At 41.5% G+C, this 60,948-nt stretch overlaps 1 protein-coding gene across 1 annotated transcript; it reads right to left on the minus strand.

The window, feature by feature from the left end:
• Positions 1-16,316: 16,316 nt before the first annotated feature.
• Positions 16,317-51,875, minus strand: LOC114644669 (sodium- and chloride-dependent GABA transporter 2-like). The gene is made up of 14 exons (XM_028792706.2): positions 51,704-51,875; positions 43,469-43,603; positions 40,587-40,727; positions 39,818-39,905; positions 39,297-39,429; positions 39,031-39,165; positions 37,049-37,152; positions 35,430-35,554; positions 31,253-31,365; positions 31,026-31,163; positions 24,741-24,843; positions 16,847-16,947; positions 16,541-16,708; positions 16,317-16,427 (listed from the first exon to the last, which is right to left on the minus strand). The coding sequence occupies exons 1-14, from the start codon at positions 51,873-51,875 to the stop codon at positions 16,317-16,319; spliced, it is 1,767 nt and encodes a 588-aa protein (XP_028648539.2).
• Between the last annotated feature and the right edge of the window lie 9,073 nt (positions 51,876-60,948).

The following is a 60,948-nucleotide window of genomic DNA, read 5'->3' on the forward strand; positions in this document are numbered from 1 at the left end:
GGTTTCATCTGACCATATGACATTCTCCCAATTCTCTTCTGGATCATCCAAATGCTCTCTAGCAAACTTCAGACGGGCCTGCACATGTACTGGCTTAAGCAGGGGGACACGTCTGGCACTTCAGGATTTGAGTCCTTGGCGGCGTAGTGTGTTACTGATGGTAGCCTTTGTTACTTTGGTCCCAGCTCTCTGCAGGTCATTCACTAGGTCCCCCCATGTGGTTCTGGGATTTTTGCTCACCGTTCTTGTGATCATTTTGACCCCACGGGGTGAGATCTTACGTGGAGCCCCAGATTGAGGGAGATCAGTGGTCTTGTATGTCTTCCATTTTCTAATAATTGCTCCCACTGTTGATTTCTTCACACCAAGCTGCTTACCTATTGCAGATTTAGTCTTCCCAGCCTGGTGCAGGTCTACAATTTTGTTTCTGGTGTCCTTTGACAGCTCTTTGGTCTTGGCCATAGTGGAGTTTGGAGTGTGACTGTTTGAGGTTGTGGACAGGTGTCTTTTATATTGATAACGAGTTCAAACAGGTGCCATTAATACAGGTAATGAGTGGAGGACAGAGGAGCCTCTTACAGAAGAAGTTACAGGGCTGTGAGAGCCAGAAATCTTGCTTGTTTGTAGGTGACCAAATACTTATTATCCACCATAATTTGCAAATAAATTCTTTAAAAATCAGACAATGTGATTTTCTGGATTTTTTTACTCATTTTGTCTCTCATAGTTGAGGTATACCTATGATGAAAATTACAGGCCTCTCTCATCTTTTTAAGTGGGAGAACTTGCACAATTGGTGGCTGACTAAATACTTTTTTGCCCCACTATATATGTCCATGATCCTGTATATAAGCAGTATAATATGTGTACAATTGTGTATATATTTTCCGTGCTACATATATATGTGTTTTATTGTGTGTCGGTGAGCGTGTTGCCTTGTTGTTGGTATTGTATGCAAGGAAGAATTTCATTGTATTATGTAGGTTGAGGAGGCCCTGGAGAGCTGGAGCTATGCTCTGGAGAGGAGAGGAATGAAGGTCAGTAGGACCACCAAGACAGAATACATGTGTATGAATGAGAGGGAGGTCAGTGGAATGGTGAGGATGCAGGGAGTAGAGTTGGCAAAGGTGGATGAGTTTAAATACTTGGGATCAACAGTACAGAGTAATGGGAATTGTGGAAGAGAAGTGAAAAAGAGAGTGCAGGCAGGATGGAATGGGTGGAGAAGAGTGTGAGGAGTGATTTGTGACAGACGGGTATCAGCAAGAGTGAAAGGGAAGGTCTACAGGACGGTAGTGAGAGCAGCTGTGTTATATGGGTTGGAGACGGTGGCACTGACCAGAAAGCAGGAGACAGAGCTGGAGGTGTCAGAGTTAACGATGTTAAGATTTGAACTGGGTGTGACGAGGATGGACAAGATTAGAAATGAGGACATTAGAGGGTCAGCTCAGGTTGGACGGTTGGGAGACAAAGTCAGAGAGGCGAGATTGCGTTGGTTTGGACATGTGCAGAGGAGAGATGCTGAGAATATTGGGAGAAGGATGCTAAGGATAGAGCTGCCAGGGAAGAGGAAAAGAGGAAGGCCTAAGAGAAGGTTTATGGATGTGGTGAGAGGGGACATGCAGGTGATGGGTGTGACAGAACAAGATGCAGAGGACAGAGAGATATGGAAGAAGATGATCTGCTGTGGCAACCCCTAACAGGAGCAGTCGAAAGAAGAAGAAGAAGAAGAAGAGTACAAATGACAAGAAGCAGGAACTTGAACTTGAAAGTTAATGCAGGTGTGAGAATTTTATGTTGTTGTTTTCCTGAATGGCATTTTCTTGTTTTTTATTACTGCTTTGCATGCAATAAACAGACTAGAATGGTTTGTTTTCTAAGCACATCATTAAAGGTTGTAATCAAATTTGAGACGAATGGAAATATCGAACAGCCCCGGGGCCAGAGAGGTTAGATGAAGGGAAAAAAGGTGGCCATGAGTCAGACACGTTTTAAATGTTAAATCCAAGTCATATGGTTTCATTTGAGTGTTTAAAGGTTGGCACTATGGCTGACAGACATCTTGGGTTTGGTTTCCTAGCTTCTCTTTGTGTTTTGCAAATGATGGGCCTGTAGCAGTGGGCCAAATACAGATTTGAATCCTGCTCAGCTTGGCAGAGGTGTTGCTCAATCCTGGTTTGGTTGTTTCCTTTTAACTGAGGCTGCCGGGCCAAGTAACACTGAACAACGTGGAGCGACGGATGAGTGAGTGCAGATGTGTGTGTGGGGGTCTCTGTTGCTGCATTGCACTTGATGCTGCCTAATATTTTTAAAAACTAACGGCCTCCACCCCCTGCTCGCTTTGCTCGCTCACCCCCGGGTTTGGTTTGCCGGATATACAATTTAAAGAGATTTTTATTTTCATGGGAAATGTTACAAATGCATTATTTTCGCTTTTACTTTAGAAATTTTGTAAAAACAATATTGCGTCATGAAGGGGAGGGGGTGGGGCGGATGAACGCACACTAAGGAGATGCCGTCGGATCAGCTGCTGTCTTTCTGCTACTGCTGCTGCCGAGCTGTGTGTTCTGCTTGTCGCGCTGCGCGTCGATCATTTAAAAGCCTGTACAGCAGCTGTCATTTTGTCTCACTGCCTTGTCTCGCATGACGTTAAAGTGTCTCTCACGGGACGTCTCGTCGCCCTCCCAAGATTTTCCAAGATTTTTATTTTATAATAGAGATATTTTTAAATCAACAGATAAAGATTATGTTCTCACATGAGCACATTTTATGTTGTAATTTAACACTGAGACAAGTTAAATGACCCATAGCACAGAGACATCTGATGTGTATTAAGTGAGCACAACTGTTAAATTGATGCTTTAAATGAAATGATGTAGCCCATGTTTACTTAAATCTCTGAGGGCTGAATATTTTTTCCAAAAAACACAGTTTTCTGAAAAGCATCCAAATCAATGGTTTCACACAGAAATCAACATAAAACATCTGTTGCTGCGCAGGCTGCCTTTGCATGGCGGGGAGCGGCAGAGCAGTCACGGTTCGCAGTGCATCGTGATCTGGATTGTATCTCTGGTCATTGTAAGTGGTGGCCCTCCCAGGCGAATGTTGTTGTACGAGTGTCAGAAACACGATCAGCTGATGCTGGTACCTCACATTCGTTTTCGATCACTTGTATCAAAATCAGAGTCCGACAAGTCAGAGTCCAATTCAACGATGATATGCATAACGTCGTCCACGGAGTATTTTGCTTTGCATATTCACTTCTATCTCTCACCAGATATCAATGCCATTTTTTCTGTTATTTGCTACTCACGCAAGGAATCCAAGTCATACCAATGAAGGCTAACTTGCCTTCTAGCAAAGAAAGTCCATTTACGTTTGATTACCACGGTCCACCCTTCGTTTTGACAAAAGTCAACATCCGCCCTGAAAGAGTTAAATATAAAGAATAAAGGTGTATTGTAATTAGGTAATTAGTTTGCATCTATTACTCATTTCCTCTTCTGTAAGAAGACCACCGGTAAAGTGGTTGTGGTTATTCATCTCTGTGTGGAGTCAGGCTTAGAGTGTGGAAGAAAATACAGACACCCGCTACTGGAATGCACTGATTTATGGAATAAAGCACAGGCAGGAGAAAGCGTCAATCGATATTCTTTATCTAAATCTGACAAGAGGCAAAAACTTGTCATGTTAGTGTTTTGGCAAAGAAAAAGTATCCTCTGCACTTATAATTATATAATTCATTGATTAGGTCACTACTCAAAAAAGGAATTCATTACAGAATCAGGAAACGTTTAACATGATTGGTTACACCTATGACAAACATTGATACCTTGAATGACCACAATTTGATTGATAATCTTGTTAGCTTAGAGTGTGCGGGACTTTTTAAATTCTTATTTTAGGAAGAATGTGAGTTTTTCCACGTTTATCCTGTTTCTCATGGTTTGTAGAACAATGGTCTCATTTTTGAATGGTCTAGCTGGGTACAAAAACAGGAAACTTAGTACCAAGCAAAATATAAAAAAATGATTATGCCATGAAATATAACATTTTCTCTTAAGGGGTTATATATAAAATATATAAAAAATTTATTTTATCATAGTAAATAATAAAATAACAGCATCAGCTTTTAAGCATAAGCTCAGAAGGATATAAGACTCAGACACATACCAGGTGCACATTGGACCAGGGTTCAAATTCAGCTCTTACACAAGTCTTTGATATTCTAGTAAAATGACTTGGGAATATACTGAAGTATACAATATCGAGAGAAATACGTCTCACTTAAGCCACTTGTGACTGTCCTAAAGTTGTTATTTTAGCAAGTCACACTCTGAACAGATGAATAACCACTTTGCAATGCTTTACAAATGTCATAAAGAACAAAAAAGGCTTTAGTTACGGTCTTGTTTATGAGTAAAAGATGCATTTTTTTATCACCTAACTTAAAGTTTTACCAGCATTTTAAGGACCATCCCCACAATGGATTAATGAATGAATAAATTAATAAGTGCACATGTACTGTAAATATCACGAGATGTGAATTTAATTAAATACATTGAAATATATTTATCCTCATATCTGCATATAATTCATAAAAACGTAAGAATTTTTACTCTGAAACAACTTGGAGAGTACTTGCCATAGGCTTATCTAGCTGTATTTATTTATTTACTTATTTAATTCTATATTTTTAACTTTTAACTAGTTATAAATGCTCAAAAAATAGATTTGTGAGCTGTTTATATTTGCATATCTCCCAGATATCCACTTGTCATGTGACCAACATAAACCTCTGACATTGGCAGATTCTGCAAACCAATGAAGAAAAACAGGGAAGAAAGTAAGCTAAGACAGTAGGTTAGAAAACGGAGACAAGTAGCATTTGAAGGAATATCAATAATACAAACAATATTAGGGCACCATGTCATAGGTCACAATATTGCAAGGTTTTATTGAAATTTCCTTGTTCCCACAGATTAAAATGCAAAGACTGTGGCTGAAATTTAACAAACAAACAAATAAATAAATAGATAGCACTTTCATTACGACGCTGTGTTAAAGCATTTCTACTATGTAATATTTCTTTAATGCACAAAAACAAACCTCTGTTTGTTTGACAAATCCAAATAAATTCACAGCCATTAGAGCAGCTTGAGAAGGCTTCTTATTTGCATAGAAAGTAATTGATTCTCCCCAAAATAACATCTGGGCTCTTTTGGGGTGAAACGTACTTCAGTTACCTTACAGAAGAAACAGTTGTCAGTTTAAAAACACACTACTGAGCTGACACAGGCTAGCATGCAATTTATTGAGAAGCAAATTGTTTTATCAAGCGATTGCGGCATCTTACAGAGTCAAGTATATCTTCTTCTTCTTTCAGCAGATCCCGTTAGGGGTTGCCACAGCGGATCATCTTCTTCCATATCTTCCTGTCCTCTACATCTTGTTCTGTTACACCCATCACCTGCATGTCTTCTCTCACAACATCCATAAACCTTCGCTTAGGCCTTCCTCTTTTCCTCTTCCCTGGCAGCTCTGTCCTTAGCACCCTCCCAATATACCCATCATCTCTCCTCTGCACATGTCCAAACCAACGCAATCTCGCCTCACTGACTTTGTCTCTCAACCGTCCAAATTGAGCTGACCCTCTAATGTACTTGTTCCTAATCCTGTCCATCCTTGTCACACCCAGTTCAAATCTTAGCATCTTTAACTCTGCCACCTCCAGCTCTGTCTCCTGCTTTCTGGTCAGTGCCATCGTCTCCAACCCATATAACATAGCTGGTCTCACTACCGTCCTGTAGACCTTCCCTTTCACTCTTGCTGATACCCGTCTGTCACAAATTACTCCTGTCACTCTTCTCCACCCATTCCACCCTGCCTACACTCTCTCCTTCACATCACTTCCACAATCCCCATTACTCTGTACTGTTGATCCCAAGTATTTAAACTCATCCACCTTCGCCAACTCTACTCCCTACATCCTCACCATTCCATTGACCTCCCTCTCATTTACACACATATATTCTGTCTTGTTCAATGTCATCAACAAACATCATAGACCACGGGGACTCCTGTCTAATCTCATCTGTCAACCTGTCCATCACCATTGCAAATAAGAGAGGGCTCAGAGCCGATCCCTGATGTAATCCCACTTCCACGTTGAATGCATCCGTCACTCCTACCGCAGACCTCACCACGGTCATGCTTCCCTCGTACATATCCTGTACAACTCTTACGTATTTCTCTGCCACTCCCAACTTCCTCATACAACACCACAGCTCCTCTCGAGGCACCCTGCCATATGCTTTCTCCAGGTCCACAAAGACATAATACAACTCCTTCTGGCCTTCTCTAAACTTCTCCATCAACATCCTCAGAGCAAACACTGCATCTGTGGTGCTCTTTCTTGGCATGAAACCATACTGCTGCTCACTAATCATCACCTCATTTCTTAACCTAGCTTCCACTACTTTTTCCCATAACTTCATGCTGTGGATCATCAATTATATCCCCCTGTAGTTACTATAGTGCTGCACATCCCCCTTATTCTTAAATATCGGCACCAGTACACTTCTTCTCCACTCCTCGGGCATCCTCTCACTTTCCAAGATTCAATCAGGTTAAAAACACCACTGCCATCTCTCCTAAACACCTCCATGCTTCCACAGGTACTGTATGTCATCTGGACAAATTGCCTTTCCATTTTTCATCCTCTTCATAGCTGTCCTTACTTCCTCCTTGCTAATCTGTTGCACTTTGTGATTCACTATCTCCACATCATCCAACCTCTTCTTTCTCTCGTTCTCTTCATTCATCAACCTCTCAAAGTACTCTTTCCATCTGCTCAACACACTCTTCTCGCTTGTGAGTATGTTTCCATCTTTATCCTTTATCATCCTAACCTGCTGCACATCTTTCCCAGCTCGCTCCCTCTGTCTAGCCCACCGGTCCTTTTCTCCCTCCTTAGCGTCCAACCTCTCATACAACTCATCATACACCTTTTCTTTAGCCTTTGCCACCTCTCTCTTCACTTTACTCCTTATCTCCTGGTACTCTTGTCTACTTTCTGCATCTCTCTGACTATTCTACTTCTTCTTTGCCATTTTCTTCCTCTGTACACTCTCCTGTACTTCCCCATTCCACCACCAGGTTTCCTTTTCCTCCTTCCTCTGTCCAGATGTCACGCCAAGCACACTTCTTTCTGTCACCCTTACTACAACTTCATCATCTTCAAAACACTCTTGACATACTGTTCCTTCAGAATAACTCCTATCTCATTTCTCCTCCCATCCACACCATGATAGAACAATTTGAATCCACCTCTGATCCACCTGGCCTGACTCCCCTTCCATTTAGTCTCTTGCATACACAATACATCAACCTTCCTTCTCTCCATCATATTGGCTAACTCTCTCCCCTTACCAGTTATACTGCCAACATTCAGAGTTCCTGCCCTCAGTTCCAATCTCTTTACATTCCTCCTCTTCTCTTTCCTCCGGACATGTCTCAACCCCTTCCTTCTCTTTCTTCGGCCAGCAGTAGCCCAATATCCACCAGCACCCTGTTGGCTAACAGTACTGGTGGCGGCCGTTATTTACGCGGGGCTCGACCGATCCGGTATGGAAATCCGTATTGTTGTTCACATATTGAGTTGGTAAAATTTTACACCGGATGCCTTTCCTGACGTAACCCTCCCCATTTATCCGGGCTTGGGACCGGCATGAAGAAACACACTGGATTGTTCATCCCCTGTGTGCTGGGTGTTACAGAGACAAGTGTCTATGCCTTAGATAGCTACATCTCAGCTCTCTCAAAGCTGACAGACTGATTTTTTAAAAATGAAACTGAATAATGGCTTGCACATCAACTGAAGGTGCTTGAAAGAGCGAATGCTTATCACACTGTAAACATTTTATCAGGTAATTGCTGTAGCATAGAGTGTCAAATGTATAAACATATAAAAGAAGGGTTTTTACTTAATAAACAGCTGACCTTTGACACAAAGGCGATCTTAGTTATAGATTGATAACTTTGCGCATGCTTGGACTAAATGTGGCGATTTGGTAGGCTCTGATTAAAGTGAGAAAACTTGTAAATATAACATTTAAAGAGGAAAATTGTGAACTTCAAGTACGTATAACAGTAAATAAACAAATGACTAGAATTGTTTAGCATTTATATTGTGTGATAAGAAAAGATGTCCACAACTGAAAAAAGAGTTGGGGACAGTCCCCATATAATGTCCAAAGAAACAAAGAAAACGAAAAGGCAAAAATATGGTGATCAAAATTACTTTTATAGTACATCACCACAGCTTTTACAAAATGGCAACTTTTATACAAAACAAAGATGGCAGGCGGAAATGAGTTGGCAGAAAATGACGTTGAAGCTGATAGACATCATAAAAAGTGACCAGAAGTGATGTATGGGTGGAAGTGATGTCATCAACTGGAGACCGGAAGTGTCGTCATAGGTTGGAGCCGGGCAGTGATGTCATCACATGATGCCTGAGGTGACGTTCCGGTGGCCATCTTGGAACCCGGAAGTAAGGTAGGTTTAATTTTCTTCCTTTTGTCTGAAGAAAGAGAGAGAGAGAGGCATTAGTACCGCAGATTGACCCTCTGTCTTGCGATATTTCACTCACCTCCAGGCTTGTTGACTGCCTCCTAATCTCATGCGTGTGTCAATTGTTATTAATCAATTTATTAAAATCTTTTTGCATATCAGTTAAAAAGAGTGGATTTTCAAACTGAGGTAGTTTATAGTAGAAATTTAACATAATAAATATGCCTTGCTCAGAAGAGTTGCAGCATCATAATATCGGTGGAGATTCAACTGATGCTGATGCATATGTGAAAACCAAATATCGGCCCAATATGAAGGTGCCCAATATTGGTCAGGCCGCAATTCTAAACACATGATAATCCTTAGTGATAGTTAGCTTCGGCTCTGGTTTTAAGTTTGATTTTGGCTCTGAGTTTGGTTTTGACTTTTGACCTTTGATTTTTTCTTTGCCCTTTGTTTGCATTTACTCCCTGGCTTTGACCTTTGGCTTGTTCCTGACCCATTTTTTCACTTCATGTATCATCTCCTGGTTATCTATTGGCTCACAACATTCCAAAGTAGTGATATCAGACACAAACTGTCAAAGCGGGTGATATGAATGATTGATCACCTTAAGCCCCCCCCAAATATGATTAATGAAATATGATTTATGAAAAGCATGATGTATGAAAAGTATCCATCCATCCATTTTCCAACCCGCTGAATCCGAACACAGGGTCACGGGGGTCCGCTGGAGCCAATCCCAGCCAACACAGGGCACAAGGCAGGAACCAATCCCGGGCAGGGTGCCAACCCACCACAGGACACACACAAACACACACCAAGCACACACTAGGGCCAATTTAGAATCGCCAATCCACCTAACCAGCATGTCTTTGGACTGTGGGAGGAAACCGGAGCGCCCGGAGGAAACCCACGCAGACACGGGGAGACATGCAAACTCCACGCAGGGAGGACCCGGGAAGCGAACCCGGGTCCCCAGGTCTCCCAACTGCGAGGCAGCAGCGCTACCCACTGCGCCACCGTGCCGCCTGTATGAAAAGTATGCATTATGAAATAGGATTTATGAAAATATGAATTATGAAATATGAGCAGCTGCGTCCTGTGACATAAAGTTCATTGATAAAGCCACGGTTTGAACATCATGGCCATATGCTTTCAGCTGAAGTCACATTAGCTTCGTGTTGCTTGGTCAGTACTTTAAAATCTTTAATTGTGTCCTAGAATTAGTAAACGCAACAGTAAAGTATTTCTATTCGATGGGGATGATCATTTTAATTAGGCTCTTATTATTATTTGCTTTGAATTTTAAAGAGATACACACAAGAAAGAGAAATGTATATTTTTGTATTTGCTTTGAATTTTAAAAACATACACACTTAGATAGATATGTTACCGACCTCAGGCCTAGGGGAACCTGGGCCAGGTACAAGTCACTGTTGCTACAGGGTGTAGCCACAGCAATATGGTGTAAAGCATAAAAGAAGCAGATAGCAGTCCTGAGTCTCAGACCATACTTCTCTGTTCTCTTCTACTTTTATTCTCCTTTTCCCAGAAATATATATATGCTTCAATTTCTGCATAGATGAACATGATAATCAGTGAAAACAATGGTGCAAGCCAATTTACTCTGTATAACAAATAGTGTAAACACATTTACTTTGAGTACTTGATTAGAAACCAATGTCCCCAGAACTCATTAATTTTCCAAGGAAGCAGACAGTTCTGTATCTACACATTGTCTGTAGATAAGATACTAAATCAAAGCAGTCTGACTATTCAAAGCAGGTGACTCTTCAGCAAGACAGGTAAATATCTGTGCCCTGTAGATAGCCATCAGCAATAACCTGTACCAGAATTTTCCAGAAATTCTGCCTTTTCTTTAAAACACTGCTTTATAGCCCTTTACAGATAGATAGATAGATAGATAGATAGATAGATAGATAGATAGATAGATAGATATACCGTCTGATAGAACATCTGCAGCATCTTATTGCAGATGTTGAAGGACGCCAGCCTTCTAAGGAAGTATAGTCGGCTCTGTCCTTTCTTGCACAGCGCATCAGTATTGGCAGTCCAGTCTAATTTATCGTCCAGCTGCACTCCCAAGTATTTATAGGTCTACACCCTCTGCACACAGTCACCTCTGATGATCACGGGGTCCATGAGGGGTCTGGGCCTCCTAAAATCCACCATCAGCTCCTTGGTTTTGCTGGTGTTCAGGTGTAGGTGGTTTGAGTCGCACCATTTAACAAAGTCCTTGATTAGGTTCCTATACTCCTCCTCCTGCCCACTCCTGATGCAGCCCACGATAGCAGTGTCATCAGCGAACTTTTGCATGTGGCAGGACACTTGCCTGGCTTTGTATTACAATCAAGTTAAATGTATATTCTATATTTTCTTAATATTAATAGTTCTGAATCTAGTGTTTATAAACTGAAGTCCCTGTGTCATAGGCATTATAAGTATCATTATTGATAATTCTGGGGTGAGGTTATAAATTTCAGGGCGAGGGTACATAAATCATTATTTGGAGTGGGTGGGTAAATAGTATAGCTCATATTTCATAATTAATATTTTCATAAACCATATTTAATAATACATAATACAAGTTTTTCATAAATCCTTTTTTGGGGTGGGGCTTAAGGTCATCAATCACTCATATCACCCCCCTTTGTCTGATATTACTACTTTCCATTTTTGTGCCCTGTGACTGTACTGTGAACAAAGTAGATTTAGGTATTGGACAAATGGTGGAATTAAAACAACAGAACAGAGGGATTACGTTATGCTAGCCCTCCAGCTTGTTGATTACTTTTCCTTATTGGTCAGCTCCTCCGCTAACTGGTGATTGGTGAGTATATAGAAGAGTGGTAAGATGAGAGGGGTGCTTTAATTTTTTAATTATTTATTGATTTTAGCACAACCCGTTTTAGCCCGTGCTGTTGCACAGCCCAGGGGTGAGCACGTGTCTCCAACTTAACAAGGCGATTACCTCAATTATGTTGTTGGCAACACAACAATCTGCTGTTTCAGGAGCTGAGGAAGATATGTACGGACAGCGATCGTTAGTCATAGAGAAAAAAGAAGAAAGCACAAGGCAGCAGGGTTTGCTTATGGTTTTTAAGAGAGCAGGACCAAAAACTGAAAGTTTCTGTGGATAGTGAGCAGTGAAGTGGGTGAGAAGAGGAGAGGCCACTGGACCAAGTTGGTGAAAGGTGTCATAAATGCAGCGGCATCCAGTAAATGGGCAAGGCATCCTGGGAACGGTGAGGAAAGTTGTGGGGCAACCTGGATCCAGGTACGTGATTAGAGATACAAGCCAGATGCAGCTGCATCAGAAAATTGACAAGGAGCCCTTGGAGCTGCCGGCGCCCACAGCTCGGATCTGCTTGTTGGATTGGAGATGCGTCAGATTGCGACACTGAGGTCTCTTGCTGTCTTGACTCGGATCAGGGAAGGAAGAAAAGGCAGAATGTTATGATTTTTAACTCTCTAACATTTGGGATTTTAATTGTGTTTATTTGGATTATTTATTTGCACACTGTAAGAAAGTTTAATAAGGTCATGCCCTCGAACCGGAAGTGATTGCCTCCTTCATGAGAGACTTTTCTTCCACCATATTGGTTTCCCTACAGAATGTTTGTTTGTTTATTGTTTTCAGTTGTTTGTTACATTAAATAAAATATTAAATACTGGAATTCGACAGTCCCTCATCTCCAGTCATCTGACCGTGACTCCTGCTATCGGCTTTCTGTTAGCTAAACCTTGCCACCCCTCTTTTACACGCACCGCAGGATGCTGGTTTTCTGGCACAAATTTACTGGATCTTTTAATTTGAAATATTTATTTCAATGCATTGATGCCCTTTTGTAATTCTATGTATTTAGTCTTCCTATTATGTTGAAAAATTGGCCCACACTGTCTACATAAAGTTAAAAATCACATTAAAGCTAATAGTATTTCATGGAGTACAGCAAATCGTGTAGGCCCTGGAACCATTTTAATTACATCAGAAGCTAAAAGTCTGCCTTGGCATGGCGGCAGTGAAGGTGCCCATCAGGGCCGGATTTTCCTATAGGCTAACTAGGCTTCAGCCTAGGGCCTCAAGATCAAGAGGGGCCTACATTCAATTTGTTAGCAAAATTAAAATTACACTATTCTAAAAACAGTGAACACTAAAACACTGAACCAAAAATAAGGAGAAATTCTATGCATATGACTAATAAACAAACATAAAAATGTATTGGTTAATCACAGTAATGATGTATTTTATTATCTCTCATGTAATTTACAAACTTAAAAATGGAAGGTGAAAGGGCCTCATAAGTGGAATAGCCTAGGGCCTCTTTTCATATAAATCCGGCCCTGGTGACCATTCTACATTACCATCTTTAGATACTCCTCTTGATAGTTGCTGTGTTCCATTCTTCCCATTTATTGGAGGGCGTGTAATGGCAGACTCATCCTCGGAATCCTCTTCACCTGAGGCACATTCAACATCTGGATCTTCAAGTTTAATGTAAATCATGATAAGTTCAGACGAGGTTCAGCAATTCTGCTCTGTACTTGTAATATTTCTTCTCTGTTATTATATTGTACTAGCCATGTGCGCCCAACTACGTTGCGCGTGTTAAAGTTGTCTGTGAAGGGCTCCCTGTTTAAACGCGGCTGCCAGTCATGAACTGGGCCCTTCGTTGCACAGCATTATGATTTTTTATAAGGGAAACAAAATTACAAAACAAAACCCTTGGACATTGATTCAATAGGAACGGCCTACTCGGAATCACTGTCCGAATAGTAATTATGTGGTGGTGGAGGAGCATTTCTGCTTCTCTCCGTTCACAGTCCGTCTCATTTTCATGACGCTGTCGTTTCCTCTCACAATCTCTTCTCAACTTTTCTCCAATCTCGCAGGTTGCTTTGTGGCAATCAAATGAGTAAGGAAGAACCAATACTTCTTTCTTGAACTCCAAACGCCGACTGATGGAAAATCACAGAAGTGTGTCTGACTTATATACTCTGACTGCCGACTCCAAGAAGTGGGTGAACATTCGATTTGGATGAAGTGCTGCCAACGATGGTTGATAGAAACACAATAAACCACAGTCTCGACAACGAAGCAGGTGTCGACGCCAGATCTAAACACAAAGAGTGGTGTCGACGCCAGATCTAAACACAAAGAGTGCTATCGACAGTGTTTGTAAACAAAAGTAACAACCAAGGTGTTGTGTGTTCAGCCAGTACAAACAGCACGTAGTCTCCTTTAGTTCAATCCTCTTTAATCACCACACTCCAACCTCATCCAACGATCCTCCCCTTCACTTCCTCTCCTCCTCCATCATTACTGCCATCTACTGAACACAGCAGGAACACCACACAAGGCAGTGTCAGGGGAACATGAATTCGCGGACAAACAAAGATCAAGATCCAAATGAAGATTATATATAAAGATTGAGGATGCCTTGTGTTCCATTCTGTGTATTGTATTGTATTGACCCCCTTCTTTTTTGACACCCACTGCATGACCAACCTACCTGGAAAGGGGGTCTCTCTTTAAACTTCCTTTCCCAAGGTTTCTTCCATTTTTTCCCAACAAGGGTTTTTATTGAGGGTTTTTCCTTGTCTTCTTAGAGAGTCAAGGCTGGGGGGCTGTCAAGAGGCAGGGCCTGTTAAAGCCCATTGAGGCACTCCTTGTGTGATTTTGGGCTATACAGAAATAAATTGTATTGTATTGCATTGTATAATGTCCACTGTATTAGAACATTCTTCCCCCTCTGAAACCTCTTCCCCTATTTCACTGTTTGGACATCTTGGACTGTGTTTTGCAGAGCTATTTTTGTATGAAGTCTATAAAGGTTCTCAGTCATCCAAGAGACTTGTTACATTCTATAATCACGTGGGTACTCCACTGGCATATAAACTCACAGGGGTGGCCTGAGCGTTGGCACTCAATGAGAGTTGTACATGGATGTCTGGCTCAAGTAAAAAGATGTGTGATTTGTTTTTGATGATTGGCGGTAAGGTGTATGTTATTTATTGTATGTCACTCAATCCAGAGAAGAAAATACTCATCTCTAAACTGAGGGGGTCGATTATGCCCCCCACATACTGTAGATACAATAGAGTCTAATCAGCTGCTGCCCTATTCATCAAAAACAATCAAGCCCGGTCTTAGGTATTATGGGGCCCTAGGTGAAAGGGGGGTCCAGGGGCCCCCTGAGGGGGGCGGAACCCCCCGGTAGCTCTGTGAAATGCGTGAAAATTAGACCAAGGAGTCGATCCAGGGCCCCCCTACTTCGCCTATGCCTAAGGCCGGGCCTGATTGGGACAAATAATGCTGTAGTACAGGGGTAGGCAACGTCGGTCCTGGAGTGCCACAGTATGTGCAGGTTTTTGTTCCAACCCAGTTCCTTAACGAGAACTCAATTATTGCTGATGAAGCACATATTGCTTAAGTGACATTTTAATGCTTCATTTTAGTGGTCTCACTTGTTAAGGTTCTCCAACCTTAATTGCTTATTTCAATCTTAAACTGCTGCATTCAGTGTTTTAATTGCTCCTTATTAGCAATAAGATGTAAAAGACAAAGCAGCCAGCAGTTCTCCAGCTAGCTTTTTTCCAATTACATCTGTGTGTGTTCATCATGCACGGTTTGATTTAATAAAACACTTAATAGAAAAATGTGACAGACTGAAAATGATCTGTTTTAGGCTTCAAATCATTTGGATGATATCCTTGGAAAGGAAAAAAATCTACGATATAAAAGCCTTACATTGCACAGACTAACAAGCCATAAAATTAAATAAGGTCTGAGATTGGCAATGATTGGTTTCTAATTAAACAATTGGGTTGAATGAAAACCTGTAGCCACTGCGGCTCACCAGGACCGACATTGCCTACCCCTGTTTTACATCTTATTGCTAATAAGGAGCAATTAAAACACTGAATGCAGCAGTTTAAGATTGAAATAAGCAATTAAGGTTGGAGAACCTTAACAAGCGAGACCACTAAAATGAAGCATTAAAATGTCACTTAAGCAATATGTGCTTCATCAGCAATAATTGAGTTCTCGTTAAGGAACTGGGTTGGAACAAAAACCTGCACATACTGTGGCACTCCAGGACCGACGTTGCCTACCCCTGCTGTAGTATATTTAAGTATATATGACAATTGCTCACTCGGACAATTTGTTTTGGGGGCCCCCAAGAAGGCGGGGACCCTAAGCTATAGCTTGTGTAGCTTATACGTAAATCCTGCACTGAAAACAATCCATGCTTCTTTTGACTTTAGTCAGACTACCACCCTCAGCAACCCACCCAGATGCTTTTGTTTTGGGTCTGGGCACATTTTTCTGTACCTTAAACTCAAAATAACCAGCAACGTCATCTTTGTATAATACTCTGCACAGATTTTCCCAAATGCATTAGGGTGACCGCTCTTGGAGTGTAAGTTCATAAGCCTAAATGACAAAAGAGTTGATGTGGTTGACTTTTTCTGCAGTTGAAGTTTCTTTCTTCCAGTTTCATTGTGTTCTTAAAGCAGGCCATTTTATGCAAGCTTTATTTTACCTTGAAATTGTTTCTGTGCTCTGATAATGGCATCAACCTCACCACGCATCCCATGGTCTATTGCAGTATATTGTAGGAAATCAGCATGTCACTGCAAGCACTTGATAATTAAATTCAGCTACAAAAATGTTTTTTAACTTTATTCATATCTTTATTTTGTCCTGTTTTGTTTCATTGTTTTTCATTTTCTTCACATCGCAGATACAGCTCTGTGGCATCCATTTTGACTCGTATTTTACTCTTGCTTTGCTGAAGTCTGGATTTACAAAGTGAGTGGAAGCGCTGCACATGAGACACATAAAAGATCCACACTTGAGATCAAGTCGCATAAAGCGTTTAACAAAACAAGAGGAGACCATTCAGCTCGTCAGACTTACTAATACTCCCCTGCTTACCTCACAAAGTGTTCCTTTTGCCCTAAAAAGTCCGAAAAGCATCCAAAGTGGTATGAAACTAATAGAAGATAGACTTAAGATCCATCCCAGGACATACCCCCATGCTGGATATACGTAGGTGTTGTATTTTAATGGGATGTAATCCACCAGAGAGTATATAAAAGTACCCTTGAAAAACAGAAAGACAAAGACAAGAAGAAAAAAGGCCAGGATGCAATTTCTTACTTCAGTTCGGCTACAGATTCATTAATGGTCTGAGGGTCTACAAATAATAGGTGCAAACATACTGTAAAATAATGGTCTTACACTGCAAATGACAGGTGTGAAGATCATCCAGCAGTATTTAATGAATGGTCTGGGACGATAGCCTATCATTTCTTCAATGTTCTCAAAAAAGCAATCAGCGCCTGAAAAGAGAAAGGTATGGACAAGGACATCGGCCATGGTGAGCAACACCAGGAATTAAGGTGAGAGGGAGGCTCTTTGTGTAAGCCGGGACGCTGTATTCTCTGAGGTGGATGAATAATAAAAGATTCATTTTAAGTATTTTAGACTGATTCAGATGGAAATAGTGAGAATAAGTCACAATTAAGAACTTGATAGATCCCTAACCGATTAACTGCTCTTGTAATAAGTTAAGAACATAAGAAATCAGACAAACAAGAGGAGACCATTCAGTCCATCATTTAGCTAATAGGTAAGCTGTTCTAATATTTCATCCAGATTCTACTTAAAGGATATCACGGTTTCTGCTTTAACTTCATGTCTCAGTAGTTTGTTCAAGACTCTCACAACTCTTTGTGTAAAGAAGAGCCTCCTGGCTTCAGTTCTAAATGCACTTCCTCGTAACCTCCACAGATGTCCTTGAGTACGTGATTCACTCTCGAGCTGAAAGAATGTTGCTGGATCTCCTTTATCAAAGCCTTTAAGGATCTTCAATACCTGGATGAGGTCCCCATGCTGTCTCCTCTGCTCCATACTAAACAGGTTTAATTCTGTGAGTCTGTCACAGTAGGCCATGTCCTTCATCCCCATGATGCACTTGGTTGCTCTCCTTTGCACAGCCTCATGTGCTGCTATGTCTTCCTTGTACCGTTATGACCAGAACTGCACACAGTAGTCCAGATGTGGTCTTACTAGTGTATTATATAGTCTGAGAGTAACGTTCCTTGACTTAAATTCAACAGTTTTTATGGTATAACCTAACATTTTATTTGCCTTTTCAATTCCTTTTGTGCATTGTTTTGTTGATGAAATTATTGTATCAACATAAACCCCTAAATCCTTTTCAGAGGTTGCTTCCTGTACCTCAGTGTCTCCCATCGTATATATTTGTAATTGATGTTCCTTATCTGCGATGGGTTGGTGCCCTGCCCGGGGTTTGTTTCCTGCCTTGCGCCCTGTGTTGGCTGGCATTGGCTCCAGCAGACCACTGTGACCCTGTAGTTAGGAGATAGCGGGTTGAGATGGATGGATGGATGGATGTTCCTTATGCCCATGTGTAGTACTTTTCTGCATTAAACTGTATGTTCCAAGTGTTCACCCAGCTCAGAAGGCTGTCTGGGTCATTTGAATTCTTTTTGCTACCTCCTCAGTGTCTACCATCCTTCCAATTTTAGTTTAATTTTACAGGAGAAAGTAGGCTGACATGACACCTTTTACTGGCTAACTAAATAGATTACAAATGCAAGCTTTCGAGGCAACTAAGGCCCCATTTATCAGGCAAGGTTAGGGGCCTTAGCTGTCTCGACTGCTTGCATTTGTAATCTATTTAGTTAGCCAGTAAAAGGTGTCATTTTGTGTATCAATCTATGGCTAACAACGTACAACACTCTAATGCTAAATTTAATTTTAGTAAGTTTACTAACTACCCCCATGACCCTGTAGTTAGGATACAGTGGGTTGGATAATGGATGGATGGATGGATGAAAGTTTACTAACTATACCAGAATCAATGTCATTAATATCCATCCATTGTCCAACCCACTATATCCTAACACAGGGTCACGAGGGTCTGCTGGAGCCAATCCCAGCCAGCACAGGGCACAAGGCAGGAAACAAACCCCGGGCACACACACTAAGGACCATTTCGGATCGCCAATGCACCTAACCTGCATGTCTTTGGACTGTGGGAGGAAACCCATGCAGACACGGGGAGAACATGCAAACTCCACGCAGAGAAGACCTGGGAAGCGAACCCGGGTCTCCTTACTGCAAGGCAGCAGTGCTACCACTGCGCCACCGTGCCACCCACTGTCATTAATATAAATCAGAAAAAGTAATTGTCCAAGGAGAGACCCTTGAGGGTGATAACCATTCTCCTCTTATCTGTACTCTTTGTCTCCTGCCGAGATGCAGTTTTTTGTAGGTTACCTCTCATGCCTACAGCTTCAGAGTTCATCTTTGGTGTGGAACAACGGGATCAAAGGCTTTTTGAAAGTCGAATTAAATTCTGTTGTATGCGTTGTCAACTATTCTGGTTCCTTCAAAAAAAAAAAAAACAAATCTAAAAGATTGGTTGGGCAGGACCTTCCTCTCATAAACTCATGCTGGTTGCTCTCTAGGATATTATTTTCATTTTAGTTTATTTCTTATTATAGTTTCCACAATTTTGCATGGCACAGAAGTAAGACAAATAGGTCTGTAATAAAAAAAATGTCTGTGCACCACTTTGTGTTATGTGCAGGAATAAGGGAGACTGTATACCAGGGGTCCCCAACTCCGGTCCTGAAGGACCTCCATGACTGCAGGTTTTCATTCTAACCCTTTTCTTATTTAGTGAACTGTTTTTTCCTGTTAATTAACTTCTTCTGAATTCATTTTAATTGACTTGCTCTTGAAGACACCGACCATTAATTGTTTCTTTTTCCTTAATTAGCAGCCAAACAATAATGAGATACAAAATGAGCCAAAACAACTGGTGTCCATCGTACAATATCTGAAAATAAAGAAAGATGAAGGTCACAGGAATGCTGATCTGCTCAGGTCCACAAAACATTTTAACAGTACTCTTTGAAAAGGGAAAAATCAACAATTTCAGAATGTCTGCTAATGCACCACGAGAGCAGCAACAAGCCACGGAATTAAAGAACAAGTTTAATTAACAAAGAGACTCGGTGGCTAATTAAGCAATTGGTTGGAGTTGGAAGCCCTGACTTAGTTGGTCTTCTGTTGGTTCACTCACTTCACGTTTCATTTCTGTTTGGGTGACATTTAAGGAAAGAAATGAAGCAATTCAGAGGCAAAAATCTTTAAAAACAAGTCAATTAAAATTAATTCAGAAGAAGTTACTTAGCAGCAAAAACAGGTCACTAATTAAGAAAAGGGTTAGAATGAGAACCGGCAGCCACTGGGGCCCTCCAGGACTGGAGTTGGGGACCCCTGCTGTATACTATATGAGAAGGAACACAGGATAAAGTCATGCCCAGAACTGGATATGATGTGTATGTCTATTTACCCCAAAACACCATGAAGAGGAAGATGAACTCTGACTTCAATGTCACCTTTGCCTTTAAACAAATTCAAAACCACCACTTCGTCAGTTGCAGTCACTGGCAGCAGTGTCCCGTGCAGTGAATGTGGCTTTCCTATCTGGGGCCCCAGCCCTGTGGGATGTACGTGGCTTTTTCCTCCCTTGTACTCAGCTGCTCCTGCAACCCAACTGAAATAACTCAGCTGGAGAACGCATGAGTGCTTATGTATTATACAGTCATATGAAAAAGTTTGGGAACCCCTCTCAGCCTGCATAATAATTGACTCACCTTTCAACAAAAAAGACAACAGTGGTATGTCTTTCATTTCCTAGGAACATCTGAGTACTGGGGTGTTTTCCAAACAAAGATTTTTAGTGAAGCAGTATTTAGTTATATGAAATTAAATCAAATGTGAAAAACTGGCTGTGCAAAAAATTGGGTCCCCTTGTAATTTTGCTGATTTGAATGCCTGTCACTGCTCAATACTGATTACCTGCAACACCAAATTGGTTGGATGAGCTCGTTAAGCCTTGAACTTCATAGACAGGTGTGTCCAATCATGAAGGTATTTAAGGTGGTCAATTGCAAGTTGTGCTTCCCTTTGACTCTCCTGTGAAGAGTGACAGCATGGGATCCTCAAAGCAACTCTCAAAAGATCTGAAAACAAAGATTGTTCAGTCTCCTGGTTTAGAGGAAGGCTACAAAAAGCCATCTCGGATGTTTAAAATGTCAGTTTCAACTGTAAGGAATGTAATCAGGAAATGGAAGGCCACAGGCACAGTTGCTGTTAAACCCAGCAGGTCTGGCAGGCCAAGAAAAATACAGGAGCGGCATACGCACAGGATTGTGTGAATGGTTACAGACAACCCACAGATCACCTCCAAAGACCTGCAAGAACATCTTGCTACAGATGGTGTATCTGTACATCATTCTACAATTCAGTGCAATTAGCACAAAGAACATCTGTATGGCAGGGTGATGAGAAAGAAGTCCTTTCTGCACTCACGCCACAAACAGTGTCGCTTGTTGTATGCAAATGCTCATTTAGACAAGCCAGATTCATTTTGGAACAAAGTGCTTTGGACTGATGAGGCAAAAATTGAGTTATTTGGTCAGAACAAAAAGCGCTTTGCATGGTGGAAGAAGAACACCACATTCCAAGAAAAACACCTGCCACCTACTGTCAAATTTGGTGGAGGTTCCATCATGCTGTGGGGCTGTGTGGCTAGTTCAGGGACTGGGGCCCTTGTTAAAGTCGAGGGTCAGATGAATTCAACCCAATATCAACAAATTCTTCAGGATAATGTTCAAGCATCAGTCACAAAGTTGAAGTTACGCAGGGGTTGGATATTCCAACAAGACAATGACCAAAAAACACAGTTCGAAATCTACAAAGGCATTCATGCAGAGGGAGAAGTACAATGTTCTGGAATGGCCGTCACAGTCCCCTGACTTGAATATCATCGAAAATCTATGAGATGATTTGAAGCATGCTGTCCATGCTTGGCAGCCATCAAATTGAACTGAACTGGAGAGATTTTGTATGAAGAATGGTCAAAAATACCTCCATCCAGAATCCAGACACTCATCAAAGGCTATAGGAGGACAGCGTCTAGAGGCTGTTATATTTACAAAAGGAGGCTCAACTAAGTATTGATGTCATATCTCTGTTGGGGTGCCCACATTTATGCACCTAATTTTGTTATGATGAATATTGGATATTTTCTGTTAATCCAATAAACTTAATGTCACTGCTGAAATACTACTGTTTCCATAAGGCATGTCATATATTAAAAGGAAGTTGCTACTTTGAAAGCTCAGCCAATGAGAAACAAAAATCCAAAGAATTAAGAGGGGTTCCCAAACTTTTTCATATGACTGTATCTTTGGTTGACTTCATGTTTCTCTTTCATTTGCACACAACACAGTTATATTGCTATTTTCATCTGCATTCGTCTATAATGAATGGAAAAGTATTCCCTAGTCAAGCATCTCTCTGACCAGGAATACATATTAAACAAATGAAATGATTAGATGTTATATCAGAAAGAATAAATGTGGCTGACTCCATGAGCCTAGATAGATTGGTCTTTCTACCTGTCTATGAAAAGGTTTCCTTTCTCACTTTCACCTTTTATCTTTCTCTATATATTGTAACAACCTTAGGGGGGTGAGTTGGGGGAGACAGTGGAATGAAATGAGCCTGTTTATGTTGATTGTTGGTCAATGGCCTTTGAACAGATCATTGGCATCTTCAGAGACTGCTTCCGCCATGCTGCTCAGGTCTTCGGCGGTGACACAAGTTCCCAGTTGCTTTGTGCCTTTGTTTGCTCACACACCCTGGCCCACTTTGCTTCACTCCACTCTCCCGGGATCAAATTCCCCAGCTCCACAAGCTGACCCAAGGCCATTATCCACATCCAAGGCTTGCTGGCAGCCATGCATCCAGGCCGATGTCTTTAAGGAACTTGGAGATGAGATTGTAGTTCTCTCTAAGTTCTGACTGCAACCCCATTACTTCTCACGGAGCTAATTATTACGGCCTACTTTTCCCAGTATTCTCGACCCCTCAGATAGGTCTCAGGTCCAGACCCTGAAGTCACTACACTGCCTCTTTCTATTAAGCTCTTGTCCTGAGGGTAGCGCAGATCCTTCTAGAGCGTGCGAGGCAATCTGTTCCGGCCTGCCTGAAGCAAGCCATCGTGAGCTTCATTGAGTGATCCACCAGTGTCATACGATCTGTCATTTACTTACTGCTTTAATTAAAGTGTGGCGTTCTGTTTTGCCGTTAAAATACCGTATTGCATTTGCCTATACCACATCACAGTGTTTATCGTTTTTCCATCAAAATGCAACATCACCGCCAAAAGCTCCTTGGCTTTCTTGAACATCCTGATTCAGCTGCATACAATAGGATATGATATGATATGATATGATATGATATGATATGATTATCTACTAAACGAGTGGGGTGTTTCAACTTTCAAATGACACTTTCCATGTTTTCCACTTTCTCTATTTCAGATTTTTCTTTTTTTTGTGATGATGTTTTTGAATCTTGCAACTATTGGTGTTGTCGTGTGGATGCACATTATAATTTCTTTACAAAAGTAAGTACATTTTGAAAGAGTAAGTTCTGTCCTTCAAAATGATTCATAGTCTATGGGTTTTCAATAATGGATAGGTATGCAATGGATAATTATTTAAAAACAGTATAATACAGTAACAGTACAGTAGAACTACACATATTACTTGTAGATATGTCATTAAAAAATGACTGGTTGAACCTGAAACATTCACAGACACTTTTATAGTTGTTTGATGCTTTTACGACGCCCATGAAAATAAGAATAAAATAAAAAATTGCATTTTATTACTTACTTATTCTTCTGTAACATGTGATTACAACATAACTATGACATTCTCCAGCATAACTATGACTGTTTCTCTGCATTTTATTATGGTTACCTGTCTCTTGAAGGCAGAGTGTTGTTCTCTGAGGCTAGGGATCTGTGCCAGCAATTAGAAGGTTGCCGGTTCGAATCCCGTAAATGCCAGAAGAGACTCTACTCCATTGGGCCCCTGAGCAAGGCCCTTAACCTGGGTATGATGTTAATCTTCATCCAACCCAGCCAGCAGGTCCTCTAACTTGCAGGGATTGGTGGCAGGTTTGGCACTCCAGCCACTGTAAAATAACCTCACACTGTTCAGGGTGGTGCTGAGGTGTCACCTATCTATCTATTCATTAGATAGATTAGTCTTTGTCTGGCACTTGGGTCTCAATCCGGGTGGTTCGCCGTGTTGTGGGTGCGGCAACACGCTGTAATCAGTGCATGTTTCCAACCTCCTGCTTTCCCTTGAGAGTCATAATGAGATTATTTGGGACATTTTAAGTATTTTGAAGTCAAAACCCCTTTATAGGCCTGTGTAGGCTAAGGCAGGTCAGTAGATGTTGGGATCAAGCTGCCTCAGGTCAGGTCTATTCTGGGTAGGCTAAGGGAGGCCTAGCCTGGCTTTTTTTAATCTTGTTTTTCTGTGTTATGCCCTTTTTGCCATTTCCAGGTGAAACATCATATTATGTATTGCAATTTTTGTAAATACATCTGTTGATTTCCTAGCTATAGTGGATAATGTTGCTTTATCTTTGGACTCTGGGTATTGAATAAAGGATTATGTTTGTTAGCCCTTTGACTCATGTTTACCTCTTGTCCTGTTTGCTTTATTTCTAAGCTTCCTCTTTGGGGTCAGGCTGCCTGGGGTGAGACCAGGCAATTGAAGGTAATAGACCTGTTTGTGGGTGTTTTTAAAGGTCTGTATTACACTTTTCATCATGTTTCTGCCACCTTGTCACAGCACCAATAATGACACTGTCAGAGAAGGCTAACAATATCCCCTCTAAGCACTAGAAGGCAGATCGTTTGCTGAAAGAGAAGTATAGAAAGGGATTGGATACCTTCTAGATAACAGGGGGCAGCATCAAGTCCTAGGTCAGGAAAAGTTACATACTAAAAATATGTTCATTTAGCAAAACACATTTTATAAATTATAAGAGGTTAGAATCTTTATTAAGTGAAAGAGAGAGAGAGAAGGACTGAAGGAAAAAGTGGCACCCATGGGCAGCTGGCCACAGGCTACAATACCTTCCAGCCAATAGACAACAGCACTCAGTCCCAGGTGAGGAGATGTCAGACAATGAAAACAAGAATCTTTAGGGGGAACCTGCTCACCATAAATCCAGCCGATGCAAATGCTCTGAAAGATCGCGTTGAACAGATAACATCTCCCACTGCATCCATAGTAGTCAATGATCTGGAAAATGTATATTCCACCCTGCAAATGCAAAGAAGACAACATGCCCAGCCAGTGTGTCAATGAGATCTAAACAACAATGTGATGTATCTGTTGTTAGTTGTTGGCATATTAGCTTAGTGGTTAGCATCACTGACTCAGAGACATAGAGACTCGGGTTCAACCTCTCATTAGCTATATTGTGTTTCCACACTCTCCTCATGATTGCAGGACCCTTCCAGCAGTTTTACTGAATGCTCATGACTGGCAAAGTCTGCATGACTGTCTTTGTGTGTTCTGTGATGAACTGGTGCCTTACAAGGTCGGTTATTGATGTGTTCTTTGTATTGCTGTTTTAATGACTCCAACTTGCAATGAATTAATGGAGGGATGAATAGAAGTATGGATGTATGAATGAATGGATGGATCAATCGATCAACACGTAATGGTTAGTCTTTGTCTGGTATCATCTGTGCATCCTGATAAAAGAGGCTTCTAGATCTGAAAATGAAGGGACCTTTGGGTGTTAAAATAAAAGCTCGATCACAAAAACAGTAGGCTACCTAGCAGGCTACCAAAAGATCAAGAAAACCTGAACTTAGCCTGTGTGATTGTAATCATCAAGAGTCACATTAAAATCAGGGGACCACTGGCATTTCACAAACCTGTTAGTCAGTCAATCAGTCAGTCATGTTCCAACCCGCTATATCCTAACACAGGGTCATGGGGGTCTGCATGTAGCCAGTCCCAGCCAGCACAGGGCACAAGGCTGGAACAAATCCTGGGCAGGGTGCCAGCTCACCGCAGGACACACACACACACACCCACACACCAAGCACACACTAGGGCAATTTATGATCACCAATGCACCTAACCTGCATGTCTTTGGACTGTGGGAGGAAACCCACAGAGACACGGGGAGAACATTCAAACTCCACACAGGGAGGACCCCCGGGTAGCGAAACCCAGGCAAACCAGTTAGCATATATGTATTATGTTAACTATTAATAGATCTAAATAAATAAAACTTCCTTCTGGATTCTTCTTATGGATGGTTCTTATTGAAACAAAAGATGGTGATCCTATAGCATGATTTTGAAGAACCACTTTGACACCTTTATTTTTATCTGTGAATATACATCTGCTGATGCCTCAAGTCTGGACACTTCATCAGTGATGGTCCTGGGATCAGCAAGTGTTTCAAGTCTTTCAACATCATATACTCTTCTCCAGGTGACCCCACCAGGGTTGGTCAGACCCCAGACTGTGTCCAGACGGCTAACTGCTCTGACCCCAAGCCTCTCACCTCTTGAGCCATAGCCATTTTGAGGCTCTCACTGCCAATTCAGCGATACTGTGGATGGCTCTCTTCTCTTCCTCTCTCCTTTGATTCCCAAACTGCTAAAGGCTCTGACCAAAGAACAGGCCACAAATACCTTGCACCCGACCTCCACTGGGAGACACCTAACTATCCATCCTGACTGCTGACACAAGCTGAACGGTTCCATGTACTTGGAGAGCCTCCTTTTAAAGTCTTTGTCCAATCAAATAGTGTATAAAATATATTCATCCCCTTGGAAGTTTTCACATTTCATTGCTATATTTTTATATTCTTATTAAACCACAGTAGATGGTATTAGACTGACTAATATTAGTTTGAAAACAGATCTCTGCAAAATAAAATAAACTGATTACAAATATAAAACACAAAATCGTTGATCACTTAAGTATTCACCCCCTTCATGTCAGTATTTGGCAGATGGAGGCCATGACAGCCTTGAGTCCTGGTGCACAGGCCTCTGTCTGCCAGTTCTGCCATTTTTCTCCCTTTTTTTTGTTTTTTGCAGACCTGCTCTATCTCTGTCAGGTTCCATGATGATTGTGAGCGAACAGCCGTTTTCATGTCCAGCCAAAAATTCTCAATTGGATCGAGACTAGGGCCCATATTTATCAAGCATTTCAGAATTGCCCTTGAAGTCTGACTAGAATAAGACTGTGTCTTACCAAAAGAGTAGGACATGAGAAGAAATTATGAAACGTCCAAGTCTCAGTTCCAGTGAGGAGTAGAAGGCAATGTGTGAGAACAAACAATGTCATGAATTTATAGCACTCTTTGCCACAAACTAATATTAATGATAACTGTCATGGTGTACAAAATCTGTAAATTTTGGTCTATATTTTCATTATATTTTGTTCAAGACAAAACAACAGATGAACTTAAATACAGGTCACTTGCATGGACAGTTAACGTCCAAGGCAATCTGTTTTCCTGAATTGTACCTTTATCAGAACCATCTTTTGAGCTGAACAAGAATTCAGGAGATGCCTCAAGCTGTATTGACGGTTTTATCACCTGTGAAGGAAAAGGCACCAGGACTAGATTGGTTTACAGCTTGGGAAAGGAAGACATGCTATAGTTCAAGCTGTACTCGATTATCTTACAACCTGTGAACAGAAGGAGATGCCAATGGACCTGAAATGACATCTTGAGACAGGAGATTGTTAAAACATTAGAAACGTATGTACTTAAACAGGATTAAAGAATCGGAGTGAATTCATCCATCATATTGAGGTAGAGATTTATAGCAAACTCGCTCGTTCACTCCTGGGTTTGGTTATCTGGATATACAATTAAAAGAGATTGTTATTTTCATGGGAATTGTTACATACTCTTTCAATTCTATGTTGCATTACTTGTCCATGATCATAAATATACACCTGACCGAATTGCGGTTTCTTCGAAATTAAACTTGTCATAGCTTTAATTGTTGCGAGACCTCAGATTCTCATAGCGTATGGTCCATTATTGTGTAAATCTTCGTTTTGAGCGTTGAATGATTCAAACGCAAACAGATTATTGTAGACTTTGATTTTTTGCCTCTGCTGTTTGTGGATTTCACTTTCACCAAACAACAAATCTTTTAATTCTCATAGATACACCTCTTCATTGGGAAGAAACACTACTTTTCCCTAATGGCAGCATGAATTAGACAATCTACAAGTCTCCGACTTAAACTTTAAAGCCTTACAATACCTACATACTTCTGAAATATCACTTATGTCCATATATTTGATCTCTTTTTGCTTTTCTGTTATTTAACCGAGTAATAATTTCCTCTTGTTTGTGCTAATGCGATCTTTACTTTCTTTTTTTTGATGCTTTTGAAATTTACTACTTTCATATTTTGTAACTTGCTCTGCTTGTGTATCACACCAAAGTTTTTTTTGAGACTTTCGAATTCCACTGCTTTCATAATCTATAACCTGCTCTGCATGTGTATCACACCAACGTTTTTGAACGTCTTTATGAAGTCTTTTATTTCTGACCCTGATTGGACCTACGAGGTTTTCAATTCCACTTGGTCCGGGCTGATTATTACTTTTCTTATTTTCAGAATTTGCACATAACCGCTCATTTTTTTTCGCTTAGTCGTTGACGTGCCATCTAGAACGTATAAAATTTTTAAGAGCTGGGAGCACATGAAGTGTGTTTGCCAAAAGCATTCCAACATCTGAGAGGTTAGATGTCTGTGATCTTGTTTTCAATTGTTTGTAAGTAGGGCGTGACGTGCAAAAGTGACCGTCTCACGGGTCTTGCTTTCAAAGGCTGTAAAGTCTAGTCTCGCGGGACGTCAAAGTGTCTTTCCGAGAAGATCACGTCTCGAACCAAGAATTTTTTATTATACTAGAGAGATATGAAAGCGATGTCAGAAGAGGAACAGCGATGATGGAAGAGTAACATCAGAAGAGAAAGCAAAGACACGTGTGACCAGTTTCATCCAATCGTGTCAGTTAATAGCATTTCATGAACATCGTTTGCTAAGTCAACACCTCCCTGGGACATTCATCCTTGACATCTCTAATTTCTTTCAGTAAGCTTTTTTAAGACTACTGCATGAATGTTATTTTCTATTATTCCTTGTTCTATTTGCTATTATTATTATTCATGTGATGAATACCATATTACTTTTGAAAGTTCTATACTTTTTTTTATATCTGAAGTGATTGAAGTAATAAAGTAGATTTTTTTTTGAGCACCTGGGGCAGCCGGAAGTTTGCCATATGCTCTGTGTGCTAGCTTTATTAAGGCTGAGGGTAAGAGCAGCACCCAATAGTAGGGAACAGTATGTAAAGTAATATATCTTTGATTTATAAATGACGTATAACCAAAGATGTTGAGCCTTTGTATGTTTAAATATATTCCTAGACACAAAATTAATATTTAGGTCTGAGATATATTTAAAACATCATATGTTGTTTGTGCCGAAAATAAGTAAGTCTTTTGAAGTGCTAAGAGAGTGACAAGTTGTTTTATTCATAAGGCGTTTGTGTGGTTTGAAGAGCTAGAAGTTAACCAGCCGTGTGTGTCATTCATAGGGCACTGTTGTGGTTAGGGTCTGTGTGTATGTGTACATCTATGGATGTGTGTGTTATTCTTAAGGTGCGGGAGTAGACTATGCCAATAACGAACCTGGCAAGAGCATCTGTCCCAGGAAAAAGTAAGTAAGGGGTAGAAAGAGGAAAAAATCATGATAACACAGATAACGTTTTGTAGTTGTTTTATACTAACACAGAGGCATAACCACAATAATAATAATAATATTAATTATATTCAAAGTAGAAGTAGAAGGAAAATATAATAAGATAGGATATTGCTCTGAGGTGCACATAATTATTGAAACTTTACAACATCATGAATAATATTGCAACAAACACTGAGAGGGAAAGACAAAGGCTCACACACTGAATGAGAGTTAATGCTGACAGATTTAACAACGAATGATCCACAGCCGTACTTTCAGAAGAATCACCTGTTAAAGCCATAGGAGATGCCTCATTAATTATACTGAAGTCACATTAACACTTGCACTGCTCTCGAGGATCTTCCAGAGCTGAGTGCCATGCCTTTCTCTGTTTATTCTGCAGGGTTCTATTTTTCTGATACAGTACTCTGGGAGTTTCTGCCTGCCTTCTTAAACCTTCCTGTGCTTATACAGTATAAAGTGAATGTTCCAGGGGTTCATGAAATGCAGAGCTCATCCTTCTTGTGTGACATTTTACTGTCAATCACCCATCCTGCCCCACCTATCTTCTGGGTAATATGCTGGATGCTACAGAACATCCATGACCACCTGTGTGTTGATACCGTGATATCGATTGTGATTCACATGTGTGTGTTCATCCATACAGTGGGCAATGACCTTAATATACATACTAATTTGCATGAATGAGGCTTGCTTTAACATTACCTTACATGGAGTGGTGGGGAAATGCATTAACCTGTATTATCCCACACGTTGTAAGGGTTTTCAAAGTTGGGTGCAAAATGCGAGAAAGGCCTGGTTGTGACAGAATTAAATTACAGCTATTACAAAGCTGCCTTTTCCCTGTGGCCTATATGTGTAAGGTTACCAACACTTCCATTTTGGCTGACAGCACATGGTATCTCAGTGTAGATGGACTGATCACATTATGTACAACAATGTTATACTGTAAGCTTCTTGCTGCAGCCTTGTCATGGTCTTGTCTCTGATGTCCTTTGAGAGTACTCTGGTCTTTCCCATGGTGGTGGAGAGGTTGGAATGGAAGAAATGGATTCTGTGGATAGGTGTGCTTTATACACGTAACGGGGTAAGATTAGGAATATCAGTGATTGATTGACTGATTGATTGATTGTAATTGGCACACAGTCAATCTCTGGGAGCCGGAATTCTGGCTGGGTTGCAGGGGATCAGATTCTATCAATTTATAACTTGTATGTAATGTGTTTTTTCTGGATTTTTGGTTGATATTCTGTCTCTCTCATTAAAATGAAACTACCATAAAAATTAGAGACTCTTCATTTCTTTGTAAGTGAGCAAACTTACAAATTCAGCAGCGGGTCAAATCTTATTTCCCCCACTGTATTTGTATTTTAATTGAGACCACTTTGAAGAGAATTGCTGTTATTTCTGCTGATTAGTGCCATTAAAAGCCAGAATTCAGTGTAATTCAATGCCATATAACAATGAAATGTGAAAACTTACAAGAGTGTAAATACATTTTATAGGCACCGTTTAAAGGATTTTTATTTCCATATATTTGATCTTTATAATTTGTATATAACTGACCACATCACCGTTTGAATGTTTATGATGATTGATACATGGAAGGAAGACCTGATCAGTTCTGTGTGCCTTATAACAATCCTTTACGAAGCACAACTCGTTTTTTCTTTTTCTTACCTCTGAGATCATTGGGAGCTCTAGTATGTAAAGAGAAATACAGATGAGCAGCAGTAGACCCTGTAAACGTCTTTCATTCTGTAGCAGATGAGCAAACATGTCCTTGGCAGTGGCCATGATGATTTCAAGAATCGTAAACTGATGAATGACAGAGGAACACAGAGTTATCCAAAGTAGAAGACGCTGGACAGCACTTCAGAAATTGTTTAGTTAGCAGGCACGTTTACCTGAGTGTCCAGTCCAAGAAGAAAAATCATGAGAAACAAGCAGAAGGTCCACAGTTGAGGAAGAGGCATCATGGAGATGGCATATGGGTACACAATGAAGATGAGGCCTGGACCTACACATGAAATATCAAAGGAAAGTCACCTTTGTCACACTGATGCAACCCACACATAAGGATCTATCAGGTGAATGGGAGGGCAACATAAAGAGGACATGTTATGTTTAGGGACTTTTCACTTTCACATACTGCATTTCACTCAGGGAGGGGACGCTGGCGCACGCATGCTGCTACCGCTCCACCCTGTTAACAACACTTTTCGCAAAATTCGCCTTAATCCTACACTTTATTACGCTTGTTTTATTTTCTTATTGTACGTATAGTTTGTGGATGCAGCTGACTCGAATTGTATGGATTTGGTTAATATTTACAGATTTTATGGACTCTACTTTGACTGGGAACAACTGAACCTGTGGATCACGGGACGAGACCTACGGACATTTCTTTGTACCTGGCGATCTAGGAACTCAGCATAATCTGTCTCCTTGATTATATTGCTATTCTAGTCTGCTCCCGATTCATTTTACAGTACTGTTCAACTAAGAACTGATCTGAAGTTCATACCAACCTGGCTGGTGGCTCCGGGGTGATCACGCCTGTAATACCCAGAGTTACTGTTTATGGCTGTATGCTGGAACTTCCAAATCCTGCTACCTCCTCCTGCTATACTTTCTACTGCTTTGCTATCGCTGCTCATCTACGCTACCGCACCCGCCTGTCCTACCGGCTCCGCTGTGCTGTGCTGCATGTCCACTGCTATCAGATAAGTATCACTCACTATCATGCTAAAATACTGTCATGACAAAGTCCTTCATATTAAACAGTTTGTCCAGAGCAAATGGTCTGACTGGAACATCCTAAAAGACGGCGGGATTTTGCAGCGCCCGAAATATGTACATCGCGGGTCAGGTCACTGCCACCGCCGGGCTGCAAATGAAAAGACCACTGGCGGCATTTGCTCAGGAATATGCCATCCTACTCATGGCCCTGAAAGTAGAAGTGTTAGTATGCCAAATTTACATTATATGAAAATAAACTCCAATCACGGCTCTGTGCAAAAAGAAGCCTCATTAACTAATATTGCACTGTTTAACTCGAGATCTCTTAATGGCAAAGCGTTGGTGCTGTCAGAATTCATCACTGATACCAAACTTGATATATTGTGTTTAACAGAGACTTGGCTAAAACCAAATGAATTTATGTCTCTCACAGAGGCGACACCTCCTGGATTCATTTTCCACACAGAGCCCCATAGCTCAAGACAAGGCGGTGGACTTGCAGTAATTGTCAGAGTGGATTTACACATCAAAAGAATCCCAATTGACTGTCTTTATCGTCCTCCAAAATACAATGCATCCTTCTTATCTGATCTGACTAAACTTTTAACCCACTTAAGTTCCTTTTCCCAGAGAATTATTCTTCTCTGCAATTTTCAACATCCCTATTGACATTACTACATCTAAACTGAAAAATGAATTCCTGTCCTCACTGGACTGTTTTGACTTGACACAACATGTTGATTTTCCAACCCATTCTGGCGGTCATATATTGGACCTGATCTGCACTTTTGGACTATCTGTTGCCAACATTTACAGCACTGATTTGGGACTCTCTGACCATAAAGTAGTACTTTTCAATGTCTCATTACCTCTCCCTCCTCTTACCTGTAAACGAAAAATTTCGTACAGAAAAATATCTGTCCCTCTATCCATTCTGGATCCATTTCTGATCTTTTACTATCTGCACCTATTCCGTCAACACTAGATAGTCTTGTTTACCACTATAACTCAGCCCTTCATTCAGCATTAGATAAAACAGCTCCTTTAAAACATAAGGAAGTTTCCTTTAAATGTTCAGCTCCTTGGTATAATTCAGAATTGCGATTTATGAAAGCAGCTGGCCGATGCCTTGAGAGAACGTCACGTAAGTCTGGCCTCACCGTGCACATCCAGGCTTTCTCTGACCACCAAAGAGCTTACAGAGAAGCACTAACCGCTACCAAAAACACCCATTACAGCAGAATAAGAGAAAGTGGCCACGATAACCCAAGGGTTTTGTTCTCTGTAGTTAATAAACTACTTCATCCCGCATCTGGCCCAACTACCTCCTCTACTGAAGTCTGTGAAAAATTCCTCCACTTTTTCCGTCACAAAATTAAAGATCTAAATAATTCAACTAACATAAATACATCATCTGTTTATATCTCTCCCTGTTTTCCCACTCCATCCAGCTCCTTCTCTAAGTTCTCACCAGTCACTTCTTCGTTTGTTAATAACCTGCTTTGTAAGATGAGGCCGACTACTTGTGTACTGGACCCCATCCCCAACACACTACTTAAATCCTGCCTTCATGCCATAATCCCGACTGTTATAACAATAATAAACTCATCCCTTGACACCGGATCTGTGCCGCTCACTTTTAAAATTGCTTCTGTAACCCCAATGTTAAAAAAGTCTGGTCTTGATGCTGACAATCTTAACAATTTCCAGCCTATTTCCCACTTACCTTTTCTGTCAAAAGTTCTTGAGCGTGTTGTAGCTTCCCAACTCACCAATTACCTAACTTCTAATAATTTGATAGAACCCTTTCAGTGTGGTTTCAGGGCGCAGCACAGCTGTGAAACTGTTCTGCTACGGGTAACCAATGATTTGCTTATGGCAGCAGACTCTGGACAAACCAGCATATTAATTCTGTTAGATCTCAGTGCAGCATTTGACACTCAGGTAAGACATGACATCCTACTGTCCAGAATGGAGAACATGCTGGGTATCTCTGGCACTGCCCTCCAGTGGTTCAAGTCCTATCTGACTGATAGGCAAGAGTTTGTTAGTCTTGGCAACAGCAGATCCAACTCAGCACCAGTCACACAAGGAGCTCCTCAGGGCTCTGTCCTCGGCCCTCTTCTCTTCTGTATTTATATGCTTCCCCTTGGCCATATTATCCGTAGTTATGGACTGGGTTATCATTTTTATGCAGATGATACTCAACTCTACTTCAATGTTAAAAGTGAAACTTCATCAGAGCTTTCTCAGCTCACAACCTGCCTCAAATGAAACTAAAACCTGGATGGAGCAGAACTCTTTAAAATTAAATTGCAACAAAACTGAACTCCTGCAAATTGAGACTGAAGTGCAACTTAATAAAATGAGCTCCTTCCCAGTCCATCTTGGTGGTGATCTCATCAGACCTGCCTCTAGTGCAAAGAATCATGGTGTCATTTTTGATTCCCCCCTTTCTTATTCCGCCCACATAAATCACATTAAGAAATTTCTTACTTTTATCTCCATAACATATCCCGTGTTCACTCCTTCCTCTCCTTTTCTAATGCTGCAAAACTTGTCCATGCTTTTATCGCATCCCGCATCGATTATTGTAATTCCCTACTGGCAGTTGCCCCTTCTAATCTTATATCACAGCTCCAGCTTATTCAAAACTCAGCTGCAAGAATCCTTACTCAAACCAGCAGCAGTGAGCACATCACACCCATCCTACTCTGTCTTAACTGGCTCCCTGTGTCTTACAGAATCGAATATAAAATCCTACTAATAACCTACAAAGCTTTAAATGACCTTGTGCCAAACTACATCAGTGACCTTCTCCATCACTATGTGCCTGTCCGCCCACTAAGGTCCTCTGATTCTGGCCATCTTGTTGTGCCCCTCACTAATCTACACTCCATGGGTGACAGGGCCTTCAGCTGTATAGCGCCCAGACTCTGGAATGACCTACCAAAATTAATCAGGTCAGCTGACTCCATGAATTCTTTTAAAAAACAACTCAAAACTCATCTGTTCAGGAAGGCTTTTAGCTCTACTTGACTTTATTACCCTTCTCTCAGTTTACCTTTATGTCAAGATGCTCACGTAACCTGTGAGTGTGTGTGTGTGCGAGACCATCAATTATGTTGTCTGTTAGGCTTTTTTTTTTAATTTACTGTCTTAATCTTCTTTATTTATTTATCTGGTTTAGTACAATACTATATACTGTATACCCTGCCATTCTTTTTTAAACTCTGTGAAGTGCCTTGAGCATGGGAAAGGCGCTATATAAATAAAATGTATTATTATTATTATTATTATTATTATTATTATTATTATTATTATTATTATTATTATGCTTACCAGACTCTGCCACTTCATTGATGGACACACCTTGTTCATAAGCCATGAAGCCCAGTGTAGAAAAAACAGCAAAGCCAGCCAAGATACTTGTTCCACTGTTCAACAGGCACAGGTGAATGCAGTCCCTAAAAATAGACCAGATCAGTACATCCATTAAAATGATTACATCCTGCCTGAAGAAGGGGGCTGAGTTGCCTCGAAAACTTTCATATTGTAATCTTTTTAGTTAGCCAATAAAAGGTGTCATTTTGCTTGACATCTCACTACACATAAAATGGCTAACATGGTACAACACCCTAATACTACATTAAAATGAAGTAACCTAACCCAAATGCATGGTCACAGGAGGCCAGAGCTTATCCAGGCAAATTCTGGCACAAGGTAGAAACCATTAGTGGATGTGACAGCCGCCCACCACAGAGCACTCAGGCTCACACACAACACCCAGCCAACGGGTGTCACTGATTAACCTAACAAACAGGGTACCGGGGGCCCACAGAGATTCATCATGGCAGACACACTTAGAACATGCAAGCATTAGAACCAGTGAGACACAATAATGTTATCATTTATTTTTTAAACCTGATTTTTTCCAGTGTAGATAGATAGATAGATAGATAGATAGATAGATAGATAGATAGATAGATAGATAGATAGATAGATAGATAGATAGATAGATAGATAGATAGATAGATAGATAGATAGATAGATAGATAGATAGATAGATACTTTATTAATCCCAGGGGGAAATTCACATACTCCAGCAGCAAAAAATATTAAATTAAAGAGTAATAAAAAATGCAGGTAAAAAACAGACAATAACTTGAATAATGTTCAACGTTTACCCCCTCTGGTGGAATTGAAGAGTTGCATAGTTTGGGGGAGGAATGATCTTCTCAGTCTGTCAGTGGATCAGGACAGTGACAGCAGTCTGTCGCTGAAACTGCTCCTCTGTCTGGAGATGACACTGTTTAATGGATGTAGTGGATTCTCCATAATTGATAGGAGCCTGTTGAGTGCCCATTGCTCTGCTACGGCTGTCAAACCGTCCAGCTCTATGCCAACAATAGAGCCTGCCTTCCTCACCATATGGTAGGGAGATGTAATCAGGCCGGGTAATGGAGTGTGCAAAAGGAAAAAGAATCCTGATTGATTAGTTGATTATGGCCATTGATAGTTTATATCAGTATTTCCCATCCACTAGGTTGGTGTAGGTGGGTCACAAGTGGTCGTTTCAGTTTCTGTCATCTGCCAAAGAAATCGACAGCACTGCACAAAATTGTTCCCTTTTCTATTTTTCTAACCACGCTTGCTTCACAATGGGGGACATTCTTCTAATTGCAGTCATTTCACGGGCTCCTTAGTAGCTGCCTGTGGGTCATCACAGAACCTAAGAGCTAAAACTGGGTCCTGAGACCATAAATATGGAGAAATACTAGTTTACATGATGCAGCTTAATAATGAAAGATTATTTGTACTGTGTAAATTGTTTCTATCTATCTATCTAGAAGTCATGGATTATTTCTAATAGCTCCTTTATTATGATATGTAATTTGAAATTTAGTTTGCAATATGTTCAAGAACAGAAGCAATTACAGAGAAGCAGAAGAAGGACTTACTTGTAGCAGTCATTTGTGTACTTGTTGTAACTGCTGAGGGTTATCAGATTGCCAATGCAAATAGTGTAAGAGAAGAAAATCTGAGTTCCAGCGTCCATCCAGACCTGAAAGGGAAATAAATAGTTACAGTACTTTGTTTTAAGAGTTAGATTGATGTGTTGAGCTGTAGTAACTACAGAGAGATAAAGCTGATCAGCCACAGAATAAAGTTATTGGAAGGAGTAGTGGAAGCTCGGTTAAGAAGTGAGGTGATGATTAGTGAGCAGCAGTATTTTTTCATGCTGGGAAATAGCACTACAAAGGTGATTTTTCTTCAGAGGTTGTTCATGGAGAAGTATAGAGAAGGCCGGAAGGAGTTGCATTGTGTCTTTGTGGACTTGACTTGAAGAAAGCATACTGTATGACAGGGTGCCTCGAGAGGAGTTATGGTATTGTATGAGGAAGTCGGGAATGGCATAGAAGTATGTAAGAGAGGTAAATGTCCACCCTGGGGTTTCACTGAAGTCGTAGGTGTATCTTACATAAAAGGTTTATCATTGGTCAGGGCTATTTTGAATACAATGGGCACCAGTCACCACTGCCATTGCTAAACCCTTCCTATGTTTATCCCAGTTACAGCAACTGCACTGTTCCTCATGTTATTATTGAGATTAAACACCATTTAGCGGTTGGTTGATAATGCCAATTATTTACAATAAAATATCTGCAGATAGTATTATTCAATCAATTCTGTGTTAATTATGTTGAAATAATTGCTTTCCCCTTCCACATATTTCCAGAGAAGTGACTTTTTTTGCACTCTCTTAGCTAACTTACCTAAAGTAGCAGAAGGCGCTGCTGTGTGAGCTGTATGTACTCACAGCCCAGTGTCTGACTCCCTTCCATTGGGAATTAGAGAGGCTATCAAACGAATAAATGAGAAAAAGACACAAAATATACAAGTTCAAGCAACAGCTCCGACGGTAAAATTGAAACAGTAAACTAATTCTTAGTTGAACTCGCAGAGTTTAAAGATTAACGTGTTTGCAAATTTGCCAATGCTTTTCAATGGGAATTTTTGAAATTTCAACACTTCACAAAGCATGATCTGTTCGAGATATCTCAACAAAAATTGAACTGTCTCGACAAATAATAAGTGCCCCACATCTCAACAAGATTGGTTTCATGCAGACAAACAGACAGACAGACATATCACCATGGACTATTGCAATAGGTGCTTCTGAATTTATGTGAACACACCTAAAAAAAGTTTGCTTGTATAATTCAATAATTACAAATAACAACTGTGTCAAGAGCTTAAGAGCTAAACATGGTAATAAGCAATAATTATCATCATAAAATTGGCTAACAACTTCATCCATCTTTTATTCAAAATGACTTACAGAAGTGGGTGGCACAGTGGTAGCGCTGCTGCCTCCCAGTTAGGAGACCCGGGTTCGCTTCCCAGGTCCTCCCTGTGCGGAGTTTGCATGTTCTCCCCGTGTCTGAGTGGGTTTCCTCCCACAGTCCAAAGACATGCAGGTTAGGTGCATTGACGATTCTAAATTGTCCCTGGTGTGTGTGTGGGCTGGTGCCCTGCCTGGGGTTTGTTTCCTGTTTTGGCTGGGATTGGCTCCAGCAGACCCCCGTGACCCTGTAGTTAGGATGTAGCGGGTTAGATAATGGATGGATGGACTTACACTTGTACCCTGACAGGAGTCAGCCTTGAATAAGATGCCCCTCAATTATATAGCACACTCATGTGTAGATGAAGATTTGGAGTCAGCATTAAAACATATTATGTCTTTTGATTGATGGAGGAAATTGGATTGGTAGATATGATCCATGTGAACACATAAGTAACATGCTAATTCTGCTAAATGATCTTTTTAAACTGAACTGAACTGAACTTTGGCCCAAACAGTAGTGCTACACAAAGTAAGGTACCATCTTATCATTAGAACTCATTGAAGCAACTGTATTAATTAGATTAGTTTTGTCACCTGAGGATCTGCAAGCCGAGATGGCTCTGGATACAAGTAGTAAATAATACCATCCTTGGCCCCAGGGAGAGTGAGTCCTCGCACCAAGAGGATGATCAGCATAATGTAAATGAATGAGACCGTAAAATACACCACCTGTGAGAAGCAGAGACAAGTCTATTGATATTGACAATTGTCAAACTCTATCTGCTTACTTAACTTTGGTCAAAAAATGTCCTCTTAGTTAACCTAATGCTTCGGTACTGTGTGTTACATTCAGACCTCACCTTGCCTACGGATCTCACTCCCTTCCAGACACAGAAGTAACAGATAATCCAGGCGAGAAGGAAGCACAACGCCATCTCCCAGTTCAGGCTTCCCAGTTCGTCAATCCCTCCAGAGATGTTCAGAACCCGTCTGCTGTGTGATCAGAAGGCACAGTGGTCACATTCAGCACTGGACTCTCGAGCTCATTCTGCTCAGGCCAAACCACTGCTGCTTTAGAAAGACTTTTAAAACTTACTTGGATTTGCTTTGCTTACACAGTTGTCTAAAAAGACTGTGAGTAACAGCAGGAGAAGCATATTGTTTAGTGCTGGGAATTGAACTGACATATCTGTGGTTTGAAGCCCAGGCCACTCTGACTGTTATATTTGTTCCCACAAGTTTAGAAGAGTTGATTATCTGCCACACCATGTGGTCCTCAGCTATACTTCATTCTTTTCCAGTATTTATAGGTAAACCCTATCTTCATTAGCTATACTGTACACTCACTTAAAGTATATTATCTAAAACAAGGCTGGCTTACTCCCAGAATTCCACTGCTGGTGAGGTGGCATTCTCCAGTTTCGTCCAGTTGGTAGAAAGGCTACTCTTGTGAAACTCCTCGCAGGTGGCTGCAGGGTATAGAAGGACAAGTCAGTGTGTCATGCTCCTATGGAGAGAAGCAGGAACATATACTGCAAAGGCTTGTATTGGTAGATGGTTTACCAGCTCACCACCATGAAGTGGTCCTTATTCACATAAGATCTGACTTACTAACATTTTTTTTTGGACAACAAAGCTTTTTAAAAATAAACCAGAGCTCTCTGCATTGGCAAAATGTGATTTCAAAAATCCATTTAAAAAATGTCTGGGGTATTAAGAACATGAATATTGAGAACACTGTCACACTAAACAACCCAAAGGCATTTTAATATGGACTGGATGGACCGATCATAACCAATAAAATTATATCCAGTTATGTGCAAGTTTTCCAAAGCTCCAGAAACAGATTTCATTGGGTACCATTCTAATATTTGACAATTGGGCCATTTCTGCACCCTGTGACTCTGTAGTTAGGATATAGCAGGTTGAATAATGGATGGATGGATAATCTAATCTAATCTAATCAATCACTTGCAGAAAGTCCCTGAAAAATTCAACAAAATCACCATTTATGACTGTATGGGAGTTCTCCATGGGTTACCCAGGTACATTAAATTCATATTTTCTTTTACTTCCTTTTACTGTTTCTCATGAAAACTAATTTCAGATGGATGTTGTCCCTTGTTTCCCCTTTTCTATCTTTACATTACCTGTATTCCATGTGTTACTGCAGCTGGCCCAGGGTAGCACTTTGCTAAAGGAGTGGAAAAGATAGAAGAGTGCCCAGGCCAGGATGATGATGTATATGATGGCAGTGTAAATGATAATCATCAGGCCTGCATATCCAATACCTACAAAGATAAATGCACATTAGTAAAAGCTTCTAATATCACAGTTCTAGGGGACCTGTAATACAATGCAATAACAGCAGCAACATTTATTTGTATGAAACATTTTTGTCTATAGAATATGTGCATCTCAAAATCACCCAGGCTCTCCACCTCAACTCCGACCTCTCCTACTAGTAGATAGATAGATAGATAGATAGATAGATAGATAGATAGATAGATAGATAGATAGATAGATAGATAGATAGATAGATAGATAGATAGATAGATAGATAGATAGATAGATCTGTAAGGCACTATATGATAGATAGATAGATAGATAGATAGATAGATAGATAGATAGATAGATAGATAGACAGATAGATAGATAGATAGATAGATAGATAGATAGATAGATAGATAGATAGATAGATAGATAGATAGATAGATAGATAGATAGATAGATAGATAGATAGATAGATAGATAGATACTTTATTAATCCCAAGGGGGAAATCACATACTCCAGCAACAACATACTGATAAAGAACAATATTAAATTAAAGAGTGATAAGAATGCAGGTATACCAGACAGACAATAATTTTGAATAATGTTAACGTTTACCCCCCCGGGTGGAATTGAAGAGTCGCATAGTGTGGGGGTGGAATGATCTCCTCAGTCTGTCAGTGGAGCAGGACATTGACAGCAGTCTGTCGCTGAAGCTGCTCCTCTGTCTGGAGATGATACTGTTTAGTGGATGCAGTGGATTCTCCATGATTGACAGGAGCCTGCTCAGCGCCCGTCGCTCTGCCACAAATGTCAAACTGTCCAGCTCCGTGCCTACAATAGAGCCTGCCTTCCTTACCAGTTCGTCCATGCGTGAGGCGTCCTTCTTCTTTATGCTGCCACCCCAGCACACCACCACATAGAAGAGGGCGCTCGCCACAACCGTCTGATAGAACATCTGCAGCATCTTATTGCAAATGTTGAAGGACACCAGCCTTCTAAGGAAGTATAGTCGGCTCTGTCCTCTCTTATACAGAGCATCAGTATTGATGGATGGATGGATGATGAATACGTTTAAGCTATGCAATCCATGACAAAGTTGTGGTAGCTAACTCCTTTGGCAGTATGGGTTGGTGAACAGATGAGGAAAGGCAACCTAGCAGTTAGCTGGGATATGGCTTGGCAAGATGGCACACATCGACAGCAGGGTGTGCTGCTTGATATGAAAGTGGTCCATGGTATCATACTTAAGCCAAGTGAGGAGGCCTACTTTGAAAGGATGAGTAACCTCAATTGCCATGGTGAAGGCAAAACACCCTGAAATGAAAGTATCAGGCCCACCAGGTTAGGGGTTGCTCAATACCCCTACACCATCAAACACTTAAACTATCAAAAAGCCCTGAGATGATAGCCGAATGGAAAACGTGGTTAAACCTAAGCAAGGTAAAATGGATTTTGATTTACAGATAGCGACATGGAATGGGAGGAATCTCAAGAAACAACTCTTAGAAGAGTTAAAAAGTGAACACAGAAGCAATATGTTGGATTGGCAAAGACATCATGAATATTAAAGACATTATAATATATTACAATGAAGGATGTCATGTTCTGGGAACTGGGTTTGGTGGTGAGAGATACTGTAGACAGATAGGGTTTGAACTGGAGGATGAAAGAATGTGCTCACTAAGAATAAGAGAGAAGTTCAATTATATATGTGTGCATGCACTAACAGAGGAAGTGGAGGAAAAAGGAAATGTTTAATGAAAGATCAGAGAGATTATATGACAACCAACACAAACCATAATAAAAAGATGAAAATAGAAGATCTAAATGCTAAAGTAGGGAATGAAGAACAGTATTATCCGATTGTTGGAAGACACAGTCAATATGCAGAATATAATTGTTGCATATTTAGGTGTATATATGTGTTTTATTGTTGTTTTTGTAAATTATGAATAATGATGTCTTATATGTATATTTATTTGGCTAATTATGCACTGTCTTTAATCAGCAAACATCATAGTCCACGGGGATTCCTGTCTAATCTCATCTGTCAACCTGTCCATCGTCATTGCAAATAAGAAAGGGCTCAGAGCCGATCCCTGATGTAATCCCACCTCCACCTTGAATGCATCCGTTGCTCCTACCGCAGACCTCACAACGGTCACATTTCTCTCGTACATATCCTGTACAACTCTTACGTACTTCTCTGCCACTCCCGTCTTCCTCATACAATACCACAGCTCCTCTCGAGACACCCTGTCTCGAGACGCGATGCAACTCGAGACGCGATGCAACTCCTTCTGGCCTTCTCTAAACTTCTCCATCAACATCATCAGAGCAAATATTGCATCTGTGGTGCTCTTTTCTGGCATGAAACATATGGCATGTAATGACTTACTAATGAAAATTATTATAAAATGTTGCCAGTATATGAATTACCATTTAATGACATTTAAATATTTGAATGGATAATCATCTTTTAAACATTATATTATGTACTGTATTTTAATGAAAGTTATCATAAAGGGTTACCAGGTGCTTTGTGTTTGGCTATATATACAAACCTTCATTGCTGTTTTTAGGTAAAAACCCTTTTGTGGTTTCAGTGTCATTGATGGCAACAGGTACTGATACTGTTAAATTAAACAAATGCAAAAGAAAAAAAAATTGCATTTATCTTAATTTTCAAATACTGATGCACACGTACCCTTCTTTAAACTCCTTAAAAATGATAAGCAAGCACCTTTAGCATCTCACCTTCAAAGAGCGGGCAGATGTTCCTCCAGGAGATTATTCCAGATTTACGGGTGTACTGTCCCAATGCTGTTTCCAAGAGGAAAAGGGGAACACCACAGGTGACCATGAAAAACAAATAGGGAACTAAGAAGACCCCTGCATGTAGGACAAAAGAAAATTTAGGGTGCAAGCCTTAATGTTCACTCAGTTAACAAATTCATTCTGTCATCATGGACACTGTCAGAGAGCTGACCATATGCTTTGTTTACTGCAACTGAAGTCTTCAAATCGTTAATCATGGAGTCCATCTGACACCGAGACACAATGGTGTGCAGACAGATACAAAACCTTATGGACATTGGGGGTGTCAGCAAATGTCTATCCAAAATGGTGCCCCACTGAGATCACTGTCGGAATGTTAAAAGTTATAAACAAAAAGAGAACAAAAGTCTAAAAAAGAAAATAAAAGTCTGAATCTTAAACATCCAAAACCCAGATTTATCATATGGGGTAACATAAATAAGGCCCAGTGTCATATGGGAGGGACATTCTGGCTACCACAATGTACTCCTGCTTTGCTAGAGATTCTTAACACAAGAATTACCAGAGTTTACGAAAAAACTCGTAGATCCGGCCCACCTTAAATCCCATCGCACCTCTCCGTCAGCGTCTTTTGTCCTGTAAATGTGCCGATAAAGACAAGCAGCAAGCAGCCTGCTATTCCATCCACCCACTGCCACAGAACGTTCACAGCTCATGCCTTGATTGATTATCTGGGAGTGAAGTGCTGGAGTTTTGGAGTGGAAATAATAGATCGTTATTTGGAACACATGCATTTCATGTGTGTGTCATTTCTACAATAATCTGTGTAAACACATTGTTAAAACAGAAACGTTTTTCATATTTTAGTAGTAAATGACAAAATGTTGGCATAAACTATATAAGGCATGAGCGGAGAACTTTGTGTACGTTGTGCGTGTAGTGTAGTCAAGACTGCCAAAATACCATTTACCTCTTACTGCAATGCCTCATCAGACGAAGGTCATGTAAATTGCTTTGTTTACTGCGCTTCAATAAAAAGATAAATTTCTCCCTTTCTGATGAACAAAATCTATCTAACAATCTATCTACTGTCAGGTCCATAAGTATTTGTACAGCGACACAATTTTCATAATTTTAGCTCTGTTTGCAACCACTTGAAATAAAGCAATCAAGATGTGATTGAAGTGTAGACTTTCAGCTTTAATTTAAGGGGTTTACCAAAAATATTGTAGGAGCCATTTAGGAATGACAGCCATTTTTATACATGGTCTTCCTATTTGGCTCAAAAGCATTTGGAGAAACTAACATAATCATAAATGTTTGGATCATTTTCAATATTTGGTTGAAAATCCTAAACAGTCAATGACTGCCTGAAGTCTTAACCCAAGGCCACCTCCAAGTGCTGGGTTTCCACTCTAGAGATGCTTTGCCAGGCCTTTACTGCAGCTGTCTTCAGTTGCTGCCTGTTTGATGGACTTTCTGCCATCAGTTTTGTCTTCAGCAAGTGAAATGCGAGTCCACTTGGGTTGAGGTTAATTGATTGACTTGGCCTTTGAAGAATCTTCCACTTCTTTGCTTTGAAAAGCACTTGGTTTGCTGTCACAGTATGCTTTGGCTCATTGTCCATTGTGGGAAGCAGCCTGGACACAGACAGATGGACATCGTTTTAACTCCCAACACACTTTTATTTACACAGTATAAAAAGTGTACAAATCCAGTGCCACAGCACCAATCACCCCACAAGTCCAGGCCAAAACCACACTCTGCCATTCCTCTCTTCAGGCCACCTCTTTCCTCTCCCAGACCTCGTCCTCTTCCACCTGACTACAGTCCTGAATGAAGGGAGGCAGCCCCTTTTATTGTCCCCCGGATGTGCTCCAGGTGTGCTCCGGAAATCTTCCACCGACACGCCCCAGTGTGGCAGAAGTGCCGGCTGTATCCCTGGAAGCACTCCGGGTGTCCCTGCTCCTCTTCCCCCCAGCACTTCCTGGTGTGGCAGAAGTGCTGAGGTCCAGGGCTCTCCAGGCATTGGGGCGCTGCCTGGCGGTGACCACAGGCCCCTACAGGATTGGGCTTCACAGCCCTGTACCCGTGGTCCCCAACACAACCAGGGCGGATGCCCCCTCGTGGTCTGGAGGAGGCGTGAGTTTCACCCCCAGCCGCGTGCCACACCATCTGTACTGTGAAGCGTCGTCCTATCATTTCTGCAGTATTTGTCTGAATCTGAGCTGATAGTATAGCTCTATACACTTCAGAATTCATCCTGCTACTTCTGTCAGCAGTCATATCATCAGTAAACATCAGTGACTGACTTCCATTCACAGCCATGCATGATCAGGCCATAAAGTTGCCTCCACATGTTTCACAAAGGATGTGGTATTCATCAGATTATGAGCTACTTCTTTTCTTCTCCATAGTCTTCACTAGCCATCATTCTCATATATACTGATCTTAATTTCCTTTGATTAAAGAAAATTGTTCCAAAACAGGACAAGCTTTTAAAAAAAGTTTTCTGGCAAAGTCTAATCTCTTCTTCCTATGCTTGAGGATTACCAGGGATTTGCAGCTTGTGGTAAACCCTCTGTCTTTATTTTCATGAAGTCTTCTTTTGATTGTAGACTTTGGCGATGATAGGTCCACCTCCTGGAGAGTGCTCTTGGTTTGGCTAAATGTTCAGAAGGGGTTCTTCATCACCAAGGACAGAATTCTGCGATCATCCAGCACAGTTGTCTTCTGTAGTTTTCCAGACCTTCTGGTATTGCTGAGTTCACCAGTGTGTTCCTTCTTTTAAAGAATGTACCAAATGGTTGATTTGACCACTCCTGGTGTTTCTGCTGTCTCTCGGATGGGTTTGTTTTGTTTTGTCAGCCGTAATGATGGACGGTTTTTACTTGTATGGACAGCTCTTTGGACCTCATATTGAGAGTTCACAGTGACACCTTCCAAATGAAAATTCCACACTCAATGAATCAACTCCAGAACTTTTACCTGCTTAATAGTTAATGGAATAATGAGGGAACTGCTCCCACCTGGCTGTGGAAGAGCTTGTCAGTCAAACATCCAAATACTTTAGAACCCCTGAAAATAGTGGGACCGTTTATAAAAATACCTTTTCATAATTCCATGTTTGGAATTACATCGTGACTATGCAACGTATAACTGCCCGTGAGTGAATATTGTTTCTTTCTCTATACAAGAAATGTGTCTGACAATAGCATTCACACAAATGAGAAATGATTCTCTCACGGGATTTCACTTTTATCAAACAATAAATCTTTTAATTCTCGCAGATACGCCTCTTCATTGGGAAGAAACACTTTTTTTTTTCCCTGATGGCAACACGAATTAGACAATCTCCAATCTCTGACTTAAAGTTTAAATCCAAACAATATATTTGATCTCTTTTCACTGTTCCGTTACTTCATTGAGTAATAATTTCCACTTTTTTGCGCTAATGTGATCTGTACTATCCTTTTTTGAGACTTTTGAATTTTCGTGCTTCCATTATCTCTAACCTGCTCTGCATGTGTACCACGCCAACGTTTTTGAATTCTTTATGACGTTCTACTTTGTCATCTACTCTTTGTTTTATTTCTGGCCCCGGAATCTCTTGGCACAAAGACTCTTCTCGTGGGACGTGAAAGTGTCTCTCTGAGAAAATCACGTCTCATCTCCTTCCAACCTTCCAAGATATTTTTTATAATAGAGAGATTTTGCAAATTATTTTTCTTTAATCATTTTTCATGAATGGGAAGCTTCTTTAAAAGTATTACATAATATATCTTCTTTACAGAATTATCTGAATACTAAAAAGAATTATATTTTGGTCTCTATTTTTGCTGTTCAGGTTGTTATGGGATTAGAACTCGGTCGCTGTGAGAAAGAAATATTGTCGACAGAACGGCAAGCTTATGCCAATACTTCCTCACCCTGATCATCAAGGCTACTCCTTTGCAAGAGTAAACAAGTAAAGTCGGCACAAATATTTACCCACTCCACTCACTGGAAGAGGCAAGTGGGGGCAATCCGATGCGTCTCTCACTTGTATGCTCCTATATCACACTATATTCTCTCTCCATCATTGCTGTATGTGCCTTAATTGGAATTGCTTAACCACTGATTATGGTGAAATTTGTTATTATTCTATTATCATCAATACTGACCACGTATGCAAATTTTTTTTTTTTTTAAATTTTATTTATTAATTTTATTGTAATCATTCCATACAAATAGATCCATTTATACAAAAGCATGGCCAAAGGAGAATTGCTAAGGGCTTTTTAATAGGGCAAAAATAAACAAGGAAAATATATATATATATATATATATATATATATATATATATATATATATATATATATATATATATATAAATAAATAAATAAACGGAGAAGGAAAAGAAATGTGGAAATTATTATTTCTTCTTATTCTAAAATATTATTGATTAGATCCTGCCAGGTTTTGAAAAAATTCTGTACAGATCCTCTAACTGAGAATCTGATTTTTTCCAATTTCTAATAATATAAAACATCGGTTTCCCACTGACTTATCAGTGAAGGTTAAGACGCCATCTGCGAGGTGAGTGTGAGGGGCTTAATGATTTTAGCTCCAAGACTAGAGGGGCATGGTCGGAGATAACAATTGTGTCGTATTTGCACGATTTAATCATAGGCAAGAAGTTATTATCTATAAAAAATTAATCAATTCTTGAGTAGCTATGATGCACTGGTGAGTAGAAGGAATATGATCTTGAGTTTGGGTTAAAAAACCTCGAGGGGTCTGATAAGTTGTGGACAGTTACAAACTGTGTAATTATCTTTGCAGTGTTAGATGTAGTCCCCCCTGTCACAGGAGTCCTATCTAAGAGTGGATTTAAAACACAATTAAAGTCCCCAACCATTATAATTTTATGAGTGTTCACATTGGGAATGGATGCAAATCTATTTTGCATGAATTCCTTATCATCGACATTGGGTGCATAAACATTTATCAAAATCATTTTACTGTTAAATAAGTTGCATATGACCATCACATATCTCCCTTCAGGGTCCGATACTACATCTGATGCTACAAATGTGACTGTTCTGTGTATGAGAATTCCCACACCTCTAGTTTTCTTTGCAAAGCTAGAATGGAACATTTGGCCAGTCCAGTCTTTTTGTAGTCTGGACTGATCCTTGCTTAGTAAGTGGGTCTCCTGTAAAAATAATATTTTAGCATTTAAGCCTGTTAGGTGAGAGCATACTTTCTTTCTCTTTAATTCGTGATTCAGGGCTTTAACATTCGAGCTCACAAAGTTAACTGTCCCATCATGGAGACCTTGATTCTGAGTTTTTAATGTCATTTTATAGTCTTAACTGGTAGTGAGGCAGTTTTAATCTTAATTTCAAATTTCCCCATGAGTTATTGCCATGTAGCCTATTGTTACGTTGATATTTATAGTTATAAGGATTAGAAGAATAGATTTGATATAGCCTGCTCTCCTTCTCTCCCCCCTTTATCCCCCCACCTCTCATTTTGCCTCACCGCATGAGGCTTGATCCCACTTCGCAATATCCCACTCCTCTGACATACGAAGAGACAGAGCATGTCCAAACAAAACAAGACCCCCCCCCCCCCAGCAGCGGCATTTGAGAATTAAAACAAAGTAGAGATATCTATTGCAGCTAAAGTCTAAATACTATCTGCCAAAAATATAATCATTAACAGTCTTTAAGCTTAAAATATAATCTTCAGCAATTTTAAGATATTAAGATAATAAAATAATGAACCCTGGGAATGATTTTAAAAAGTGGTCTAAGATAAACTTAGTAATGCAATAGTAGAAATAGCAATTAACCAAGGGTATGATGTTAAACAGTCTACTTTAGGGTAGTAAAAAAAACAAAAAAAAACAAACACTACTTTAATTACTTCCACACTTCCACATCTATAGCTGTAATTAAACATATAGTTTATATAAACATATAAGTTAAACATATAGTGTCCAAGTAAAGAAAAGGATGTATAATTATAATACCTGTCTCTTTAAAAGTGAATCAGACAGCAGATGATAAGTCCTTTCTATGCCATGACAGAATACGGCTCATTATTGACTTTCAAAAGAGTGTCGGGAACAGCTTCTTTAATTCCTTTTCAGCTTCCTCCTTGCTTGAAAATACATAATATTTGTCTTGAACTTCCACTTTCAGTTTGGCGGGATACAAGAGGCTGTATTTGATATTGGCTTTCCGTAGGAGCTTTTTAATGTCGAAGTAGGCTGTGCGTTTTGCAGCTGTTAAAGGTGAGAAGTCGGGGAAAATACGAATGAGATTATTTTCAAATATAATCTCTTGCTTGTATCTGAGAAGTGCCATCACATCAAGTTTACATCGTAATCGTTCGAAGCAAACAATAAAAGACCTGGGTTTAAAGGTGTTTGATCTGAGTATGCGATAAGCTGCTGCTATCTCAGTATCTAGTTTAAAATCATCTCCAATTATTTTAGAGAGTAATTCTACTGCAAATTTCACTGGATTTGAATTTTCTCGTTTCTCAGGTATACCTTCAGTTCTTATATTATTCCTTCTGCACCCATCTTCCAGGGCTGCAAGTCTGTCTCCGAGTTTTTTGCATTTGGAATTCGCAGCTGTAGCTTTTTCATCAGCGTTAGATGCCAATTGTTCCGCTGTTTCAACTCGAGCCGTGAATGCCTGCTTAACGTCATTCAACTGATCTGCAAGTTTTTTCAGTTTGGATCTATTTTCTTCAATGTATTCCTCTAATTTTCCACTATGCCTTTAAAGGTCACCCGTATTTTGTTATCCGTGGCCAGTGTATCCGTCGGACAGTTTGCTTCGGCTTTCGTGCTCCGCGAGTGGAATAGCAGCTCCTGTTACAGCAGATGCTGCGGGCTCGCGATGAATAGATGAGAGCACGTACTGCAAGGCCTTTTCTAGTCTTGAATGATCCTCAGAATTTGGCGATCCATCGTGACCTGTGTCACTTGCACCCTCGCTCCCATTTTCACTCTCGACAGGAGACGATGCAGTGGAGCGGGGTCCTAGGAAGTCTGCGCATTCGTCTGCCTGTTCCAGGTCAGTCTCCGAGAGACCATACCTCGTACTTGGGCCGGATGTCTGTCCAGACTTTGATGCAGCTTTAAGTTTCTTTTCCGGTTCTTTCTGACTTCTCTTCTTGTTACTCATGTTGATACATTGTAGTGGAAGTTCCTTTGGTCGGGTAAATACAGGATACCTCTAAATAATATGAAATACGTGGGAAAATAAAGCCGCTGCTAACGGAGCTCCGCTTCAGACGTCCATCTCCTGTAATGGACGAGATGTGGTTTTGTGTATGCAAAATTTTAAGAAATTCGCTTTGCCAGAAGTGAGTTTAAAATCAGTTGCAAGATTTGACCCAGACGGAGTCAAGTTAAATAAAATCATTCAATAATAACAAAAATGGCTCTCATTCCTAAACAGAACATATGATATTTTTGGTAAACCCCTTAAATTAAAGCTGAAAGCTGAAATCACGTCATGATTGCTTTATTTCAAATCCATTGTGGTGGCATACAGAGCTGAAATTATGAAAATTGTGTCGCTGTACAAATACTTATGGACCTGACAGTAGATAGATTGTTAGAGAGCATTTTGTTCATCAGTAAAGGATAAATTTATCTTTTTACTGATGTTCATTTTCAGTAAACAAAGCAAATTTAGGTGACCTTTGTCTGTTGAGGCACTACAGTAAGGTGTAAATGGTATTTTGGGAGTCTTGACCTCTTCTTGTAAGTAAGGAGCCTACTGGACTCCTCATGCCCCTTCATGTAAATTGTGTTTATTATGGGGCACAGGCTTACAGTAAGTACTGAAATGTCCCTACATATCCTCTGGACCTTCAAATTCTAGCTGTTATGAATCTGTGTTGCAAGCTTTATAGATTTGAAGTGAACATGAAAACCCAGCTGAAAGTTAGTTTTATGGACTGTTTCAAAATAGTAATGAAAAAGAATTCATCATGTAAGTGAAAATCTACCCTGTTAATATAATCCAAATATATGACACCTTTGCTTTGTGATGGCCTAGGTTTCCATAATTATACTGAACATTTGATGACACCACAGGCCAAGTCAATGTTTATAAATCCCAAGATGACCTTCTTATCTTACACGTTAGACATTTTTAGGTATGGAGAGATCTTTACTTTCTTGTTTGAACACTTTTCCCTCACCTCCTCCATTCTTGTAGCACAGATAAGGAAACCTCCAGACGTTTCCCAGGCCCACAATGTTTCCAGCAACAGCCAAAAAGTATTCGGCCTTCTTCGCCCACTGGCTTCTCTTGTTCTCTTTAGTCTCTGCTTCAGTGTTGATCTTATTAAGCTGTAGTGAAGTGTTGTCCATGGTTCCTATGCTAAAAATTCCAAAATAGCATGCGGGATAAGAAATATGAAAGAAACAGAGCAGAAGCAGTTCTATTCATTGATATGACGGCACATCGTAATGTCTCTCCATAGAGCCTGGAGTGCAACTCAATGCCTGGCTGTGGCAGCCTGTGTGTGATCTTTGCATGTCTCCTGCTCAGACTGCCACTATCCGAAGTCACATTTTTAGGAAAACTGGTGACACTAAACAGCCCCAATGTGTCTGCAGAAAATTATTTGTGTTTAGGGCGACATTTAAATTAAAGAACATTAATAGAGACTGAGAAACCTATCAGTTAGTTATATACCAGCAAGCCCGCGATTCTGGAAAGAATCGCAAATCCAAGAATGGCAATCACCTCATGGAGGGTGGGTGCATCCTGGGAAATGTCATTTGATTAAATAAACATATTTGTACTAAAGCGGTTTCTTTTTGCAGTTGTGACTCATGTGGTTGTGGTGTTTCAGAAGCACGTTGTAGGTGCCTTGTTTCCATCAGGACGTAAATGCATGACAAAATCGCAGTGAAACGGAGGCTGACCGTCATCATTTTGAAACACAATTGCCACTTCATTAACGATGGGAACATTGTATCGTCTCGGATCCCGTTGTTTGTCCTTTATTAGCACTAAGGCAATTGTAGTTGGTGCCACACCGTCCGCCTCTGCTTTTGTATTGGCTTCTCTTTCAACCTCATGTAGCATTTTCATAGAGTTTGCTAATGGGTGATTGTTTATGACTTCAGCTACATTTCTCACTATTAGCTCTGTGGTTGATATACTGCATCATCCAGATCTAACACGTACATTTGGGCACATTTGCGGTGGTGATTTGGCTCAGGGTGCACTGTTCCAATCCGATGCAATATTTGTCAACACACGTGAAAGCAGTATGGGCCATTCCCAGGGGGGAATCCGATGCGTGGTGAAACATCATGGAGGGTGGGTGCGTCCTGGGAAAGTTCATTGCAACGTGCTTCTGTTATTGTTTTTCTTCACGCAGTCTCGTTTTTGTTTTTTTTTTATGGCTGTGTCGTCGTATATGCGGTGGTGTGGCCGTTCGCGTCCGGGCGGCTGTACAATCTGGCGTGCACGCTTTACCTCAGGTATAGTTCACAGGTCGTAGGCATGGTAAAGTTTCCATTTAATTCAATAATCCCATTTGAACTAAAGCGGTTTCTTTGTGTGGGCGCGTTCGTTCATTGTTTTTATCCATGTTGTTTGGATGCCACCTACTGACTCTGGTTTGCACTAAAGCGGTTTGTTTGTGTGGGCGCCTTCGTTCATTGTTTTTACCCATGTTGTTTACTGTTAGGAATCATAATTGCACTTACGTTAGTTGAGCTGTTTCATTTTTGAGCCGTGACTCCTTTGCCTGGGAGCTGTTTCGTGCACTTCATTTGTCTAACGGGTGTGTTTTCTGTGGCTGTGTCATTAGCTATGGGTGGGCTCATTGCAGTGGCGATCACACTGGTAGGTGTGTTTTCTGTGGCTGTGTCGTTAGCTATGGGCGGGCTCGTTGCAGTGCGGCAGTGCGCGTGCGCTTCGATGCACCCTGCATCCATAACCTTCGGTTAGTAACATGGATACCAAACTGATAAAGTCTAAGATTATGAGGTTGAATACAGAAGACAATAGTATGATTAAACCCTTATTGTAGTTGGCACCTTATTTTTCTAAACTTGTCAATAGCTCATCCTTACAGTCAATAATCTTCCATCCATTATTATTATTATCCAACCCGCTATATCCTAACTACAGGGTCATGAGGGTCTGCTGGAGCCAATCCCAGCCAACACAGGCTGCAAGGCAGGAAACAAATCCCGGGCAGGGCTCCAGCCCACCGCAGGGTGCGCACACCCACACACTAATCGCCAATGCACCTAACCTGCATGTCTTTGGACTGTGGGAGGAGACCCACGCAGACACGGGGAGAACATGCAACTCCATGCAGGGAGGACCCGAGAGGTGAACGCGGGTCTCCTAACTGCGAGGCAGCAGCGATACCCACTGCGCCACCGTGCCACCCAGTCAAGAATCTTAGTTTAATAAAAACTCATCCTTCATAATTCAGATAAGGACGCATGCGATATACATTACCTGCGCTCTGCCACGTCTTCACATTCTTTAAGTGACCTTTTCACTCTGCAAACTGATACAGACGATGTTAAAGCAATGCAAGTGGCTTGTTCAATATCAAGAGAAAGCTCAGTACACTTCAGCAAGTCGTGTACACGAAAATGACTGAAGACTGCAGCAGTTCTCTGGACTTGTGCCAGAATTAACTTCAGGGAAGTCCAGTGTCCTTAATCAGTTACCAACTGGGCTAGTAAAATGTCCAAACACACACACACACACACACACACGCTGCTGCACAGCTTGATATTTAAGCCCCTTCCATATATAAAATTTGTAACTTTTTCCATCAGTGCTGGCAGATTCCCCCTTCACACACTTGCAGCCCACTGCAGCATTACACCAACTTTCCCAAGATTTGGAGTGTACAAGGAACTTCCTCCAATAAGTTATCTGAGAATAAAACCGCATGTGTGAAAGAGGCTTTGCAAAGACAAATGTTAACCTCACTAATTTAACTAAATTCCCAGGCATTCAAAAAATGTAGCAAATGACACACAGCTTCTGCAAAGTGACTTTAGTATTTTTCTTACTGCTCTAAAAGTTAAATAAACTGTTTAAAGAAAACCTTGGAGCCCTTTAATTTAGATTACTCCTCCACTGATCTAACCACATTATTGTTGTTAAATTTAGGCAAATTTAAAGGAAGTAGAGAACTCCATGATTTTTTTTTGTATTTTTATCTACGCAGTACACGCTACAATTGACAACATTACCATTTCACCACATAACAACCTTTTTCATTTTGCATTTCCATCTGTTAACCTAAACCCTCATCCCCCAATACATTTGTATGAAAAAGTCTTATTGTTTACACATTTTGGTTTAATTCCAATTCTCAATTAAATTCTTAATCCCCATTGACCACAAATCCTTCAATCTCTCCTTTACAGCTGTGAAACCCCATCTCTCAATATCGCTCTTTATTTTTCTTTGTATTTAATTTTCCAAATTCTTTTCAACCCTCTGGTCACACACCTTCTTATCATAATACACTGTCACACACGTGCGCATGGGAGGCAGCTAAAGGGCTTGAGTGACGGCAGTTCTGAGTTATGCCGGGAGGTGGCAGAGTGCACTGACTCTTTTTCTTTCTTGCCTGCAGACCATTCCCGGGAGATTCCACCTGGCTCTTGTGACATCATTTACGGGACCGAGCCAATGGAAGGAGTCCTTACTGGCTCCGGCCCCTGTGACGTCACGTCCGGGCCCGAACCAACGTCCCTGATCCTTATGACCTCACTTCCTGTCTTCCCCTTTAAAACCCTGCCCTTTGTCCTAATTCCTCAGTCTTGCTTTGGACCCAATTGTATGCACACCAGTGCTGTTGATTTACATTAAACGACTTTTTCAGCTAGGATACCAAATTATACGGGTGGCTGCCCCAAACCTTTATTTGAGTATGTCTCGTCTTTTTGAAACTGGCGTAGTCGGCAGGATGAAGAAGTCCTGGAAGAGAAGGGGACAGGACCTGCAAAACATCCAGGTGGGAGCGTACCGGGACCGAGTTTCCAGGAGGGGAGGGTGTCCCGTGGTTCGGTGTGACCCGGTGCAGGCTCTGCCTCTGGCAGGCTCCATTAGGCAACCTAGGCAGGCCGGGGAGTGTGCAGGAGGGGCTCACAGAATTGGGCTGCTTCGGAAGCAGGAGACAAAGAGGGCTGTTTGTGCTCTCTTGGGAGAGAGTGCCCGCCTCCCTGTAAAGCCAGAGCCCCGATTTCCACCTAGGGGTGCACCAGACTGGCAGGTGAATAGAGTGAAAGCCTGGAGGTTCGACCCAGAGAGGCCGACCCCGTAACAAGCCTTGAGCTTATGGACAAAGGTAGGGCTGTGGCTACGGCCACACGAAAACACGCCCTATCAAATAATTGAACAGTTGGCTTGCTATCTGTTGCTAGACTCACTACCCCAGCGCTTCACCCAGCCGATTTGGGGTAGAGAATTCATAAATATGGCAGGGCTCATAGAGCTCGTGGAACAACAAAGGAGGGCCTCCCGACCTGGGAGAGCTGAGCCGTCCCTGGGTCAACCTCAACAGAAGTACGTCCCAAACCCTAGCCTCCCTCTGTACAACCCAGAGCTTGCACCGACGTCCCCAGGGCCGCTTGTGAATGAGGTGGAATGTAGGTGGAGGGGGAGGAGGGGTTGGTGTGCTCTGACAAACCCGTTGGCGGTCCCGCATACAGGCGTGGTGGTCGTTAACGGGTATAAAACATCTGTATTATTAGATACCGGCAGCAACATGTCCATTGTTGCCCGCCGATTTGTGCTACCGCAACAGTGGTTAAAGTTTAAGACTGGTATAACCTGTGTCCACAGAGACACCCGCTGGCACAGGACCGCCGTTTGTGTCATCAGTTACGGAGGTTCAGTTCGGAAGTTAACCGTGGCCGTCCATCCTGAGCCTCCACACCCAGTGATACTAGGGCGGGACTGGTCTAAAATAAAAACCGGTGAGTCACATACCACTCCTGGGGATAACTTGGGCCTAGTTATAGATGGGGATGAGCCGTCTCAAGCTGCCTCCATGCCGTGTAATCAGCCGGCAGAGAGAGACGAAGCAGTCGGCCTGAGTGACGTGGCAACTCCCGGGCCGTCGCGTGCCAATATGTCATCCACCAGTGCCGCAGCGGAGCGGGAGGAAACTATGCCCCTTGAGGTCGGCGCCGACCCTCTCTCCCTTTTACGGTTTCAATTTAGAGAGACGCCGGCTTCCTTTAAAAGGGAGCAGTGGAATGACGATTCCCTGAAATTTGCAAAAAATGCAGTAGTCCTTGCCAACGGCCAACGCACAAACCAGTCCATGCCACAGGGTCCTCACTTTGTGTTGGAAAACGACCTTCTATATCGTGTAGCAGTGCATGATGGGCAGGAGAGAAAGCGACTGTTAATCCCGCGGACCTTCCGGCGGCAGGTCTGTGAGTTAGCACACTCCCATCTCCTAGGTAGCCACTTGGGAACCAAAAAATCCTTGGAGCGGATTAAGCTCCGTTTCTACTGGCTGGGAATCAATGAGGAGGTTCGTCGCTTTTGCGCTTCCTGTCGGAAGTGTCAACTGCGACAAATTCCAAGAAAGGACCGTGCTCCTCTCATTCCTATTCCCCTGATTGATGTTCCCTTCCAGAGAATTGGGGTCGATATAGTTGGACCTCTAGAGCCCTCAGCCCGAGGATACAAATACATTTTAGTGATTGTGGATTATGCTACGAAATACCCCGAAGCTGTTCCTTTGCGCTCAGCCACTTCTAAAGCAATCACACGGAAATTATTAGGGGTCTTTTCGCGCGTGGGTATCCCCAAGGAAGTCTTGACAGACCAGGGGACACCTTTCACCTCGGAGACATTCAAGGAGACTGCCAAGTTACTGAGAATAAAGCATTTAAAGACCGCGGTGTACCATCCTCAAACCGACGGTTTAGTGGAGAGGTTCAATCAGACTCTCAAACAGATGCTACATAAGGTGGTCAGCGAGGACAGACGGAACTGGGATCAGCTCCTCCCCCTCGTCCTTTTTGCCTATCAGGAAGTCCCTAAAGCCTCCATGGGGTTCTCCCCTTTTGAATTACTTTATGGGCTACAACCCTGGGGCATATTGGATATTTTAAAAGAAGAGTGGGAAGAAGAGGCTCTTCCCTCTACAAATATATTAGAGTATATCGCGCAATTACGCGATAGATTTGGAAAGATACGGCCCCTCCTTAAAAGTCACATGGAAGATGCCCAAACAGCACAGGCCCGTTATTATAACCGCGGCATGTCTCTCCGGGAGTTCCGCCTGGGAGATCAGGTCATGGTCCTAGTGCCTACCTCCCACTCGAAGTTGCTTGCCCATTGGCAAGGCCCCTAGGAAGTTAAGGAGAGGAAGGGACTGGTCGACTATTTGGTGAGTCAACCGAATCGTCGGCCGAAAGAGCGGGTTTATCATGTGAATCTGCTGAAACCGTGGAAGGACAGGGATCCCGATCCCTCCTCCGGCCAGCCCCACTCACTCTTCGCTCACACCCACAGCCTTAACTTCGGTGCAGACTTAAGTCCCCGACAATGGCAGGAGCTGGAAACAGTTATCCGGGCTGTTCAGGAGGTAGTCAGTGAAAACCCCGGATGGACCTCTCTGGTTGAGCATAACATTGTGACAGAGCCAGGGGTTAATGTCCGAGAACGCCCGTATCGCCTTCCCAAGGCAAAAAGGGCTGAAGTGGAGCTTGAGATCAAGTGCATGCTGGAACTAGGAGTGATTGAGGAAAATTATAGTCCCTGGTCCAGTCCCATTGTGCTGGTCGGTAAGCCTGACGGGAGTTGGAGGTTTTGCAATGACTTCCGTCGGCTTAATCAAGTCTCCCAATTTGATGCCTATCCAATGCCACAAGTGGACGACTTCCTTGAGAGGCTTGGACAGGCTCGATATTTGACCACTCTTGACATGACAAAAGGGTACTGGCAGGTTCCTTTAACGGACTCCGCAAAGGAAAAAACGGTGTTTAGTACCCCTAGCGGACACTGGCAGTATCGTGTCCTTCCATTTGGGTTACACGGGGCCCCTGCAACCTTCCAGCGTCTGGTGGACAAAGTGCTCCGGCCTCATAACTCATACAGTGCTGCCTACCTGGATGATGTGGTCATCTATTCCAGCACATGGAAGGAACACCTATAGCATGTCCAAGCGGTATTGCGGACACTTGGTGAGGCCGGGCTCAGGATTAATCCCAAGAAATGTTTCTTCGGATTAACCGAGGCCAAGTATTTAGGCTACCTGGTGGGTCGGGGTACCATAAGGCCACAGTGCTCCAAGGTAGACGCCATTTTGAAATGGCCCCGTCCGCGAACCAAGTGGCAGGTCCAAGCCTTTCTCGGGTTAGCGGGGTACTACCGCTGGTTTGTGCCCCGGTTCTCAGAGAGAGAGGCACCCTTGACTGATTTAACAAAGAAGAGGGCCCTGAACATTGTGGTATGGACTGAGAAGAAAGGCGCTGCATTTAGTGACTTAAAGCAGGCCCTTACGTCCACACCTATTTTGATGGCACCTAACTTTTCTTTGCCTTTCATCCTCCAGACAGATGCTTCGGACACAGGCTTGGGAGCAGTGCTGAGCCAAAGCGTCGATGGTGTGGAACACCCCATCATGTACCACAGCCGGAAACTGTTAGACCGGGAGACCAGGTATGCAGTGGTGGAAAGGGAGGTTTTGGCGATTAAGTGGGCGATTACTCAGCTTAGGTACTACCTGTTGGGCTGGGAATTCACCCTTGTCACGGACCATGCACCCCTACAGTGGATGGCTCTGCACAAGGAGTCGAATCCACGGGTCACCAGGTGGTTTCTTGACCTACAGTTATATAAGCACGCTGATGCTCTTTCCCGAGTTCACGACCTCTCGGTTAGGGTCGTGGGCTGTGGGGGGGGGGGGCCTTGTCACACACGTGCGCATGGGAGGCAGCTAAAGGGCTTGAGTGACGGCAGTTCTGAGATATGCCGGGAGGTGGCAGAGTGCACTGATTCTTTTTCTTTTTTGCCTGCAGACCATTCCCGGGAGATTCCACCTGGCTCTTGTGACATCATTTACGGGACCGAGCCAATGGAAGGACTCCTTACTGGCGACGGCCCCTCTGACATCACGTCCGGGCCCGAACCAATGGAGAACGATCACGTTCCTGATCCTTATGACCTCACTTCCTGTCTTCCCCTTTAAAACCCTGCCCTTTGTTCTAATTCCTCAGTCTTGCTTTGGACTCAATTGTATGCACACCAGTGCTGTTGATTTACATAAAACGACTTTTGCAGCCAGGATACCAGATTATACGGGTGGCTGCCCCAAACCTTTATTTGAGTATGTCTCGTCTTTTTGACAACACCTTGCATCTCATATGTACTTCTTTGTTCCGTTGATAATCAGCCATATCAAACAGACCTCCCTTTCACTTGTTGCATTTCCCTCCCATTTCTATATTAACCCTTATGACAAAATGTTACCATTCTCAATAATCTTATAACATTTGCCCATACTTCTTCTGTCCAGCTGAACTCCCAAAGCACATGTCTGATAGTCTGGTCTTGGACACGTGTTTGTGTGTGTCAAGCCTTGTCTATGCATCCTCTCCCTGACACATAATCTTCCCTACACCACCATCCAGTTTAAATCCTTGAAATTATTTTCAATGATAACCCACTGCAATGTCCAACTCTGGACGGGATACTCGTCAGTAGCAGGACGCTCTCCCGCACACACAAACACAGACTGGATAAATAGCAAGTTTTGGACATGTGGAGTAAGGAGAAACTCCACACAGATAGACTTTAGATATTTAAACATCACCTGAATAAGAACAGAGCCAAGCGCTACAGAGTTGTAAGCTGCCAGTGCCTATTACTGTGCTGATGTGCTTGGTGCATTATCACAATACCATCTGCGACCCTTAGGTGGTGCTATAAAGTAACTAAATACAGAGACCCACTTAACACTAGAATTACCAGAGCCTACGAAAAAACTCGTAGATCCGTCCCACCTTAAAATGCTTCGTACTTCTCCGTCAGCGTCTTTTGTCCTTTAAATGTGTTGATAAGCAGCAAACAGCAAGCAGTCTGCTATCACATCCCCCCACCGGCACACAGTTTTCTCAGCTCAAGTCTGCTTACCTACTTGTCAGTTGCTTAGAGCTGTATAGAGTGAGAAGTCATGCAAAATGACACCTTTTATAAATACTATATCGTTATTTGGAACACTTGCATTTCATGTGTGTTCCGTGTCTACAATGATCTATGCACAGTAAACAGATTGTTAAAACAGAAATGTTTTTCATGTTTTAGTAATAATTGACAAAATGTAGGCATGAAGTGTATAATGTGTGAAGCCTGAATTCCAAATATCTTTATACACTTTCACAAAAGATAAAAGTATAACAGAACAAATAGGCTTTTTTCTATAAC

The sequence above is a fragment of the Erpetoichthys calabaricus genome, chromosome 5 (assembly GCF_900747795.2).
Source record: "Erpetoichthys calabaricus chromosome 5, fErpCal1.3, whole genome shotgun sequence".
Lineage (NCBI taxonomy): Eukaryota > Metazoa > Chordata > Cladistia > Polypteriformes > Polypteridae > Erpetoichthys > Erpetoichthys calabaricus.

Bases quoted from the DNA above. Each gene is read 5' to 3' on its own strand.
- LOC114644669 (XM_028792706.2), bottom strand. From the start codon at position 51,875: ATGGACAACACTTCACTACAGCTTAATAAGATCAACACTGAAGCAGAG. The intron at 40,728-43,468 runs GTGAGATGCTAA...TTATCTTTGTAG, and splicing joins CATCTGCCCGCTCTTTGAAG to GTATTGGATATGCAGGCCTG. The intron at 35,555-37,048 runs GTAAGTCCTTCT...GTCTATTTTTAG, and splicing joins TACACAAATGACTGCTACAA to GGACTGCATTCACCTGTGCC.